This window comes from Pogona vitticeps, chromosome 5 (genome assembly GCF_051106095.1).
Source record: "Pogona vitticeps strain Pit_001003342236 chromosome 5, PviZW2.1, whole genome shotgun sequence".
In the NCBI taxonomy this organism is placed as follows: domain Eukaryota; kingdom Metazoa; phylum Chordata; class Lepidosauria; order Squamata; family Agamidae; genus Pogona; species Pogona vitticeps.
The window spans coordinates 196,311,876-196,380,646 of NC_135787.1; the positions used below are offsets into that span (position 1 = coordinate 196,311,876).

Here is a 68,771-nt window from a genome sequence, read left to right on the forward strand (position 1 = left end):
TGGAAGAGGAAGGGTTTCCTCCGCCTTTCTGATCTCTCCGCTCCCTCCTCAACACCCATTTCCTTCTTGGAAAGCAGAGGAAAGGAGCAGCTATGCCATTGTGGGCGGAGGGCAGGGGTGCCAACGCGCAGCCCCTCCTCCTGGGCAGAATCTCTTTGGAGGAGGCGGCTGGGGCTAGAGAGGAGAAGGCGGGGGGGGGGAAATGGAGAAATTGCGGGGGGGGGATTTTCCCATTTTTAAATATTGTTAATACTAGCCCTGGGGGTGAAGATGGCACTGGTGTTTTATGTATATGTAATTGTATCTTAGATTTATGTTGTGTAGATTGGATGTTTGTTTAATAAAACAATTTAAAAAAAAAAAAAGGAAAATTTTTCCCATTTTTTTCCAAAGCCGTTTTTTGGTGTTTTTTTTTTCCAGGGGAAAAAGATTTAAAACAAGAACCCATGGACTGTGGAATCTGTCTATGGCATGGCATTCAAACTACATAAAATGAAGACCTTCATGAAAGTCTTCTGAGACTTCATGTCTTTAAGTTCTCTGGGAACTCCTGGTCGGCTGAGTGGCTGCCCCAGCCTTTTCGGGCGGGGGGGGCGAGGGATGCACAAAGGGGATTGCACGCCAACCAGGTCAGGGGACCTTCCCAGAAATGAAACCCAGGCGCTTTCCATCCATAAAATCTTTTTATTGATAATTTAAGGGTTAAAACTCTTTCTGGCTTTCCCTCCCCAAGACCTCGCTCCAGGGAAGAAAGGGGTCTCTACAGGCACCAGGCCCTTCGCTTTGGGTTCCACAACACAGAACAAGGGTTGCCTTTCCTTCTGTTGCGACTAAACGGGGCAAACATCTGGCTGGGAGGCAGGACCCACCCCCACCCCCGAGGAGAGGTCAGAGAGTGGGGCAAAGCAGGGGCCAGGGAGAAGAGGGGTGGCCGGGTGGGGTTCTAGCACAGAGACCTCAGCAGACCCAGGGAGGAAAGGGGTTGTGGGGCAGCTTCCTAGGGAAGAGAAGGGGCCTCGCTCGCTTGCCTTGCCATGGCAAGAGTGGGGTGAGGAGAGGCTCTCCTTGGGGGGGGGGTGTCTGGGCCACAACAAGCCCCTCCATTCCCAGGCAGCTACCCACCGCCGAAGCAGAAGCTCTTCTCCCCTTCCCAAAGAGCGGGGGGGGGGGAGCCCTGAACGTCCAAGGCCCAAGACGGGGCAGGCTCCCTAGAGCTTCAGAGAGCACCCGCCCCACGGCAGCCTCCCCGGGGAGGGCCCCCCTGCCAAGGTCGGGGACGGGGGGCTACAAGTCTATGGTGTCGCTGCTGACGCTGAGCGTGTCGATCTGCCGACAAACGTCCAGGAACTGCTCCTGCAGGAGGGCCGCGTCTGTTCCCTGGGGCGCCGGCGGGGGCGGCGGCCGCCCCACCGAGGCCAAGGACTCCTGCGAGACGGGGTCAGCACCCAGTACTGGCGGCCGGGAGGGGGAGGGGAGCGTGGGGGGGCTCCCGCAGGCCGCGGGCACCGGAGGCGGGCTCCCCCCCGGGCTGGGGCTGCGGCTGGGGGAGCACAGCACCAGGGAGCAGGCGCCCGTGGACTGCTTGGAGGGAGAGGTGGCGCCGCTGCTGCCCGGCCAGGGCCCCGGGGAAGAGAGGGTGGTGTTGGGGGCGCTGGTCTCCGGAGAGGCCTCCCCGGCCGCCAGGGAGGACCGGGCGGGCACCAGCTCGGCGCAGGAGGCCGTGCGGGACAGGTGGCTCCCCAGCGAGGAGGAGGAGGAGGAGGAGGAGGAGGGCGGCTCCCGGGTCAGGCTGAAGGAGAAGGTGCTGGAGGCGTACAGGGCGCTGCCCTCCTGGAAGAGGCCCTCGCTGCACAGCGCCTCGTCGATGCTGCGCCGCAGGTCGATGGGCGACGGGGGCCGGAAGTCGGCCGTCGGGTCGCCGGCGTCCTCTGCGGCCGGGGCCCTGGGCGAGGCGGGGGCTCGGGCGCCCGAGGGGTCGCCGGCGGGCAGGGCGTAGAGCGGGAGGTAGTCGGACTCGCTGCGGGTGATGGTGTCGCAGACCACCAGCTTCTCGTGCTGGGACAAGCCCCCACTGCTGGAAATGGTTGTTGGGCAGGATCTGGGTCTTGACGGCGGCCCCGGCGGCGCGGTGGTCCGGGGAGAGGCAGAGGAGCCGCCCGCAGCACCGGCCCCAGCCCTCGTGGCCGCAGGGCGGGCAGAGGAGCGGGTAGAGGCCGAGGCAGGCCAAGGGCAGCCCCATCCCCGCCTCGCAGAGCCGGCACGCCAGCTGCAGGGCCCACCAGGGCCAGGGCCCGAAGAGGTCCTGGCTCAGGCCGAAGCCCAGGGCGTGCAGGATGGCGTAGGTCTGCAGGGCGGCGCTGAGCAGTCCGAAGCAGGCGGCCGGGAGAGCGGTGCGGGCGGCCGCTGCCACTCTCGGGCCTCGGCGAAGGGCCACCGGCCGGCCGGCGGGGGCGCGCTCTTCAGGTCGTACACCTGGGCCGCCTCCTCCGCGCGCGCCAGGCAGGAGAAGATGAGGAAGGAGGAGGACAGCCCGGCCGCCAGGAGGGCAAAGACCCCCTCGCGAGGCCAGGAGCACGAAGGGGAAGAGGCTCAGCAGGTCAGCGGCCAAGACGGCCCCCGCCGCCACCGAGAAGTGCAGGACGACCAGCAGGGCCAGCAGGCACGCCGGCCGGGAGCCGGGGCGCGCCGACCGCTGGAGCCGCGAGCGGAGGGAGAGGAGGAGGAAGGCCACGGCGAAGGCGGAGGTCAGGCACGGCAGGGCCAGGTCGTGCATCAGCCGGACGGCCACGTCGGGGAAACGCTCCAGCTGCCCCCAGGCCTCGCCGAAGAGCAGCCCGGCCCGCGCGCCCCCGGCCCCCAGCAGCAGCAGGTGGAGCAGGGCCAGGAGCCGGCCGCCGCCGCCGGGCGGGCACCGGCAGGGCAGGGCCAGCAGGCCCAGCAGGGAGAGCAGGGCCAGGAGAGCAAAGAGGGCGCCCGCGCCGAAGATGTGGGCCTCCCAGGCCCAGGCCCCAGTCGGCCTGGGCCGTGTTCCAGTCCGAATGCAGAGGCACGAACAGGGGGAGGGAGGGCAGGAGCAGGGAGGAGAGCGGGGGCGAGTCGAGCTCCGGCCGCGGGGAGCCGCAGTCCTCCGGGCGGTCACCAGGCAGGCAGCCGGGCAGGGCCACAAACGCCCCCTCGCTGCCCGGGGAGGCGGACAGGCTGCTGGACTCCAGGCCTGCAGGGAGAGAAGAAGGAAAGGAGGGCAGTTAATTAACTGGCTGGCCAGGAGGAGGGGGATGTATTGAAATGTACAAGCCAGACAACCCTGCACAAAGTCGTGGGGGAGGGAAGGAAACGCGGACCCTGCACGAAGCCACAGAAAACGGTGAAAAAGCCGGCGGAAGCTTGTAAAGTTCGGGGGGGGGGTTGCATTCCTGTGCTCCCTCCCACTGGTAGGGCTGGCAGGGATAGGCCTCCTCCCTTCACCTGGGAGGGCTGCTGCTGTGTGTGTGTGTGTGTGTGTTTCTGATCCCTTGGGACTCCAGGTGTTTTGGACTCCAGTTCCCATCATCCTTAGCCAGCCTGGCCAATGTCCAGGGATTCCGACCCACTGGGAGGACCCAAGGTAGAGGACATTTGGCAGGGCGTCCTGACACAGGAGCTGCATCATGGACCAAGGCTGAGGGCCGAGAGAGGTGGGGGGAGGAGTCCCCCCCCCTTCCCACACCTTCTGCAGAGAAGGGGACTTTCAAGCAGCACTGAGCTTTTTCCATGTGGGGGGTGATTGTCTCTTAGGGGCTGGCTGGGGGGTGGGGGTGACCAGCTTCAACCCCCCCCCCCGCCACCCAGTCTCCTCATCCTCTCATCCTCAGTAGAGGAGAGCAAGCACTTGGGGTGGACAGGTCTACCTGGAAAATAAGCCTCTACCTCAGGCTTCCTGGACCGCCTTGTCTCTAGACTCTCCTCCTCAATTCCCGATCGGCATTCCAGCCGTATTTCTGGGGAGACGGGCTGGGTTGCCTCTGCCCCACACCTCACCCCATGCCCTCAGCTTCACAGGCATGCTTTCCACCTCTCCATTTGCTGGTTACAGGTCTGGGCCATTACGGATCTAGGATCCGTGCTGCATCTCTGCTGCCCTTGGTTCTGCTCCCCGTTTGCAGTGGGTACCAACCGCCACATCCAGGAGTCCAAAAGCTTCTCGCAGACCCAGATTCGGGGACATTGAGCCCCCTCTTCCAGGGCAAAGCAGGGTGAGAACGCATTTTTTTAAAAACAACTGCCAACTTCTGGCAGATATGTCCTTTGCCACCCACCCACCCACCCCCATTTTCTTTTCAAAGATCCCGTTTTCTGCTGAAAGATTTACTCTCAAGAGTGAAAAACCTGTCAAAACAAAACTCTTTAGGCCGGGCTGGAGAAGACCCCTGGCCAAGCCGCCTCCCGCCCCTGCCTCAATTTCTGCAGCCAGACAGGAAGGCCAACCTGAGCGGGTGGTCCAGGTGACTGACTTGGCATCAAGCAGTTCTTCTGAAACCCCCCCACCGCCCCCCCACAACTCTCTCTCTCTCTCTCTCTCTCTCTCTGAGGCCCTAGAACGGAGCCGTCTCTTCCAGTCACGCATTAAACCAGCGTGGTTTTGATGCTTGGCTTCTCTGGAGCCCTGAAAGGACTTCTGTATCTTCCTGCAAAAAGGTCTTCTCGGGTGCTGCCAGGGACATATGGCCACTCCCAGGGCGTGTGGCATGAAGGCATGCCTGCGCCCCCCCACCCCCCACCCATTTAGCTTTGCAGCTATGATGGCAACCCCTCCTGAAGAGGCCTTAGCCGACGGCAGGCAAAGGTCCCATGCACCCAGGCTGCCTGGCTTGCAAGCAGCTGCTGCTGTACCTCAGGGGAAGCCAGTTTTCAAGAGTGTTTATTCAGCACAAACACACACACCCCTGTTTACAGAGGGTCTCATCTTCAGCACCCTCAAGAACATTGTGTGTCCAATAATAAACTCCCTCCACTGCCTCCTGGCTTGAGGACTGCCCAATAAACCCTCTCGAAAACTGCACAAGCTCAGCCTTGGGGGCCTCTCCCGTTCATCCAGCTGAGCTGCCTGTAACACATTTAGCAAGAGCTCTCTTTTTGTTGTTGTTGTTCCTCTCCTGTTGTCTCAAGGGGAGATTAAATGAAACCCACATAATAAAAGAGCATTAATTTAAAAACAATATAACGTAGACACCAACAGCTGGCTCTCCGTTCATCCCACAGAGGAATCAATCCACTTAACCTTCATGCAAGATTTAACATGGCACACAACAGAAGGAAATGCAACTCTCAGAAGAGCATTCATTGCACCATGATTAGTTATCAATGAGCACAAACAAGGGATATTTCTATGCCTTCAGAGGGTTTTTTAAAAAGTAATTAAGAGACATTGTAGTTACTTTTGAGAAACTGGAAAGTAAAATGTTACTTTTAAAGACTGTGCATATAATGGCACCACATCCCTGGGGACATTTCAAGAACACTGCTTATAACACCTCCTTGTCCACATTTGGCAAGAAGACCAAAAAGATGGCAGACTGGTTTGAAGCCCATTTGGAGGAGTTGATGCCAGCCATCGAGGATAAGAGGAGAGCTCTAACAGCATACAAAACCTGTCCTAGTGAGTACAACTTGCAGGCTCTTCAACTTGCTCATAGCAAAGTCCAACAGGCTGCCAGGAGATGTTCTAACGATTATTGTCTCCAGCTCTGCTCTCAGATACAGATAGCAGCGGACACTGGTAATATCAAGAGAATGTATGATGGTATCAAGCAGGCTTTAGGTCCAATCCAAAAGAAATCTGCTCCTATGAAGTCTGCTACAGGTGTGATCATCCAGGACCGAGCACAGCAGATGGACCGCTGGGTGCAGCACTACTCTGAACTATATTCCAGAGAGAATGTAATAACCGAAGAGGCATTAAATAACCATTGAGTGCCTGCCTGTCTTAGAAGAGTTGGACAGCGAACCAACTTTAGTAGAAATAAAAGTGGCCTTGGATTCCCTCACCTCTGGCAAGGCACCTGGGAAGGAAAACATCCCTGCTGAAGTGCTGTAAAAAGATCACCACCACCGAGCTGTATGAAATCTTTTGTCTTTGCTGGAGGGAAGGTGGAGTACAACAGGACATAAAGGATGCAAACATCGTCACATTGTATAAGAACAAAGGAAATGGGCAACTGCCATAACTATAATGGCATCTCTCTTCTCAGCCTTGTAGGGAAGCTGCTTGCCCATGTTGTGCTGAATAAGCTCCAGGTGCTTGCAGTCGGAGTCTATACACAATCACAGTGTGGATTTCAAGCTAATAGATCCACCACTGACATGGTATTTTCCCTCAGACAGTTGCAGGAGAAATGTAGGGATCTCACAAAGGCCTTTGATTTGGTTAGCAGGGATGGCCTTTTTAAAATACTTCCCAAGATTGGATGTCCACCTCGACTCCTTAACATCATCAGGTCCTTTCATGAGGAAACAAAGGGCACTGTAGTTTTTAGTGACTCAACATCAGATCCCTTTGACATCCTGTTTCACTCAACAGAGCATGAACAGAGTTCCTACTCCAGTCCTCTGAAGATGCCAGCCACAGAGACTGGTGAAAACGTCAGGAAGAACAACCTTCAGAACACGGCCAAAGAAAAACCCACAACAATTCATACATCGTTTTAGCAAGGCCCTGCCAAGACTTTGGACTAACAACCAGCCTGAAGAAAACACAAGTCATGGGCCAGGGTGTGGACTCACCTCCCTTTATTACCATCTCCACTCAAGAATTGGAGGTTGTTCAGGACTTTGTGTACCTTGGCTCAACGATCTCTGACACTCTCTCCCTAGACACTGAGCTGGATAAACGCATTGGGAAAAGCAGCTACCATGTTCTCTAGACCAAGATCCATGTCTATAGAGCCTGTGTCCTGAGCACACTCCTGTCCTGCAGTGAGTCCTGGACCCTTTGTGCACAGCAGGAGAGGAAGCTGAACAACCTTCCATATGCGTTGCCTCCAATGCATTTTTGGGATCACCTGGCAGGACAAAGTTCCCAATAGAGTAGTCCTAAGTAGTATAATACTACTGTCCTAGATCGAGCTGGAATTTTCAGCATGTATACATTACTGAAACAGCGACGGTCTATGTTGGCTTGGGCACGTTGTGAGAATGGCTGATGGTCAGATTCCGAAAGATCTCTTGTATGGAGAATTAGTGCAGGGAAATTGCCCCCGAGGGTGACCACAGCTGTGATACAAGGAGATCTGCAAGTGGGATCTGAAGGACTTAGGAATGGACCTCAACAGATGGGAAACTTTGCCCTCTAAGCATTCAGCCTGGAGGCAGGCGGTGCATCACGGCCTCTCCCAATTTGAAGAGACCCTTGTCCGGCAGGCCGAGGCCAAGAGGCCGTCCCAAAACCAGCCAAATCAGGGAGCTGGATAGGGTACAGATTGTATTTGTCTTCAGTGTGGAAGACTGTCACTCTCGAATCGGCCTCCTCAGCCACACTAGACACTGTTCCAAGTCCTCCATACAGAGCATGGTACCATAGTCCTCTCGAAATTCAAGGATGCCTAATCTAATCTAATCCTTTGGGGTGGGGGGGCTTGGTGCAATGAAACCGCAGCTGTTTTCCAGAAAGTCCCCTCCCAATAAGTCCCTCTTATTGGCCACCAGCAGCCTGCTGCTAATGGAAAGGGGAGACAGGCTGGGCTAGTTGCATCCTTGCCGTCAGTGGCGAGGGGAGGTGGGCGAGGGGGGAACCTCCCCAGGCAAAGCCTTCTCCCCTTCAGGGCTGACTCCCCACATGTCAGGCAGTCTCTCCTGAAGACTAAGGGCATCATCACTTGCAGCTCCAATTCTGTCAATGTGGGGGAGCGCTTGGACCTCCCCCCCCAGCCTTTGTCCAGAAGTACTTTCGTTAGCAGCCCGCCACCCTTCTTCCTCTTTAGCAGCACACAAGGAGGAGCTGCCCCCCCTCAGTCAAGTGGTGGCAGGGCCCAGGGTGGGGTAGGTGACCCGCCCCCCCCTTGTTCCCGGCAGGCAAGCTTTCTTCCCCTGTCAGAAGGGAGACGGAAGGTCAGCTGGGAGGTGGGGAGCGAAGCCCCACCTGGCCCTGGGGAGGGGGCCAGCCGGCCCTGCTGCTAATTTGCAGAAGCCCAAAGGCTTTCCAAAGCACACAGGAGATCCAGGAGGCTGGGGAGGAGAGCAAACATCCCTGCCCAGGCAACTCCCAACAATGGAGAAGCAGCCAGAAAAGCCCCCACTCCCCCCCCAGACCCCCCAGGCTTCAGCTTGTTGGAGTGTCCCCCCCCCCCCTTCCAGGCTGGCCTAGCAACAACCCAGAACAGCCAGGAGCACCTCAACGGCAAGCGGCTCTCATGGTTTTGCTGCCAGTCCAGGCAAACCAAGGCCACCGCTGTTGTGTGTGTGCATTTGTGTGTGTGCATTTGTGTGTGTGTACTTGTGTGTGTGTGTGTGTGTGTGTGCGCGCATGCGTGTATGGCAGGGAGGCACCCGCCCCCTTGCCTCTCCACCCGCTGAACTTGTGCGATGTGTTTTTGCTTGGCTTACCGCCAGAAAAGGAGAGGATCCCCCTCCTCCCCGCTAGCCACAGACCCGTGAGAGCAAAAGGCGCTTCTTGCTCTTGCCTTCGCTTTCTGCAGCCCGACCCCCAAATCCAGCACCTAGTTCTGGGGCAGCACAACACCGGCTCTTCGGGGGGGGGACACATCTCAAGTGGAAACAGCCACGGACAAGGACCCGTTTCCTGTAGGAAAGGCAAAACCTGGGATCGGGGTGTGTTCTGCGTCTCTCCTCCACAAGTCCCACTGGCAGGATGAAGCTGTCCAGAGAGCCGCCAGTGCATTTCTGCCCCCCCCCCCTCCCAAGTTCTCTAGAACCCTCAAAGTCTCACTCCTTCAGCTTCCCCTTCTCCAGATCCAGGAGAATCTCAGGGAGAAGTTTGGGCTCACCGGAAGTCTCCTTAAAAGCCCAACAAATACGGCCACTGCTCTCCTTTAAGACCGCTCTGCCTCCTTTTTTTTTTACCGGCCATGGAAAACGGGAATGGGGGCTGCAGGGTGGACAGAGGCAGGAACGTGTGGGAGACCCTCTCCCCCAACCCACGCTACCCCCTCTTGGCCTTTTTACAGAGAAGCCGTGGTGGCAATCTGAGCTCAGGAGAGCGCTGAGGACTTTCAGCTGCAGCCACCGGGCAGAGAACCAAGCAGCTAGCCAGGACTGGGACCGTGGAAGCCATGGGGCAGGGGCTTGGGGGCCGGGAGCAGCTGGCAGACCAGGCCAAGCCCTCTCCTGTTTAGGGTTTGGGCAGCAGCTGCCCCAGGGATGGTCCTTCCGCTCGCTTTACAATATGTTCCTTCTTCACTCTCTGCTTGCAGGTCATGTCAAGACTCAGCAGAAAAAGAAATCAGCAAACCTTAAAGGCAGAAGAGAAAGAGGAAGGCCAAAAGGTGCTCTGGAGGGACCCCCAGGAAGGAAGGAAGGAAGGAAGGAAGGAAGGAAGGAAGAGGAAGGAAGGAAGGAAGGAAGGAAGGAAGGAAGGAAGGAAGGAAGGAGGAGGGAGGGAGGGAGGGAGGGAGGGAGGGAAGGAGGGAGGGAGGGAGGGAGGGAGGGGAGGGAGGGAGGGAGGAAGGAAGGAAGGAAGGAAGGGAGGGAGGGAGGGAGGGAGGAAGGAAGGAAGGAAGGAAGGAAGGAAGGAAGGAAGGAAGGAAGGGAGGGGAGGGAGGGGAGGGAGGGGAGGGAGGGAGGAAGGAAGGAAGGAAGGAAGGAAGGAAGGAAGGAAGGAAGGAAGGAAGGAAGGAAGGGAGGGAGGGAGGGAGGGAGGGAGGGAGGGAGGGAGGGAGGAAGGAAGGAAGGAAGGAAGGGAGGGAGGGAGGGGGAGGGAGGGAGGGAGGGAGGGAGGGAAGGAAGGAAGGAAGGAAGGAAGGAAAGGAAGGAAGGAAGGAAGGAAGGAAGGAAGGAAGGAAGGAAGGAAGGAAGGAAGGAAGGGGTGGCTTCCAGTTTGTAGTCCCTGGGCTGGGGCTGCTAAGGAGAGGAGGAGGACCACCTGTGGAAGGCCATGAGGCCTAGAGGAAAGAGAGCAGGTCTTCTTAAGCCTGCCCAGCTCTTCTTGACCCCAGGCGCCTGTCGGGCCCCCTCCTCCGTTGTCGAGCAGAGCCCCTGTGCCTCCACCTAGATGGCCACCTCAAGGGACTCCCTGGGGCTCCTGAAGGACAGCCCAGTCTCAAGGAGAAGCAGAGGCAACATTTCAAGAAAGCAGGGAGACGAGAGCCAGGATTGAGTCAAACATGGTTTAAAATGCAAACAGAAGGTTGTCCCTCGGCCTCCCACTTACTCCCCTTTACTGCCGTCTGTCCCCACTATCCTTCCGAGGATCTCCCCGCGCACGCCCCCCACTGCATTTCTCCCCTTTTCCATTTCTTTCTCTTTTTCATCTTTTTCCAAGTGGAAACCCCCCCCCAAGACGGCCTCATGCCTCCCTCTGAAACCGAGGCTGTTGCCACCTTCTTTCCCATTCCTCCTTAAACTTTAACGCCAATCAAAATGTTGCCGTCCATCGGTGACCCCCTCCTCTCTCCTATCACACGTGGCCTCCACTGTGAGTGAGGGGCTGTGCCCCCAGTTTTGAGACCGGCAGGGGCTTCACCAGGCAGCTCTCGATGTACTCAAAGATGGTGTAGGGGTCTTGGTCAGCGTTGAGAAAGACGGCGTCCTCGTAATATTCCTCCAGGTCCACCACCTGCCGGTGGTAGTACTCGGCCTTCTTCTCTACCCGTGCAGGAGCATCCTTGGGGTTGCGGCGGAGGCGCTGGTGCACCTCCTCCTCGGTGGGCGGCTTGAAGAGGGTGTGGTACCTCTCCCCGGAGACCGGATCGGTGGCCCGCTGGCAGAGACGCTGCATCGCGACCTCTGTGGGCAAGTTGAGGAAGAAGACACGGTTGGGCTCGAAGCCGGTGTGCTTCATGAGGTCCGCCTGGTCCACGTCGCGGGGGAATCCGTGCAGCACCCAGCCGTAGGTCTGGCAGTCCTGCTGCAGCAAGCGGTCCTTCAGGACCCGCAGGGCGATGCTGTCCGCCACGGGGTAGCCGCTGCCAAAGAAGGGCTTGACGAGTTCACCGACGGGCGTGTGGGCGGCCGCTTGTTCTCGCAGCAGGTCCCCAAAGTGGATGTTGGCCAGCTGGTACTTCTGGGCCAGCAGAGCGGCCTGCAGGCGTTTGCCGCTGCCAGGGGGTCCCAGGAGCAAGATCCGGGGCGTGAAGGGGGCGTAGGAGCGCGGACGGCTCTGCACGAAATTCAGGGCTTGGGCAAAGACATCCACACAGGGCTGGTCAGCGCTGATGACCTTGTGGCTCCCCTGGAAGGTCAGGATGAGGCCTGGGAGGTTGCGATGGCTTTCCAGGAGGCGCTTGGCGGTCGCTTGCTCAGAGATGCCCTTCGGCCTCACCAAGCGCTTCTGCACCGTAAAGTCGATCGGCCAGTCAAAGGTGGTGTGGTAGACCTCTTGGGTGACGGGGTCCACCAGTTTGCCCAAGTTTCTTTCCACCAGGACCGTGTCCGGGGCACGGAGGACCACGACGTGCCGGGGGGCGATGCCCACGGACTGAAGCACCAAGGCCTGCTTCCTCGTCTCGGGGGAACCCATCCAGCACCCAGCCCAGCTTCTCGCAGTCCACGTCGTTCAAGCGCTCCTCCAGCAGGGCGGCCCAGAGGTCCTCCGGGATGGGCTCGCCTCGGGCTTGGCGGGCCATGGCTTCCCGGGCCCCCTTCAGCAACTTGTTGCGCACCAGCTCCTGGGGGCAAAGGTACACCGCGCTGAGGTGCTTGCAGAGCCAGCGGGCAATGGTGGTCTTCCCAGAGGCAGTTGGACCCACCAGGACGACTCGGGGCACCTCGTCGTTGTTCTTCTTCAGGTGCTCTATCATGAAGTCAATAGGATCCGCCGGCTGGTAGATCAGGAGCGCCTCCATCATGCTCTGCATGAGCTGGAAGATGTTGTGCTTCTCCGCGTAGAGGCCCATCGCTGGGGGGATGCCGGGGGGCTTCGTCGCCGCGTCCATCTCTCCCGGCTGCCACCTGCCCTGCGCGCCGGGTTCTCAAACAGACTTTGCATTCCGAGGTTGCCCGGCAGCGTCTGCTGACATCACCCTCCGTAGAAAGCAAGGACATGGAATGCCGGGCCCTCAAAGACAGCGCGGAGCCCTCGGAGCCTTGCGTTCCGCCCCGGCGTTGCCCTGGAATCCCAGGGGCCAGATTCCAAGGGCCAGCAGGGGGTCGGGCAGGCCAGGTTGGCCCGAGCCCTGAAAGACAGCGCGCCACCAGCGAGGTTTACCCTTGGACGGCAACCCGGGGGGGGGCTGTATTGCAGAGGCTGGTTGGCAGTGGGCACACAAGATGCTGCCAGTCTGGGAAGCCAGGAAGGCTAGTCCAGGCCTCTCCCCCCAATGCTATGCCCGCTTCCTCAGTGGGCACCTCGGAGCCAAGCCAGCTGAGTGGTGCTGGTGGTGGTGGTGGTGGTGGGTGCAGCCAGACAGAGCTGGTGGCCCTCCATGGCTGAGAAGCCGGGCAGAGGCTGTCTGCCTCCATCAGAGGCTCTGTGCCGTGATGAGTCTTACCTGCAGTGACAAGGTCACCCGGTGGAGCTGCACCGCCAGGCTCCAAGCACTTGGAAGGCACAACGTGGCAGCTGGATGCTAATGCCGCTTGGCACCCAAGTGGGCAGAATGGGCAGAACGTTGTCTTGGGCACAGCTGGCATGACCCTTTGTCCTCTGGAAGAACGCCAGAAGGACGTGTCTGTGCATGTGGCTGTATGTGTGTGAGCGTCTGCATGTGCACCTGTGTGTTTCTGGCCTCACCTAGCGCGCTGGTTAAGAGGTAGCCCAACCTCGTGACAGTCCACAGGAAGGTAGACTTGGTGGCCAAGGGGGTTAAAAGAGATGGCAGGTGAACCAGGGGACCTCTCTCTCTGCTGGTGGTGCCCAAGAAGCATCAGGCTGGCAAGGCTATCACACCTGGCAGGACTTCCTTGATGGGTGGTGGCACACCAGTTATAGAACCACTCCCCTCCCACCTGTCCTGTCCATTAGAGATCCAGTAGATCCCCACACTTCTGCCTTGCAGGATCCATTTAGAAATATAGTACCTCTTTTGCACTGGGTTTCAAGGAATTGCCAAGGGTTCAGCAGGTGCTTCTTTATATTGTTTGTGTGGTACGGAAGGAGGACACAACTTCAACATGGACAATGAAGACGTTGAAATAGTCAGAGGCTGTGTCTCCCTTGGTTCAGTCCTCCCTCCAAGGGGAAGCTGCAGCAGCCCGGAAATCAGAAGATGACGGAGACTTGGAAAGGCAGCAACGAAGGCACCCACAAAGATGTTGTTGTGTAGTCATTAAGTCGTGTCCGACTCTTCATGACCCCATGGACCAGAGAGCACGCAAGGACCTCCTATCTTCCACTGCCTTCCGGAGTTTGGTCAAATTCATGTTGGTAGCTTCGATGACCCTGTCCAGCCATCTCGTCCTCGGTCGTCCCCTTCTCCTTTTGCCATCACACCTTCCTAACATCAAGGTTTTTTCCAGGGGGTCTTCTCATGCGATGGCCAAAGGACTGGAGCCTCAGCTTCAGGATCTGTCCTCACGGCAAAGATGGTCAAGTGTAATAAGGATTTGTCATTTGGAGACCAAGATCCTGCTCGTTCTTGGATCACATCTCAGAATGCAAAAGCAGGAGATGTGAGAAACCAGTAGGGTGGAGGGCATGGAGTGCCCCAGCAAGGACTCAGAGGAGACCTGGGTTCAAATTCTGTGTTCTGCCATGCAAATTCACCGGGAGGTGGCCATGGGAAGCTGTACCTCAAAAACCCTACTAAAGTCATCAATGCGACTTGACAGCAGACAACTGCAGCAACCATCACCACCACCACCATAAAACAGGAATGCAAACCCCCCGTTTCCCCCTCAGCAAAGCTGTCAGGTGAAGCAACAACAGGCATTAAAGAAGACTGGAAATGTCCCCTCAGAGTGTGTGTGTGTGTGTGGTGTGTGTGTGTGTGTGTGTGTGTGTGTGTGTGTGTGTGTGTGTGTGTGTGTGTGGTGTGTGTGTGTGTGTGTGGTGTGTTTCTCATATTACAACATCCATAAGAGTGTGTGTGTGTGTGTGTGGTGTTGTGTGGTGTGTGTGTGTGTGTGTTCTCATATTACAACATCCATATTTATATTCTCCCACCAACCCTAACCCAAACCACTGAAGAGTCACTGTTTACAGGTATGAAATTTAGAAAGAACACAGGGTAAGCACGCAGAAAACATGAAAAGCAGGCCTTACACACCCCAGTTTAACAGACAGTGTGTGCTCAGCCGAGTTAGCAGCCGAGGGCGCATCTGAATCCCGCAGCCTCTCCCCAGCTCCTGACGGACACCCTTCCCCAAATTCAGCTGTCTTGACCCCGTCCCAAAGCAGGCCACCTTGGCTCACCTCCCCCCCCAAGAGTCCTGTTGGGAAGGGGCGTTTCAGCAAAGGGACTCCAGAGGGGCCGACGGACCCTTTGCTCCAGCCTAGCAACGCGGAGGACCTCTGAGCATTTTCAGCAGGAGGGAAGTCTGTTTGAAGAGCCTGAAACGCCCAGCGCTTCCCTCCTGCAGGCGTCTGGGGGGGTCTGGCAGCCCTTTTTTTTGTCCTGGGGGCCCCCACAACTGAAGGGCAAACTCTGGGAAGGCAGCCCTGGTGCTCATGCCCACTGGCCAACCCATGTCCTGCCCTCCTGGGCCCTTGTGCCTACTTGCCAGGACCAAAAACCAGCCTGCTGGTAGCTCCCTCCCTCCTGCTGAGAAGGTCAGCCATGGGTGGCAGGGAAGAGAGAGTCCCCCCCCCAAAATCCAGACATAGGGACCCAAAACCGCAGGGGCTCCCACATCCAGGCAGCCTGTCGTTAGAAGCGGGGAGCCCCCTGGTGCTTAAAGATGCCTGGTTGTCACACGCCCCATGTTTCCCACCTCCCGCGGTCTGTCCATCACCTGGCTTTGCTTTGCCAGGGGGCCCTCCAGAGGCGACCACAGGTCTAGCTCCCCAAGGGACAGGCCCCTCACCTGGCCCTGAGACCCACACTGGAGTCGGGTGCGAGTCCCCCCTCTTCCTGCCAGGAGCTGCCTGTGGCGTTCCACTCCGGGGGTTCCCATGTCTCAGGCGGCAGCGTGGATCCGAAGAGACCTGAGGAGAGAAAGGGAAGGGCTCCGTGGGTCTGTGCCGTCGCGGGGGTTGCCAGCAGGCATGGCACCCTCCAACCCAGCCCCCACTGGGGCTCCTTTTGGGGTGGCGGGTGGGTGGAGAAGGCAGAGGGTGGGAGCTGTCCTTCCTCAGAATCCCAGTCCTGGCTAGAGTAGACCCACTGAAACCCCATTGATTCTGTGGGTCCCCTCTGGCTGGGACGACCCAGATGATTCCGGCCCCCAAGCAGGGATGGGTGGCGGGCATCTGCGCCATCTCTTCCCCGTGACTGACCTGCCACAGCCCGTTCCCCCCCCACCCCACTCCCGGAGGTGCTCTTTCCCCGCTCAGATTCTCCTCCGCCAAGCCACACATGTCTGTGCGGGACGGGGAGGCCTGGCGGGATGAGTGTGCCTTGCCCAGCGGGCATTGTGCCCCCAAAAGGGCCATCAAGGGGAAAGCCCAAACAGAGAGGAAAGTTCACCGTGGGGTCCCTTCTAGAAAAGAGCCCCGGCCATGCCAAGGACGAATCCTGCTGCAGAGCCCCCGCCTCGAAGGCTGGGCCCTCCCAAGAGAAGGAGACCCTCCTTGTGCCTCGAGAGCCAGCACCCACACTCCTGTCCCGCCTGTTGCGCCCCCCCCTCCCCCGGTTTCATACCTCGCCTTCCCTTCCTACTCACCCAGTTTGCTGGTGATCTCCTTGATGCCCACCCTGAGGCCCGGGAGCAGCGGGTACTGCCTGCCGGGGCTGCTGCTGCTGCTGCTGCTGCCGTTGGGTGCCAGGGCCCCCTCCTTGCCCAGCCCCGCCGTCAGGTCGATGTCGATCTTGAACTCCAGCTCCTTGCTCTCCCCCTCCTCCTGGGAGGGCACCGCCGGCACCACTGGTCCTTTCTCCACCAGCCTTGGCCAAAGGGAGAAGGGGTGCTGGGGCGTGGGGGCAGGCGCCCAGGGGTCAAGGTGGGTGCTGCGGGCTGAGGAACCATCCCAGGCCCACCCCCCGGGCTCTGAGGGAAGCTCATCAGCCGCAGCGGGGCCAGGGCCTGGCCAGCCCGAGCCCCCCAGGGCCTCCGCCCAGAAGCGGGCACCGCCGCCGGGTGCCTGGGATTGGGTGGGAACGGCTGGCCGGGTGGAGGTGGCTCCTGCCGTCCCCTCGCCGGGCCGGCTCTTCCCCTGGCTACGCACCTTGATCTTGAAATTGAGCCCCAGGTTGAGGGACAAGGCGGGGGCTTCGCTGGAGGTGGCCAGCACGGTGGGTGTGACGGGAAGGGCCCCGGAAGGGCTGGGGGGCTGGGGCCCATGGGCAGACTCGTTCCTGGCCGGCGACAGAGACTGGAGCGTGTGGAGGGGCATTCCAAGGCCCAGACAGGGCAGGCACAGGAGAAGCACCGCGGTCCACATTGGCCTGGAGGTCCTGGGCCAGCGGCTGCTCATCAGAAGCACCTGGAAGGGGACAGAGGGAGAGGGTTGGGTGTGTGTGTGTGTGGGAGCAGCGCCAGCATCGGGGGGGGGGGGAGGAAACGCTGCCAGAACTGCTGAAAGGGGCTGGGGGATGCAGCCTCCTGGGGGCTTCAGCCAAACCAGAGGCAACCTCTCCAGAGGAGAGCCGGAGGATGAGCTGGTACGTTTGCCCTCGGCCGGCAGCCCAGCCTGAAAAAGATCCCTCAGCAGCCAGGACCGACCCGGGAGCAGAGATGCCGATAGGAGAACCAGACCGCATGGCGGAACCCAAGGCCAGCTCGGCCCTCCGCTTACACCCCAGAAACGCTGTTACAGAGCCCAGGAAGGAAGTCCACGGCATCTGATCATCCTCCAACAGGAGGCATGCCCTCTTGTCTGCAATGCCCCCCTAATGCCTTCTGTAGGGCCCACATGCAGGCCAAAGGGCAAACGGACACCCAGGTGAGATCAGAATGGCGGCTCACCCAAGCCGATGAGCGGGTCTCCCCAGACACTCTTCCCCACCCCCACCCCCACCCCCCCCGGCCTCAAAGGACATCCAGGAGGGACTCCCTTGAGCGGGTCTCCCCAGACACTCTTCCCCACCCCACCCCCACCCCCCCGGCCTCAAAGGACATCCAGGAGGGACTCCCTTGAGCGGGTCTCCCCAGACACTCTTCCCCACCCCACCCCACCCCCCTGGCCTCAAAGGACACCCAGGAGGGACTCCCTTGAGCGGGTCTCCCCAGACACTCTTCCCCACCCCACCCCACCCCACCCCCCGGCCTCAAAGGACATCCAGGAGGGACTCCCGCAGGACACAGCAAGCGAGAATTCGTCCGGAGGTTTCGTCTCGCTTGTTCCCTCGGCTTGAACAAGGACAAGGGCTTTTTAATCTCATGCTGGATGTGACTCAGTCCATCCATGTTTGGCTGTCCGGCTGAGCACCCAGCTTGGCTGAGCTCTGCACTACGGCCGGCCCCTGCGCAGGCAGTTTCTTGTATGTATCATTCCCCCCCCTCCATTCCCCTCTGCCCACTCCAATGTCCATGTCTCACCACTGCAAAGACTGTCGCCCTGCTGGGTGTGTCTGTGGGTTTGCCTTGAAACGGCTCCCTCCTGAGGCTTCTTTGCTCCAAGGCCCTGCAGAAGGAGGTGGGAGCCCCCAAGGGGGTCGTTCCCGATAACACTTGCCGGTTTTCCAGGCGACCACTGGGTTCTAGATTAGGTTCTAGTTGGTCATTCCTGGAGTATCAGGCCAAAGGCACAGGAAAAAGCAAAAGCAAAAAGGGGACAAAATCATTCTGGCCCCTTAAAGAGAAACTGCTCTATTTTGACGTGAGCTTGGGTGGGTCCAGTGTACCAATGTCTCTTACATCCGAGGAAGTGGACTCGATCCACAAAACCTCACAATAAAATAGAGTCGCTGGTCTTTGAGGGGCCACCGTGTTTTTGTCTTCTTTTTCTTTTTGGCCTGACATTCAAGGTCTGTGCCTGCTTTTGCCTCCCCACCCCAGTGGAGGATGCTCCCTGTTTGGGGCTCTCCTACGTTCTCCTTCTCAGCGAAGGGCCAGGTGCCCAGGGCTGCCTTTGGACCGGTCAGGCAAAGAGGCCTCGGTCAGTTGGTCAGGAATCACCTCCAGAGGCTCAGCCAGGAGCAAGCCCCCCCCCCCCCGGCAAACTCCTGGGAAGGCAGGCAGAGAGGGTTTCACACCTGGACCTTGGAAGATGATGCTGATGGGGATAGCATCTTCTCCCCCCCCCCCCGTCCCCACTATCCTTCCATGACCTCTTCCTTGGTTAGTTACCTCCCCGCCCCCGCCGGGTCCAGAGTCCTGACCACAGAGGTATCCCTCAGACGTAGACCCTGGAGGCTGGCTGGGCCCACGCCTCTCTTCCGTGGCAGAGGAGAACTCCCTTTTCCCAGAGGAGAGCAAACACGCACAGAGGCTGGGTGCATGACGGCGCAGAGATCGGCTCCTCTCCTGGTTTGTGCAATCCTGGCTCACCTGGGAGGCTGAAAGAAATGTGGGACTGCAGTGCCCCCCCGTTTCCCCCCCCACTCACTTCGCTCTCTCCGCTCCAGATGGGACCGGAGCACAACCCCTCTTGACCGTAGTGCGGGGTTTCTACACGCCTTGACAAAGTGGCTTTGCCTCCTCCTCAACCCCCCGAGAGCATCAGCCAGCGTGCAGGCCCTGCAAGGTCCCGATCCTGGAGAGAAATTGCCCCCCAGCACAAAAAGCAAGAAGCACAACACGAGGAAGCCTCCCTTCCCCCCCCCACCATGCACAAAACCTTCCTGGGCCTGCATTAAAGGCTGGGGGGGGGGCATTCGGATGAAACCACCCACCACCAGACGGTGGCTCCTCCAAAGCCACTGGGCCAACCAGGTGGGCACGGGGGACATCCAGCGGTGGGGAGGGGAAGGGGCTTCGCACAGGGCGGCCTCCCCAGCAGGGATGCGCTTCAGCTGGTGGGTCCACCATCACACGCAGTGGGAGGCACGGGAGGGGGGGCGTGTGCTCAGCTCCGTTTGCGTTGTGTCTGCTCACACGTGTGCTCCTCACACCTCATGATGTTCACCCGTGCGAAGGGACGTTGTTCACGCCAGAAATAAACCACGAGGCCAAAGCAGATTCCTCTTGGCCAGCCTGAGGACGCTGTTCCTCTGGAAGGTGGGGAGAGGCGTGTGGGGAGACCTGGGTTCAAACCGGCACCTGGACAGGGAATGCATGGGGTGACCCTCGGCCGCTCGCGCTCGCTCAGTCTGCCCTGCCCCTCGGATCAGGGTGAGGGTGAGGATGAAGTGAGATGTGGGGAAGACACTCAAGTACGCGGCCTCGAGGTTGCCGGGGAAAGGTGGGGGAGAAATGGACCGGAGGAAAGACACGGGAACTCTTTCACCAAAATGTGAAGGAAGGTCCCGGCTGCTCCCCCTCCAGAAGGCTAGCTGGAGATGCGAACAAGGCCAGGCTGGGCTGGGCCAGTCGGTGCCAGAACAGGACAGCTCCTCCTCCTCCTGAGGCTCCGGTGGTGGGCTGGGGGGGGGAGCCCTCCCTCCCCCTCATCAGCCTCCTGCATCATCACAGCTGCCCCTCACCCCACAACTTTGCTCCCTGCAAAGGACCCACGAAGAGGAACGTGGCCCGTGGGAGGCACACGGCTCCCCTCTCAGCTCTGTTGGGGAAGGAGAGGCTGCGTGATCCACACGACGCCGAGAGAAGGAGTCGTGCAGCAAGGTGACAAATTGGAGCACGTCTCTGACGGAGGATTCCTTCCAGCGCAGGAAGGGCAGGGATACAGGCTTTGAGCCCCGGCAAGGAGAAAGCTTCTCTCCTCACTCGCTCTCTGGAGCCGTTTGGCCGGTGGCCGACGCCAGCAGCTGGCGGTCCAAGCCAAGCCGAAGTGGCCACGGTGGTGGCCACGGTGGGTGGGGGCAAACCTGAGCCATCTCAGGGCCCCAGGGACTGGGTGGTTCTTTTCCCCCTGTCCAGTCATGGTCTTTTGGGGTGCTGCGCAGCCGGGGACAGAGATCCTGTATATTCAAAAGAAATCGGAGAGTTCCTGAGTACTCTTGGGTGTTTTTTTTTTCCTATGGACAGAACGGGAGGCCGCTTTGAGTAAGCCATGCCTGGGGGGTGGGGGTGGGGGAACACATGATAGGGCTGGGGGGGCACCTAGGCCGCTCCAAACACCACCGCCCAGGGCACTCAGCACAAACTTGGGTGAATTCACACACCCCCATCTGACCTCTGACCCCACCCCACCCCTCATCTAACTGGCCATATAAACATTGGGCGAAAGGGAAAGTGTTTGGGGGGACGGTGTTGAGAGTAAAAAAACTCCCAACAAGTGGGGGTGGAGGAAGGGGGCAATAAAGGCAGATGCGTACATTAAAATCTGGCATTAAAAACAAACTGGCAAACCACAGTGGTGCAGTGGTGCACCGTGCGTATATGAATTTCACAGCGCCATCCAGATCCAGGCAGAGGAGACAGAACAGAGGACTGCACATCGGCTTCTCCAGAGGATGGAGAAGTTACTTCTCAGGACTGCGGTCTCCACTCTCCCACGGCCGGCCGGCATGGCCACTTGCCAGTTAAAATGCCCCTGTGAGGAAGCTTCCCGGCAAGAGGAAGCGGTCACCTTGCACCCCTTTCCAGCAGGGGTTGCAGGGGAGGGGGAAGGCCCTCTGGGGGTGTGACCGCTTCATCTTCAGAAGGAGCCACCCTCCATTGCCCCCCCCGGCCTGCGGTCACCTGGTGGCCAAAGGAACCAGCAGCACCAGATGCTTGTCCTTCCCCAGAGTCCCCGAGGAAAGAGAAGCTGGCCTTCCTCTGCCTTCTCTGGGGTGGGGTGGGGGTGGGGGGGGCGATTCTTCTCGACAAGCCCCTGCAGGCACCCAACGTGCCTGCTCAAGGCCTCCAGAACAGGTTTCGAAAGGAGAGAAAACAAATCATCAGCCCACCCATGTCTCTGGGAGGCAGCCGCCTGCCTGGGGGTGGTTGGGAGGCGGACGGGGGGGGGGGAGGACACACGCACACACACACACACACACACACACAAACGAGCAGATGGAGAGAAAAACAGAGAGAGAGAAACACCGAGGCGCTCTTCCTTCAATGAGAGACCCAGGGAAACGTGCCACACATGAGCGCCACGAGGATGCAGAGGCTGGGACGTCAGCAGCCCCTCCGCCCTAAAACGAAGCCTAAGCGAGTTCCTGGGAAGAGGAGACTGTGCTTCTGAGCACGTGCAGAATGTGTGGCGGCCTTGCACCACCGAGGCCCCCCCTCACCCCTTTAGGATGACAGGCCAGCGGCCGGGCTCCTGCGGGCAGACGACGGGTGACCTGGCTTGGGTCCTGCTGAACCTCTCTGCAGAAGGGAAACCACCCAACGGCCGAGAGAGAAATATGAGAGAGAGAGAGAGAGAGAGAGGATGGTGTGGACGGTGTGGCTTCCTTTTCTTCAAGGACCCAGACGTGCCGGGCATCTCTGTTTCCCCAACACTGCTCTTCCTCTCTCCCCGCTACCCAGATCTCTGGCTGAGGAAAAGCAGGCAGGAGCGAAAAGAGGCACCAACCCTCCTGCTCTCCCCTCTTCTCTTACTAAGAACCTAGACAGGTCTGGTGGTAGGACTCCTGCCCCCAGAATCTGCCCTCCAGTGTGGCTGCCTGGGGGAAGGGGATGACAAAGGGGGGGGGGTCCCCAAAGGTGACGCTTCCAAGCTCTGTTCTTCGCTCGGCTCTGTGGCCGGCTGTTGGAAGAGTCTGCAAGAAGCAAACCCACTCACCCCTTGGCAGACTCACCTGTCAAAAAGGCCTGGCAGGGGTGCAGCAAAGCAAAGCAAAGCAAAGTGAGCCCCTTATCTACTGCCTCATGGTGCTGAAAGCACTCCGGGCAGGTTACAACGTTCTTATGCAGGCTGCACCACGTGCCCCCCTCCCTCCCTCCCTCCTTCCCTCCCTCCAGCCAACTGGGTAGTATTCAGGGGAGCTTTGGGGGAATCTGGGCCGTGGGCCATGGCCAGGTGCCACCCAAAAAGCAGAGGAAGGGGTCCTGCCTGGCCTTCGATGACCCCGCCAGCCCCTCCGGCTCTTGCTCCAGGACGTCAGGGAGAAGTGAGGCGTAACTGCCTTGCTCCCGGTGCAGAGCACGCCCGGGTAGGCTTCTCCCTGTGCATCTGGGACATGCACCGAGGAGACAGCTCCTCTGCAGACCAATTAAGTGTGTGTGGGGGGGAGGGAGCACAGAGGCACAGAGGCCCGGCCCGGCCCGGCTTGTCCCATCACATCCCCCTCCTTCACCAGCCAGCCTTCAGCCACCACCGAAGAAGCGGAGGAAGTGGGACAGGCCTCCACCCCGGGCAGTCCTGTTCTGGCAAGCGATCTCTCCCTCGTGTCACATCAGTGAAGCCCAGACGCCCATCTCAGAACCAGGGGGGCCAGGATGTGAAGCGACAGGCCCCGATGAAGCCTGGCACCTGCCTGCCCCGTCTCCCCCAGGGTGGCGGGTTGGATGGCAGGTGTGGAGATGGTGTGTCCGTGGGGCTGACAGCCCCGTGCCAAGCGCTGCAGCTCCGGCTGGAATGGCTGGGGTGGGGGTGGGAATCTCACGTGGACGGCATAGCCCAGGCGGGCACGGCGGCTCCCATCGCACCACCACAGCGCTGGCTGGCACATCGTGCAGGGGGCTCTTCTGACCCAGAGGCCCAGCCAAGGAGGCAGGGTGGCTAGGCAGGCAAGCGAAGGCTGGCCGAGGTGGGGCCGTACCCCCTCTCACCCAGATGGATCAGGCTCCCCTGTTTGTGTGGCTGCACCAAGGAAACAGTTTGGGGCGCTTAAGTCGACCCTGCACACTTTTGCAGGCGTGTCCCAAAGCACCACTGCGGGGGCACAAATCAAGGCAGAAGCGGGACCCAAAGGGACAGGGAGCTTGTGTATATAACACCATCCATCCATCACCAGCCCCTCCCGGCAGTTCTAAAGTTTGTATTGGGGGGGGGGGCTGGCCTTGCCAGCCTGCCTGCCTGCCTCCCTTCTCTTCTCCCTGACTTGCTGCATTTCTTTCTCCCACTCTCTGGGAAGGTCTGCCAAAGGGGTTAAGGGAAGCAGCCCTCAACCTTCAGATTCCCTGACCCCGTCCAGAGCTTTGGCCCAAGCCGAGGCAAGCAGAGCGGCAGGGGAGCCCCGGCAGAACCAGGGAGTGGTGCTTCCAGCTCTTTCCTCATCTCCGAGGGAGGGAGGGAGGGAGCAAACAAGCAAGCAAGCGCCTGGGTGGCCACATAGACAACAGGAGGGCTTTTATCTCTAGAATGCGGAGAAGCCTGGAGGTCAGAATTCTTTGCAAAACACCTAATCTGCGAATGACCCAAGAAAGAGGCCTCGGGAGATGTGCTCACTGGCGAAGCCCGTCTAAATCCAGCTCTTCTTCCTCCCACTCCCTTCATCAACCACCCTACAAGAGAGGCCTGGTGGAAAGATACAGACCCTCCGACTCCATGGCTGGGCATGGGTTCAACTCGGGGAATTCCTGATTCTCACCGGCCACACCAATCACTGAGCACACAACTCGCCCTCTAGGGTCCCCAGGATCCTGGGGGGGGGAGGGGTTAGAAGGTGGACAGGGGGCCTCTTTCCAGTCTGATTCGGCTGGACCCATAAACACCTTTGTTGCCTGACCTCAAGGGTGCCTGGCCTTCCTCCAGGCGCTCTTGGGGGGGGGAAACAGACCTTGGCAGGGGCCTCTACCATCCTTCAGGGCAAGAGAGCCACTGGCGCTGCTCTTTAGACAAGCTGGCTGGGCTCCACCTCAGTAGGAAAGTTGGCAAGGGCCTCCCCTCCACCCTGAAACCTGCCCTTGGAAAGTGCCAGGGGACTTGCTCACATCCCTTCCTCATTTTGTGAGCTACCCGGCTGAAGGTGGGGCCCCCATCCCATGGAGTTGCTGTATGGCCAACACTTTGCCCATGTGAAGCCCCCTTCTATGCAGACAAGGTCTCTTGCAGTATTACTCCAGCTGAGCAGGTAAAAAGCAGGCTAGATCGAGACTGTGGTTGGGTGGATTTCCAGCTGGTGGATGGGTCCTACCTGGAGAGCGTTCACCTGTGCTTCCTCATCATACTGCAGAGAAGCAGCAAGCGGGAGAAGCCACTGCATCTCTCCTGGCCTCATCTTGTTCCACACCTTTATCAAGGTTGCAAATCTCTATAAATGGCTTAAATGAAAGAGTAGCAGAGATGTTCTTGAAATGTGTGGGTGCCACCCAACTGGGAAGGGGTGGCTAATGCTCCAGAAGATGGAGATGGGACCCGAGATGAGCTGAACAGGTTAGAGAACTGCGCTGAACCAAAAAAAAAAATTATTTGAACAGGAAGCAATACGAAGCTCAACATTTAGTACAGAAGACTCAGAGGCGCAAACACAGGGTGGGTGACAGCTGGCTTGGCAGCCACGTACACGTGGGAAGAACGTAAGAGTCCTAGTAGATCACAAGCTAAACATGAGTCAACAAAGCAAATGAGCAGCAGCAGCAAAAAAGGAAAGAAAAAGAAGGAAAAAATTGAACATTGGAGGGGGGGGGGGAGGCATAAGCAAGGCCTGCTTGCCTCAGAAGAAGCCCAATGCCCAGATCAGATCAAGGGAAGCCATGGTTCCACCTTGCTCAGCTTTGGAGAGACCTCACCCTGAGTCCTGCATTCCCTTCTGGCCACCTCCGTTTGAAGAAGGCATCAAGAACCTGGAACACATCAAGAGGAGGGTGACCTGGAGGATAAAAGGTCTGGGAAGCCACCTTCTTAGGCACAGCTGAGAGAGCCAGGTTTGTTTGGCTGAAAAAGGGCAAACGGAGAGGAGATGCAAGAGACCTTCCCCAGCATCTGAACAATGGTCACGCCTGGAGCAAAGGGGCTTTCTGCGTCTCCGAAGGGTCGGAGCAACAAATTCGTAGACGCAACGAATTCAAGTTAGAAGAAAGGAGATTTCACCTAAGCGTTAGGCAGAACTTCTTGGCAGTTAAGAGCAATACTCTTCTCTCGTTTACATAGTCAGGCTTTACCTGGTTAGAGTGGGAGTTTGTGGACGACTGCCCTGGCATATCATACGGAATATGCTCCAGGACCAGGAGAGTCAGATTCACATTCTTTTCCATTGACTGCGGCCCAGCAACATCCGGAGCATCACGTCTTGCCAACGCCTGGCTTTGGGGTCTAGGACACCCCCACCCCCAGAGGACACTTCTTGTAGCCTTCCCAGAAGGAACAGGCTAGAAAAGCTTTCCCTGCCTGGACAGCTGCAGGGTGGAGAGGGCCGATGCCAGACAGCCCAGCTGAGACGAGGCATCTTGGGTCAAAGAGCCAGCTGCCTGCCTGACCCCATGGAGGGAAAGCAGCTCCCATTTGGAATGCTCTCCCCAAGTGCAGGCATGTGCGTGCGCACCCCACCTCATCTCTGTAACCTAGGATGGCTTTCCTGAATTCATGTTTTTTTCCTGCAGTTGTTAAGATGGGGGCAAGAGGCCCTTCGCCCCACAGGCGTGCCACGGCTTGAACAAGAGCTTCAAGTGGCCGGCCCTCTTCCCTCCTCTTCAGCCAGGCTCTCCCTCCTCTCTTCCCTTCTGGAGTTCCTCCTCCTCTGTGTCCAGCCTCATATTGGTCCCACACAGTCTGCCTATTTATCTAGCAGGAATTGGAATAGCTAAAGAAGAAGAGGGGCCGCTCGCAATCAACAACAGGCAATGGGCAACCCCATGGAGGAGAGGAGAGGAGAGAAGAGAGGAGAGCAGAGGCAGTGGGAGATGCCAGGTGCATATGTGGATAGTCTTCATCTACAGGGGCTGTCATGCAACAAAAGGCTTGAAAGAAAAGGTAGGTTGCGGGGTGGGGGGAGAGGGAGAGGTCGCAAGGGAGGGATCAGTCCCAGCCCTTCCCTGATCCAAGATGGGCTGCGGTTACCCCCCCCCCCAGCTTTCCTCTTTTTCAGCAAATTCTTTCTCTGCAACATTGTCTCCTCTCCTCTCCAGCCACTGCAGGTAAAGGTACCACATCCAGCAAGGTGCAGCTGCAGCAGCCTCCCGCCCCACACCAAGAGGAGAGGAGGACCCTGTTTGGTTGGCCCACCCTCCAACCGAGGCCAGCTGCCGACCTCCCTCTTCTGGAAGCGTCGCCACTCCTGAGGGCCCAAAGTGGCTGAGTTGGGATCAAGCGAGCTCAGCTCGGAGGCTTTGGGGCTTGGCTGAAGTGAGGCTAGCAAATCCCCTCACCTCAAAATAATGGGAGGCAAGGAACAGGCGTGCCAAGCCAACAACACCGTTTGCAACCGAGGCTGCCTGAGCCACGGAAAGAGGGACAGGAGAGCCTCCGGGCCATCGCAGGAAGCCGGTCCCCTTTCTGGGTCCATCAAAGTCCATCACAGGGATAAACAGCAGCAGCCACAATGGCAGGAGAAAGAAGTGTAAGGAGGCATGAAAAGGAGGGCGGAGGACAAGGTTGTGCATGCACATGCACGAGTGTGCGTCCATGCGTGCATGTGTATGACTGCAACTCCTTGCAACTCTTTGGGCTTCAGTATCTCAAGCAAACCAGAAGACGAGCAAAAAGATGACCATGTGGAAGTCAAACACCTCTCAGGACACTTCTGCACATGCACAGAGTGCCTTCCTGTCTCTAGAGCCAGTCTCCCCACCTATGGGATTGTCTGGGGCAGGGGAAATGCTTGACGGCCAATACAAGCCCCAGTTCCTCTCTTTGGAGAAATGGGGTGCTGCACGAGACCCCTTCTTTTCCCTACTGCCCACCTGGCCACAGAGAGAGCTGGAGGGGAAAGCTGGCCAAGGAGAGGCCTGGCCCACCCCTATTCCTAGAGGGGGGAGGGGAGGGGGAAGTAGAGCGAGGGACTGACACAAGGCCAGGCCACTCTTTCTTTCCTTAGGGTGTCTTTCACTTTCATAACCCTTCTTCTGTTTCAGCATTTTATTGTTTGCTTATTTAGTTGAACTCCATCACCAGTATAGCAAGTCCTCACAAAATATTAAAAGCAGGTTCAAATAACTCAAAGCTTTGCAAAGAAACTGAGCATAAGAAAAACGGCCACCAGAAATCCAACGAGCACAAGGCGGTGGACGAGAGGATAAAAACCCTGGGAAAACGCAAGGCCCTCCCTCTGCTGGGCTAGGAAAAGGCCACCCCATGGCTCTGTGCCAGGCAGGACTCCCCGGGCCTTGGCAGCTCAGCTGGGCTGCCTGCCGAGCAGGCTCCTTTCCCAGGGCCACTTGCTCTGCTTTAGCCAGCCCCCTTCTGCTGGGCAGAGGGCTCCTCCTCCAGACCCTTGAAGGGGGCAAGCAGCACAGGTGAAGGCAGGTGGCCCTTCAGCTCTGCCAGTCCCATGCCAGGAAAGATCCGAAGATGGGCCTGGAAACACGCTGGGAGCCCCTGTGGCTGCCCGAGCGGGGGAACAAGAGCACGGGGTCCTGCCTTGCTTGTGCGCCTCCCACTGCACCGGATGGCTCAGCCACTCCAGGCCACAAGAAACCGGTCTGAGGATGAGCCTGAAACCTGCCCGGCTTCAGGGCTCTGCTCCTGTTCTCCTTCCAGCCGCTCGCCTGGCCTCCCACAGGCAGCCTCCTGGCTGCGTTTTTCGACAAGCGGCAGGTCTCTGAGCCCTCTTCAAAGGCAGCCCCATGTACGATGCAGCACTGTGCAGCATCTTAAGTGGTGATCTGCCTCGAATGCCTTGGCTGATCAGAGCTGGTAGGCAAACACAGCAGTAGCAGCATCAAGAAAGCAGCAGAGCCCAGCTACCCGCGTGGTATCTTTGCCCCTCTCTGCGCGCCCACGGGAACGGAGACATGCCTCGCTCCCTGGGATGCTCGGAGACGACTCACCTGGCCCAGCATCCAAGTGTGCCTAAGGAATGTGCCATCCCACCCACTGGGCCGCCATGACAAGAGCTGGACGCTGTGATTCCACAGGGTCCCCTCCAGCTCTGGAGTTCTAAGAGGATGAGGAGGATCCGTGGCAACCAAAGTCTTCGGCTCGGCCTCCTCCTGATCAGGCTACCCTGTGGCAGCCTCAGCCTCCCTTGTGAGCAGAGTGGGAGGGGAGCTCAGTCACTCTGCTGGGACAGCTGCTGTCATCCCAACCCACCCACCCACCCACCTCCGTCTGTTGCATAACACATGGGGGGGGTGAAGAGAATGGATCACTGTCATCCACACAATTCAATTCCTTTCCATTCTGAAGCTTCTCCTACCCACTAGAAAATCCGGAGGAGACCTTCTCATTTACACAGCTAGGCACATAGGTGCCTGTGCACACATACATCTCAACCCTGCCTCACGGAGACCCTCAGTGGCCCTGGTTCCGCAGAAGAAATCACGGAGGCCACACATAATCCTATTAGGACCATGTGAAGCCCGGACAGATCATCTACTGCCAGACAGGATGACACGGTGCACTCAAGTCAGCTAGCCAAGCTGCTAGACCTAGAAAGGTCTCTACTCTCCCCGCACCGCTCACCCCCCAATCCCAAATCATACAAAGATTCATAAGAGATGGGGCGGAGGGGGGGGCACTCCACACACACTGCTCTGGCCTCAAATTTCCCCGGACTTTGGTCAAACCCAAAGGAACCCGCGCGCCCGGGGAAGGGCAAAGGAAAGGGGCGGGCGGCGCTCCGAGCCGGACATGGCGAAAGAAGCGGCGGGGAAGACGTCCCGCGCTCCGCGGAGGCGCCGCATTCCCCCCCCACACACACACACACCGCCCCGGGCCGGAGAAAGACAAGCCACTCGGCAAGGCATCGCGGCGCCTCTTCCCCGGCGCGCGCCCTTTCCACCGACCCTCCGTCTCCTGGACGGGCAGCCGGCGCGCACTGCCCACCTCGCGCGGAGAACACCCCACCCCACCCGCCCGGTTCAGCTCGCCGCCTCCTCGGCGGAGCCGCGGCCCGGCTCTGGCGGGCCCCTTCCTGCCCGGCGTATCTGGGTGGGGAACGGCTGGCCGGAGCTGCGGGCGGGGGAGCCCTTCCAAATGCCACCACCCCCGGGCCGCCGCGCCGGGTCCGAGGGCGCTTCGCCTTCCCCGTCGCCTGCGGGTGCGCCCTGCCGCGCCTCCCCCTCGCCTAGAGGGACGACAGCCCTCGGACACGCAACCTGCCCCCAAGGCGCGGACCCCCCTCCCCCAGGCCCTGTCCCTGCGGCGCGCCCTGCGCCAAACCACGCTCCCCCGAGCTCGCCTGCCCCCCCGCCGGCCGCGCGCCATCCCCAAGGCGCCTCCGCCTGCCTCCGGGTTCCGGGCTGGCCGCGGGCGCCGCCGTCGGGGCTGCGGGGAGGCGGCCCGGGCAGCGACTCACCCTCTCGGCGGCCCGCGCCGCTCGCCGCCTCGTCCTCCGCCTCCTCCTCCTCGTCCTCCTCAGTGCCTGCCGACGGCTGGCCGCAGGAGATTGCGCCAGCTCCCGGCGCCCACTCCAGCCGCTCCTCCCCGGGGCCGCGCGCGGCGCACCCGCGGACCAGCAGCCGCGCGCGCCGCCGGACGGACCAGGCTGGAGCCTAGCGCAGTTGCCGCCGCCGCCGCCGCCACCAGCGAGCGCCCGGCGGACGCGGAGCTTCTTTGGATGCCCGGCACAGTCTCCAGCCCCTGCCGCTGACGCGCACGCCCCCGCGCGCGCCCCCGCCGCGCCCTGCGCTCTCCTGAAACCGCTCCGCGCATCCCAGGATCGTTCGCGCCATTCGGCGTTGGGGCGAAACCTGGGCGGAGAGCCGGCCGGATCCAGGCGCCGCGGGGCGGCTGCTCAGCTCGCTTTCCAGCCCGAAGAAGAGGGCGCCTCGGGACCCGGGCAGAAGAAGGCCGGCCTCCCGCCGCTTTCCGCGCCCGGAGTTGGACAGCCGGGCAGGCACCGGCCGGCCACGCACGGCCCACGGAGCCGGTTCCGCCTAGTTTGGGGAGGCCGATGAACATCCCGCCGCCGCCCCCCCGCGCGCCTTGGAAGAGGGAAGGGAGGAAGGGAGGAAGGGACGCTCCCCGAGGTCAGCTTCAGGGAGGAGGCGCGAGAGGTACCTTGCTGGCTGCGGCCCCTCCGGTCGGTCGAGGGCTCGGTCCGGCCCTGCTTTCCTCTCCTCTACCCCTCTTCTGCGCCACCAGGGAGGACAGCTGGCACAGGGGAGAAAGGCCTTCTCGGGGGCTGACAGAAAGGAAGGGTGGAACTCTCTGCCACAAGATAAAAGGAGGGCCGCTGGCTGGGACGGGATTGGAAGAGGATACTGCTTGCGGACTTGGTCCTCCAGGACAGGCGGGCAGAACTGGAAGGCCCCCAGATATTATGAGGGGCCACTCCCAGGATCGCCACCAGTTGCCCCAGCTAGGGCTGGACGGCAGCAGAGCCCCTGCCCAAGGCTGCGGCTTTTCGGCTTGGCTCCGTTCCTTGGGAGGCAGCATCGGGCGGGCAGCGGATTTGGGTGGGGGCGCATTGTCAGCTGTCCATTTCCTTCTTCTTGGGCTTTTATGGCCGGGGGAGGGGAGAGGGGGGAGGGAGGCACACGTGCAGGACACTCGGCCTCCAGAACCAGAATAACTTGGCTATTTTCAGGGGCTTGGTTGGTGGGCGATGGGTGTGCGCATGGAGGGGCTGGCTGTCAAGGAGAGGATGTTTTGGAGGACGTGCGCTTGGAAGGTCACGCTGAAGTCAGACAGCAGGTGATGCCCCCTAAGAGCAGCAACAGGTCCAGAGGTACCTCTTGGCCAGCTGGGGGAGGAGGCACCACCTCCCCCAGGGTCCCTGGAACTAGGGAGCTCCCCCAGGACATGTTGTGTGGAGGGAGGGGTCTCTGTCGGGCAGCAGGTAGCCATGGATGGGCTCGTCTGCAGAGCCTCTCAAGATCAGCGGGTCTCACGGCTGGGAATCCTTCTTTGCTTCAGGGGCCCACCACGGTGCTGTGAAAGTGGCACCATTTCTATAGGGACTGGCGGTGCTGGCAAGGGGTTTTGTAAGGCCAAGCCGGGAGCGCACAGCCAAAGCCCAGCCCTTTCTCTCATTGGCCTGGGCATGCAGGGGCCAGCCTGCTCCCTTGAGCAAGCCCTGCCCTGGCAGACCCGTTTGCCTGGGGAGTGTGGTTTTGGGCACCCACGGCTGGCATGCAGCACCTGCTAGGGCGGGACATGGCAGCTGCCAGTGTAGATGCCCAAGAAGGAAGGGGCTCCTGGAAGCTGCCTGGTGGGGCTAAATTTGACCAGGGGCACAGCCCTTCAAGGGACACCCACCGGCCCGGCTGGTCTAGGGCAAAGCCAGACTCTCTTCCCCCTGCCTCATGCCCCCTTGGCCCCTGTTGCCTCCTGGAACTCTAGGCCTTCCCACATTTTGTAGAAGATGCATGCCCTTCCTCTGCGTGTCTCCCCAGTGATTCTGGGGAAACTGCCACGAAAAATCCCTTCTCCCCAGGATCTCCCTGCTTCCTGCAGGAATTGGGACCTCGACTCAGGAGGTCCTGGTGATGCCGGGCCACGGATCTCTCACAGCCAGTATTCCTAAAAAAAGGGACGACTCTGTTCCCCTGCAACGTGCCAGGAAGCTCCTGGAGGGCAGAGGTACAGGAAGAAAGGGTGGTCCAGGTAACCAAACCAGCATTTGATTTGGGGCAGATCTTCAAAGCTCCCGGGTCAGCTTTGCGGATGGACGAGCAGGCTTGCCCAGCCCCTTTGGCCATAGAGGTAGCTGCTGCTGCTCCTGCTGGGTGCTAATTACGCCACAGGGTTATATGAAACTGTCCTAGGCAAGGTCATCTTTCTCCCCCCCCCCGCCACACACACACAAAGGTCCATGGAAATTGCTAGGGTGCAATCATGCCCGGTAAATGCCAGGGTTCCGTTTTTGCCAGAGTCTCCCAGAGTTCAATGGAGCTTCTCTTTCTACAGGGTGGTGTTGACAATGCCACACTTAAACCATGGCTGGCCAGAAGAGGCAAGCTGCACCTCAGAGGACACCCACAAATGCTGCTGGAACCTCCTCTCCACTTGTTAGGAATGGATCCATCCCTGCTCCCCGGAACCCTCTGTGCCACGGGCAGCCCCACGTGGGTGGGGGTGGGGGTGGGGGTGGGGTGTGTGGCAGGGCTGACTTAAGAGCTGCCAGCCTGACAAGGTGTTCGGCAAGGGAAATGGAGACTTCCCCACTCAGCTCATGTCCTGGGCAGGTGTGCATTTCTGCATGTGCGCATGCGTGCGTGTGGGCATGTGCGCAAACAACCACCCACACAAATCCCAGTTTCTAGGCTCACTTCCTGCTCTGCAGACACTCTGGAAGCAAAGGACAATGGAAGCTAAGCATGAGCGGATCAGTTAGAGAACCCAGTGAGCTCAGAGAGAATGAGAGAGAGAGAGAGAGAACATAGCCAGCGTGGTCCCAACCGGGGAGGGGTGCCAGACGGAATCAGTAGGCCAGCCAAGCCAGGCCTGGCACTGCAGGCAGGAATGCCAGGGGCAGCCCTTGCTGAGCAAGGGGTGGTCCCGCCTGGAGGAGTGAAGTAAAAGGGCTCAGCAGGTGGTGGTGGTGGTGGGGTAGAAGGGCCTTTTCCTGGATGGACCACTGAGATTCTCCCCTGCTGCCACCACAGCTGCTCCTGCCAGCAGTGGGCCAGTCCCCTGGGCTCTGTGGCCACAGTGTGGCAGAATCGGCGGCAGGGGAGGGGGGGGGGGAGATCTGCATCTGCAGGACACAGCCCAGGGTTGCCACTTCAATTGCGCCCAGCCCTGGGGGCAGAGAAGAAAGCCCTGCCCCTCCCCCCCCCAAAAACCGGTCCCATCCTTTCTTGGGTCCTGCCAGGTTTCATCCAGCCCAGCTCCCCCACAGCTGCCAAAAGCTCCCCTCAGGGAATCCACCCAAGCAAGGGCTGCTCATTTAGGGCAAAGGTTAGAGCTGGTCCCTGCTGGTGAGGACTTTACAGACACTGTATGCCTTTTTCACTCAGCTATGCACTGGCTTCAAAAAGAAAGAAAGAAAGAAAGAAAGAAAGAAAGAAAGAAAGAAAGAAAGAAAGAAAGAAAGAAAGAAAGAAAGAAAGAAAGAAAGAAAGAAAGAAAGAAAGAAAAGAAAAGAAAAGAAAAGAAAAGAAAAGAAAAGAAAAGAAAAGAAAAGAAAAAGGAGCCAAATGAGAGAAAACCGGGACGTGAGTGTGATAATGAAGCAGGACACGGCGTGGTTCGAGAAGCCCCCAGAAACGCTTGCGCATCTGCCCTCTGAGCAGCTATTTGGCATCCAAACATGGCAAGGGGACTGGCTAGACTGGCCGTGTTTTTAGGACTCATTGGACTGGCTGTGTTTTAAAATGTTCTCCCTTGTCCTTCCAGGGAGCGAGTCTTCCATTCCCTTTAGGACTCTGTGCGTGAATGTGGGAGGGAGTGTGACAAACCCAGACCTACTGGGATCTGCCACACTTTACACTAAGCTGCCACCAACCATTCCCTGTAAGAAGTCACACAGACCAGGGATGGATTTTTAAACAAATAAAGAACAAGGTTTATTTAAATCACACAAAGGGAAAAATAAAATGATCAGGTGAATAAGATATAGTAACGTGGCTTAGTTTCACTCATACATACACACAGGTTGGTTCACACAGAACCCTTAACTTGAAGCACAGACCCTGAACCTATCAGTTCTGGCTAACCAACAGACACCTGAACCTATCAGGTTGGTACTCTGACACACAGTAGTACCCTGTCTGACACACAGACTCCCACACCAGCTTCTTCTTCCCAGCTGCTGCTTCGTCACATCCCAGCGTCTCCCCTTCACCACACAGGCTTCACATATATATACAGTACAGCCCCTCCTCCTGATGTCCCGCCTTCCACTCCCCATAGGATGGAACTTTCCCTCCAAACCCATGACAGACAGGTAACATCAGTGCTGTATGTAACACCTCCCCTCTTTATAAGTTGTTTTGTAGGGGGAAAGCTAAGGTGCTTTTTCCCAAAAAACAACCTGGATAAAACACACAACAACAGTTATACATACCATATCATACTTACTTATACTTACATTCTAAGTTAACCATAGCAATTAGGCATTTAAACATTTACCATATACATTACATCAATTTACCTTTATTCATACAAACCAAGTTCAAAAAACAGGTACATTTAACTTTTTGTCATCAATATATATACATAGTCCATGTTTCTTTCGCCGTCTTCATTCTTCAGGTCTTCTTGACAAGGCGTCAGCAACACAGTTCACTGACCCTCTGACCACCTTCACTTCAAAGTCATAGTCCTGTAGGTTTAAAGCCCACCTCATAAGTTTACTATTGTGGGTTTTCATTGTCTTTAACCATTGCAGTGGTGAATGGTCAGTGCACAGAGTAAAATGTCTTCCCCAGATGTAAGGCTTGGCCTTCTGGATCGCGTAGACTATGGCCAAACACTCCTTCTCCACGGTTGCCAAATGTCTCTCACCTTTTTGGAGTTTCCTACTCAGATAGGACACTGGATGCTGGTCACCATTCTCATCCTCCTGGCACAGAACTGCTCCTACCCCGCTGTTAGACGCATCTGTGTAGACGATGAACTCCCGGTCGAAGTCTGGAGCACACAGCACTGGATAGTTGATGAGCGCCTGCTTCAACCTCTGGAACGCCTCCTCACAGTCGCTGGCCCACGGGATGCGGTCATCAGTCTTCTTCCTCGTCAGATCGGTCAGCGGAGCCGCAATCTCGCTAAACCTCGGGATGAACTTTCTGTAGTAGCCCACCAACCCAAGAAATGATTTGACTTTTTTCTTGGTGTTGGGTCTGGGCCAATCGCGAACAGCTTCTATTTTGGCCTCCAGGGGTTTTATCACGCCTCCCCCTACCATGTGACCCAAATATTTTGTTTCTGGGATACCCAGCTGCAGTTTGTTCTCTTTGCAGGGCCTGGGCCAAAGCACTCCCTCCCCTGGGTCAAAGTGCCTCTCCCTGGCTTTCTGGTCATCCCAAGCTTTCTTTCTGACCTTTTGAGCTTGCAGGGTCTCTGCTGCTAGCTCTAGGTTTCTCTTTAGGTCCTTCCTTAAAGAGTCTATGTATGTCACAACGTCCGGTGGGTCATCCTGGGTGATCTGCTCCCAATTTTGTTTGATCAAATCAAGGGGCCCTTTCACCCTTCTCCCAAATAAAAGTTCAAATGGACTGAACCCGGTACTGGCTTGTGGCACTGATCGATAAGCAAACAAAAGGGATTGCAGCTTCTGGTCCCAATTGTTTGGATTCTCTGCCAAGTAAGCCCTAATCATGCGCATTAGAGTCCCATTGAACTTCTCAGTTAACCCATTACTTTCAGGATGATAGGCAGTGGTTTCCTTGTGCTTAATTCCACAGATTTGCCATAAGCGTTTCATGAGCTTCGATGTAAATGATGCTCCCAAATCTGTGATTATTTCTGAGGCAAATCCCATCCTGGACATATACCCCACCAAGGCATCTGCCACTGTGTTAGTTTCAATGTTAGTCAAGGGTATGGCTTCAGGGTACCTCGTGGCATGGTCCACAATGGTGAGAATGAACCTGTTCCCCCTCTTTGTGGCCTTGGGCAAAGGTCCCACAATATCCACCCCTATGCATTTGAACGGAGTGTCAATCACAGGCAAAGGGCACAACTTTGCTTTGGTCCTGTCGCGGCTATTCCCCTGCCTTTGACACACATCACATTGTTTACAGAACTCCCTGATCTGCTTCCCTATGTCAGGCCAGTAAAAATTCTGTGTGATTCTCTGCTGTGTTTTGTTCACCCCTAAGTGTGCAGCAAACATGTCAGAGTGCCCCCTTTGTAAGATCATGGGGCGATACTTTTCAGGTACCACCAGCTGACTTCTGATCCCATCTCCCCCTTTTGAGATATTCCTCAGGGTCTCTCTATATAAAATCCCCTTTTCCTCCAGAAATCTCACTGGGGTTTCAGGTGTTAGCTGGGCGTCAGTCACCTGTTCAAAACACTTCTGGAGAGTGGCGTCTGCCTTTTGCTCTTGTCCAAATCGGCTGTCTGTGGTCAAGGTTTCCACCACAGCTTCTGAACTCCCCTCTGCTTCCGTCTCTGGCTCTTCATTACCCCCTTGAACTGTCCCCGTGGTGGCTTGTGAACGTGTAATCACTAGCACCCTTTTCACATGTTCAGCCAGGTCATTTCCCACGAGCACGGCTGCTGGCAGAGTCGATGAAATCGCTAGCCGCCAAACTCCCCTCCAGCCTTGAAAGTTGACAGGTACCTCCGCGACTGGGAGTGAGATTATCTGCCCCTCAATCCCTGCTACCTTTATGCTCCCATTCGGGATTATATATTCCCTAGGAATAATATCTGGATGGCACAGGGTCACCTGAGAACAAGTGTCCCGCAGCCCCCGATACTGACGGCCAAGTATTCCTACGTCCACCCCTGCTGTCTCAAACAACTGAGAATCTGTTCTCACGAGCAAGCATCGCTTGACCTCCACAAGAGGACCACCTTCCTCAGCCTGATCAGCAGATACAGCCGTTCCAGACTGAGCAGCCATGGCAACAGGCTCCCTCAGTGACAATGAGCCTTGCTCTCTCTGGACACAGAACACAGCTTTTGGCTTGGTTCCACTAGAATCCTGAGGCACCATTCCTTTTAGCTGCTTTAATTTCTCACACTCTGAGATTAGATGGCCCTTTCCCTGACAGAAATAACATTTTCTGGTGTATTTTGATTCTCTCTCATCTTGTTTTGGTTTTCCCTCCAAAATCTGAGGTCTTGGTTTCATGTCTGAGGGCTTCCCTTCACCATGGGCCCCTCCCCCTTGCTGGCTTTTCCCTGGTCCCTGAGAGTACTTGCTGTAGGTTTCTTTGGGTTTACCTACAGATTTCCCCTCACCCAAGGGCTTTCTTATTTGCGAAATAAAATCTGCGATCTCGGCTGCTTCTACCACAGATTTTGGTTTCCTTTCCCTCACCTGGAATTTCAATTCCCCATGCAGGACTGAATAGAACTGTTCCAGTGCTATCAAATCTTTAAGCTGCTCGTAGGTCTCTGTCCCCTCCTGAGATAGCCATTTCTCAAGCAGCCTCACCAATTGGGCCCCCACTTGGGTAAAAGTCTGTTCTGGCTTCTTGGTGATTGACCTAAATCTTTGCCTCAGCTGTTCCGCATTTATCCCATGTCTTGCAAACACCAGTTTTTTAAACTCTGCAAAATCTTTCATCAGTTCCTCAGGCATCTCGGCATAGACCTCAGCCAGGCTACCACTGATTAAAGATCGCATGATGGTCATCTTCTCAGTTTCCCTCACTGAGAAGTCCACAAACGCTCTTTCCACTAGGGAAAAGAACACCTCAGGACAATCTCCCTTGTGGTACACAGGGAATTTCTTCAGGTCAGCTTTAGACAATTGGCCTCCCTCAGAATCCCTATTGTTATTATTGTTCTGGTTCATCATTTCCAGTTTTCTTAATTCAAACGCCATTTTCTCTCTCTCCAATCTTTCTGCTCTTTCCATTCTCTCTATTTCAAATTGCCTTTGTTTCTCTCTTTCCCTTTCCTCCATTTCCCCCACCCTCAGTTCATGCTGTTGGGCTAGGAGCAATTTTCTGAGTTCTGGGTTCTGTTCTCCCGTGCTGTCCCCTTGCACTGAGCCAAATTCATCCTCAGAACCTTGGTCAACCTGGGGGTCTTTCACTTCACCCATTTCTGCCATCTGGCTTCGAGTCAAGGGCATAATCCCCCCTCAGAACAGGCTGCTTTAAAAAGTCAAGCCTCAAAATAAAACGACCACTTTTTTTTTCCTTTTGCCTCAGAACCAGCTTTCCATAGATTACTGCTGTTCTTCAGCACTAATCTTGCAACAGTTGCGAGCCAGAGTCTACCCCCCTCTGCTAGGCCTCTCAGCAGGCAGGCTAAATCACTGCTACTTTACACAGTTTTGCCTCAGCTTTTTTCCCGCCAAAACAAGTTGCCTCAGAGCACCCTAATCTAGTCTTCCCACTTGGCACGTTCTTCCACTAGCGCACCTCCCCGTGAGGTACACCTAGAAGATTACCTACGCACCTCAGATTGTCCCTGACTAGACCCCCCTTGCTCTGGGCACACTTGCCAAGGCTTTGCTGGACCGCTGGACAACTGGACCAGTCGTATCCCACCGCTGCCACCAATCAATGTGACAAACCCAGACCTACTGGGATCTGCCACACTTTACACTAAGCTGCCACCAACCATTCCCTGTAAGAAGTCACACAGACCAGGGATGGATTTTTAAACAAATAAAGAACAAGGTTTATTTAAATCACACACAGGGAAAAATAAAATGATCAGGTGAATCAGATATAGTAACGTGGCTTAGTTTCACTCATACATACACACAGGTTGGTTCACACAGAACCCTTAACTTGAAGCACAGACCCTGAACCTATCAGTTCTGGCTAACCAACAGACACCTGAACCTATCAGGTTGGTACTCTGACACACAGTAGTACCCTGTCTGACACACAGACTCCCACACCAGCTTCTTCTTCCCAGCTGCTGCTTCGTCACATCCCAGCGTCTCCCCTTCACCACACAGGCTTCACATATATATACAGTACAGCCCCTCCTCCTGATGTCCCGCCTTCCACTCCCCATAGGATGGAACTTTCCCTCCAAACCCATGACAGACAGGTAACATCAGTGCTGTATGTAACAGGGAGGACCCACACTTCTGTGGGCTTTGCTTGAATAGGTCAAGGTGAAACAAGGGACTTTCTCCTCCACCCCTACCCCGGCCCCCATTTTGTATTTTGTTGCTGGCCTTTATTTGCAGAACCCCTCCCCTTCCCCCCCTTCCCTCATTGTGGCTCCTTGTGTATGTTCTGAAGCGGGTGGGTGCCATACTCTGGTTAGAGTCAGCCAGGCGACTGACTTGGGGACACTGTGGGGATGTCGAGGAAGGAAGGAAGGAAGGAAGGAAGGAAGGAAGGAAGGAAGGAAGGAAGGAAGGAAGGAAGGAAGGAAGGAAGGAAGGAAGGAAGGAAGGAAGGAAGGAAGGAAGGAAGGAAGGAAGGAAGGAAGGAAGGAAGGAAGGGCTTCGTCGACAAACTGAAGGTCCACTGCATTACTGAAGTTGATAGCCTTATTGTACATGGGAACCACACCCCACATCTCTACCCATAGCCCTTTGCCTTTCCCATTGGCAGTTTCAACTCCAGTCTGAACAGCTGCAGATGCCTACAGAAAGATGGGAACAAGTCCAATTGGGCCACCTCCAAACCAGCTCAGGGCAGGGGAGCCGTGCTCTGGAGGACTCATAATAAAAGGGATGGCATTCACACAGCAGTGGCCGCCGGCCTCCGTCATTGCTCTGTTGAATTGGGTCCTCGCGTCCTAGTCCATTCCCAGCATTCTTGCACATGTGTGTGTGTGTGTGTGTGTGTGTGTGTGTGTGTGTGTGTGTGTGTGTGTGTGCGTGCATGCATGCATTTTCTTTTATTTCTTCAAACAGCATGGGCACACCTCAAGGACTAATGGTTCGTTGATTGCCTTTAAACACCTAAAAGGGAGCTGCCTTGGTACCATTTAAGGGCCAGGTGTTTCCCTAACCCTAAGAATGTCTTAGGGGTGGGATGTGGGGGTGGGGGCTTGGAGGGGAGGGGTCCTGGCCCTTACCTAGACCACCACTTCCCCCCCTGCCAAAGCCTTCCCCTTCCGTGGCTGACAGCCACATTACGTCGTCGTGGGGTGGTGTCCTCTCTTGTACTAGGGATCAGCTCCCTCCGGCCGCAGGGCAAGGAGAGAGGCAAGGGAGGGTCTCCCTCCAACCATGGGGAAAGCAGGGCCTATGCAGTGAAGAAAACACCCTCCTTTGCCATTTTTGCCCCTGTGAGCGGGAGTGGGGTGGGCGTCCCAACACAATGTTCACAATTGCTCATTTTTCGCCCCCATCATTGGGATGGCTAGACTTCTTCCTCTCCATGGTCCATGCCTGTGTTACTGGTTCAGAAGGGACCCCCAGCGGGGCTGGTAGGCTGAGGCTTTGTGTGTGTGTGTGTGTGTGTGTGTGTGTGTGTGTGTGTGTGTGTGTGTGTGTGTGTGTGTGTGTGTGTGTGTGTGTGTTCAGAACCCAGCACCGGCTCTTGTGCACAGTGGCTCTCTGGCGCACGGGTTGCCTAGCAACGGGCCCACCATGCGCAGCTGCCCTCTGGTGGCCGCAGGAAAAGAGACCCTCCCTCCTTCCCTCCTTCCTTCTGGTCTGATCAGGGAGGCTTTTTTGGGGATGAGGGAGGTTTCCAGATCAAACTGGAAAGCCCTCTTTTTTCTGTTGCGTTCTGGTGTTTTGTTTTGTTTTCCATGTAGGAGCCGAGAGAAATAGATGCTCCTCCACATCTCAGCTCGGCAAATGTCTCAGCAGAGACAAAGCAGGACAAGGTGGACCAGAAAACAACCAGCGTCCACTTCTCTCGTTTTTCCCCCTGACCAGCCAGAAATGGTTTTTCAGTGGGAAGAATCCAGGCACAAGGTCCCTGCCTGAACCCAGATGAAAGGACAGCCCCACAGAGCCGAAGGGAAGCTGCCCACGGGTCTGGGGTTCAGCTCCGTAACAGGTCCCTGGGGGGGGGCATGAACCGGGGTGAGCCACAGAGCCGGTGAGCGCAGGCCGCTGCCTTGGGGGACAGGGACGGGAATGGCTCGAGGTGGGCGGATGAATGAGGACCAGCTCAGAGGTCAGGACGGATCCATTTAGCAAATGGGGGAAAGCCATCCAGCTGCCGTTTCTCTGAGCTGGGCCCACGGATCCTCTTCTGGGGCATCCAAGAGAAGTGGGTTGAAACCCTGCCACGACCAGCAGCACCAGGAGGAGAGGAAAGTGTCTGCCATTTAAAAGAAAAATAGGAGACTAGGAAGTTAAAGAACAGCACTGAGAGCTACATGGTGTGGTGGGCAGACCCAGGAAACAGGGGTCCATTTATCCACTCAGCCAGGGAAACCCACTGGAGGCGGTGGCACCAAAACCGCTCTTTAAAAAAATCTCACAGACCTCGGAAGGCTGGCTGGATAGCTCAGTGAATACAGTACAGTATGTGGTTGCAGCTCCTTCATGGATTGCTGCCTTGTCGTGGCGAAGGGGCTTGAGTAACTCAGAGAAGCTATGGGCTATGCCGTGCAGGGACACCCAAGACGGACAGGACATAGTGGAGAGTTCCGACTAAACGCAATCCACCTGGAGTAGGAAATGGCAAGCCACTCCAGTATCTTTGCCAAGAACGCCCCATGATCAGAAACAAAAGGCTAAAAGATATGACGCTGGAAGATGGGCCCCTCAGGTCGGAAGGCGTCCAACATGCTACTGAGGAAGAGTGGAGGACAAGTACAAGTAGCTCCAGAGCTAATGAAGTGGTTGGGCCAAAGCCGAAAGGACGCTCAGCTGTGGACGTGCCTGGAAGTGAAAGGAAAATCCAATGCTGCAAAGAAAAATACTGCATAGGAACCTGGAATGTAAGATCTATGAACGTTGGGAAGCTGGAGGTGGTCAAACAGGAGATGGCAAGAATAAACATCGACATCCTGGGCATCAGTGAACTAAAATGGACAGGAATGGGCGAATTCAGCTCAGATGATTATCATATCTACTATTGTGGGCAAGAATCCCGTAGAAGGAATGGAGTGGCCCTCATAGTCAACAAAACAGTGGGAAAAGCTGTAATGGGATACAATCTCAAAAATGATAGAATGATGTCAATACGAATCCAAGGCAGACCATTCAACATCACGATAATCCAAGTTTATGCACCAACCAGCATTGCTGAGGAGACTGAAATTGAACAATTCTATGAAGATTTACAACACCTTCTAGAACTGACACCAAAGAAAGATGTTCTTCTCATTCTAGGGGACTGGAATGCTAAAGTAGGGAGCCAAGAGATAAAAGGAACAACAGGGAAGTTTGGCCTTGGAGTTCAGAACGAAGCAGGACAAAGGCTAATAGAGTTTTGTCAAGAGAATAAGCTGGTCATCACAAACACTCTTTTCCAACAACACAAGAGGCGACTCTATACATGGAAATCACCAGATGGGCAATATCGAAATCAGATTGATTATATTCTCTGCAGCCAAAGATGGAGAAGCTCTATACAGTCAGCAAAAACAAGACCTGGAGCTGACTGCGGTTCTGATCATCAGCTTCTCATAGCAAAATTCAAGCTTAGACTGAAGAGATTAGGAAAAACCACAGGGCCACTCAGGTATAATCTAAACCAAATCCCTTATGAATACACAGTGGAAGTAAAGAACAGATTTAAGGAACTAGATTTGGTGGACAGAGTGCCTGAAGAACTTTGGATAGAGGCTCGTAACATTGTCCAGGAGGCAGCAACGAAAACCATCCCAAAGAAAAGGAAATGCAAGAAAGCAAAGTGGCTGTCCAACGAGGCCTTAGAAATAGCAGAGAGGAGAAGGGAAGCAAAATGCAAGGGAGATAGGGAAAGTTACAGAAACTTGAATGCAGACTTCCAAAGAATAGCAAGGAGAGACAAGAGGGCCTTCTTAAATGAACAATGCAAAGAAATAGAGGAAGATAACAGAAAAGGAAAGACCAGAGATCTGTTCAGGAAAATTGGACATTTTAGAGGAACATTTTGCGCAAAGATGAACATGATAAAAGACAAAAATGGAAAGGACCTAACAGAAGCAGAAGACGTCAAGAAGAGGTGGCAAGAATACACAGAGGAATTATATCAGAAAGATTTGGATATCCCGGACAACCCAGACAATGTAGTTGCTGACCTTGAGCCAGACATCCTGGAGAGCGAAGTCAAGTGGGCCTTAGAAAGCCTGGCTAACAACAAGGCCAGTGGAGGTGATGGCATTCCAGTTGAACTATTTAAAATCTTGAAAGAAGATGCTGTTAAGGTGCTACATTCAATATGCCAGCAAGTTTGGAAAACTCAACAGTGGCCAGAGGATTGGAAAAGATCAGTCTACATCCCAATCCCAAAGAAAGGCAGTGCCAAAGAATGCTCCAACTACCGTACAATTGCACTCATTTCGCACGCTAGCAAGGTTATGCTCAAAATCCTCCAAGGTAGGCTTCAGCAGTATGTGGACCGAGAACTCCCAGAAGTACAAGCTGGATTCCGAAGAGGCAGAGGAACTCGAGACCAAATTGCTAACTTGCGCTGGATTATGGAGAAAGCCAGAGAGTTCCAGAAAAATATCTACTTCTGCTTCATTGACTATGCGAAAGCCTTTGACTGTGTGGACCACAGCAAACTATGGCAAGTTCTTAAAGAAATGGGAGTGCCTGACCACTTTATCTGTCTCCTGAGAAACCTATATGTGGGACAGGAAGCAACAGTTAGAACTGGTCAGGGAACAACTGAGTGGTTCAAAATTGGGAAAGGAGTACGGCAAGGCTGTATATTGTCCCCCAGCTTGTTTAACTTATATGCAGAATACATCATGCGGAAGGCTGGACTGGAAGAAACCCAAGCCGGAATTAAGATTGCCGGAAGAAATATCAACAACCTCCGATATGCAGATGATACCACTCTGATGGCAGAAAGTGAGGAGGAATTAAAGAACCTTGTAATGAGAGTGAAAGAGGAGAGTGCAAAAAACGGTCTGAAACTCAACATCAAAAAAACTAAGATCATGGCCACTGGTCCCATCACCTCCTGGGAAATAGAAGGGGAAGACATGGAGGCAGTGTCAAATTTTATCTTCCTGGGCTCCATGATCACTGCAGATGGAGACAGCAGCCCTGAAATTAAAAGGCGTCTTCTTCTTGGGAGGAAAGCGATGACAAATCTTGACAGCATCTTGAAAAGCAGAGACATCACCTTGCCAACAAAAGTCCAAATAGTCAAAGCTATGGTTTTTCCTGTCGTGATGTATGGAAGTGAGAGCTGGACCATAAAGAAAGCAGACCGCCGAAGAATTGATGCCTTTGAATTGTGGTGCTGGAGGAGACTCTTGAGAATCCCCTGGACTGCAAGGAGAACAAACCTATCAGTTCTAAAGGAAATCAACCCTGAATGCTCACTTGAAGGACAGATCCTGAAGCTGAGGCTCCAGTACTTTGGCCATCTCATGAGAAGAAAAGAGTCCTTGGAAAAAACCTTGATGTTAGGAAGGTGTGATGGCAAGAGGAGAAGGGGACGACCGAGGATGAGATGGCTGGACAGTGTCTGCGAAGCAACCAACATGAACCTGACACAACTCCGGGAGGCAGTAGAAGACAGGAGGGCCTGGCGTGCTCTGGTCCATGGGGTCACGAAGAGTCGGACACGACTAAACGACTAAACACACATGTGGTTGCAGAGCCAGAGGTTGTGAGTTCCATTCCCCCCACTGTAACCCCACTGTACCTAGAGGGAAGAGCCGGCCTGGGTGGCCTTGGGCCAGCTGCAGGGTAGACCCAGGGCTCCCCCCCCCCCCCAAGAAGAAGAAAGGGATGGGAAACCACTTCTGGGTATTCTCTACCTGGGAAACCCCGGGAAGCGTCGTCCTGTGTGAGAACTGACTTGATGGTGCACAATTATTATTTGTACCCTGGACACCCTATTGGGAGTCGCCACAAAGTCAGAAACCACCCGGCAGAACAGCCCAGCGGAGAGCAGGTTCAAGCGTCAAACCCCCCCCCCCATTCCTTCGGGTTGCTCTCTGGAGCTCCGCGGGCGCAAGACAGGAGCCAGAGGTGGCTGCCGGAGGAGAAGGGAAGGTCGTCTTATGAGACGTTGCCAAGGACTTCTTGACGGGTCTCAATCAATACAGAAACGACACCCAGCAGGGGCTGCATTTCACTCACTAAGCAGATTCTCTCACTGCTGCCTCAGCACTGGAACAGGGCCCATGAGCTGCCAGCCGGGCGGAAGAGGGCAAGCAAGGCGAAAGCTGCCACCAGTGGCCAGGTGGACCGGGGGGGGGCAGCGGCTCCTCCCTTCCTTCCAAGCCCCATAGAAACAGGTGGCACCAGCCATGCTTGTGGCACAGATTCTCTCTGCCCACTCCTTCCCACGACATTCGTGCTTTGCATCTTGGGCCCTGAGCTCTAGCCTCAGCTGGCCTGTGACCCACGTCCTTGGCCTGAGGCTGGCCTCGTGGTGGGGTGTCCACCACTCCTTCTTCAGCTGAAGGATTCCCAAGGAACTGGGGCGGGGGGGGGCCTGCGTGGAAACTGCACGAGGAGGAAAGCGGATGACCCAGATCTGGGCGGAAAAGGGGATTTGTCCAAGCCCATCTTTCCAGTCCAGAGGTGGGCACCGTTGGCCCTCCAAAGGATGCTGCTGGCATTCCTTACTGTGAGGGGTTTCACAAGCTGGGGGCGATGGGATTTGCAGTCCAACAGCATCCCGCACACACACACACACACACCCCTCTGACTCTTTGAATTGAGGGCATCCGGAGGAATCAATCCTCTTCCTGACCCTCCACCCACCCACCCGCCCGCCTGGCCTGTGTGAGCCAACCTTGCAGGGGACCAGAGGGGCTCTGTATGCGAAAGATCTCCAAGCAACCTACGTGGGCGAGCCCAGCCCCACGGTTGCCATGAGCAGCCACAAAAACCCTCTGGTTTTCCACAGGAAGATCTGGTCTGACAGGTGGGTTTGGGATGGGAGACTCCGCCTGTTGAGCTGCTGCAGTTGTGTCTCAACAAGGTTCAAGGTGGCCCCGGTTCCCTTAAAACCCGAATGAACTGTTTCAGACATGACTTCCTGCAGGAGACGCTGTTGTAGGACAGCAACCCCTTCCCATTGGCCCTGGTTTCTAGAAAAATAAAATTGTAAGTATTTATTACTTTTAGCTTTCAACTTTGTTTCTTTTACTACTATAAGCTGCCTTGGATCCTTTAGGAGAAAGGCAGAATTTAATTAATTAATTAAATTATACATTTAATTAATTAATCACACCCTTCCTTCTCAGCGGACCGAAAGGCACTGGATCACACCGCGTGCGCAGGAATCCTCCTTTTCCAACGAGGTTTCCTCCAAGGCTAAACCGACAAAAAAGGGCCCGCCTGCGCAGGATGAGCTCTACCGGGCGAACCACGACCTGGCGCGGCGCCCTTTCCAAGTGCGCCGCTCTCCTTCTCCGGCAGGGGGCGGCAGGACGACACTCTGGGCTCCTTCCCGACTCTATCCCGGAAGGAACCCAGGGTGCTCGCCTGCGTTTCCGGCCGGGGCCTTTGGAACGACGGACCCAAGATGGCGGCGCCCAGGTCGGGCGAGCGTGTTCGGAGCCCCGCGGCGGAGCAGGCGGAGAGCGAGGCCACAGCCACGGTTGCCATGGCGGCGGGAGCAGCGGGGGGAGCCGCGAGGACGGTGCTGGTGCGAGGCCTGCCCCCCTCGGCCCGCGCCCCGGACCTCGAGCGCGAGTTCAGCCGGGCCGGGCCCGTGAGGCGGGCTGTGGCCGTCACCGAGCGAGGTGAGCCGGGCCGGAGGAAGAGAGACAGGCGGGCGGGCGGGGTGGGGGGACGAACGTTCCCTCTCTTCCCACGTTTTCCGGCCGGGGAGGGGGAGGAGGGCGGCGGCTGACTGGCTGGCTGGACTTCGGAGGGGGGCTCGTCTCAGAGAGGAGAGGAGGAGGAAGAGAAAGGCCCGGGGCAGGGGGGGAGTTGTCCCTAAAGTCTGGGCCTCGTTCCCCCCCCCCCGAGCCTCGGCCCTGGATCTCCGGGAAGGGGATGGTGCTTCCCCCATCAGCCCCGGGAGAGGTGGAGGGATCCCTGGGTTGACAGGGGACAGTTCCCCGGCCCCTTGGTTCCCAGGCCGATCGGGGGGGGGGGGTCTTTGGGGGACATGGCCTTTCACCCCCTCCGGCGCCTTTGCTGCTCTGGCCGGTCTTTCGGCTCCAGCTCTCTTCCCAGAGGGGGGAAACGTGGAGGCCTCCTCTTCCCTCAGGCAGAGCCCCATGCCCGCAGGTCTCTGGGCGTCTGTGATGGTGCTAAATGGAGCCCCCTTGCAGCCCCTGGGGTGGCTTTCACACAGCAGGTCGCCCCCGTGAATCTGGGTTAATGGCTGATAGCCTGCAGGGAGCAAATGCAGCAAGAGGAGTCCGGGCTTCTGCCCCTGTGGCGGTGGTTCTTCTACATGTTGATCTGTAAAGCCCAGCCTGATGTTTATGCTCACGTGTCTCCTTTAATCTTTGAGACTGGGGTGTGCGTGTGTTACATACAACGGAGGACTTCCCTTGCTGCTTGTTGACTTTCCCCATAGTTTCTGCCTCTTTATAGGCAAGATCATCATCTTTTGCTGTAATCTAGGGGAACTGCTTTTGCCCGGTTCTCAGTTTGCATTCAGTGCAGGAAAGACCAAGTCCTGCCCTTCCCCCTTTGCTGGTCCAATAACTGAGTAGGAGAATGGTCTGAGGGTTTCATCGCGATTTCTCTTAAGTGAGATCTTGAGCAAGATAAATGCATTTAGGGACCTGTATTTAAATTGATTGTTTATTCTCTGATGCAACTAATAAATTATAATCACTTGTTTTAAGCTTGTGGGAGAACATCCTTCTGTGACAAATTCATGCGTAGTTTTGCACAGTTCTTGGTTTTGTGCCTAAATGAGGGTTGTGGGTGTGTGAAAATGTTATTTATCCCTGAATTCTGTGCTTTACCCCGCTTTGTTTGTCATGTCTTTTCTCTGGCAAACCAGCTGATGCACACTCTAAAACTTAATATCTTTTGGATAGGTAGCGAGACCTGTCGTGGATTTGGGTTTGTCACATTCTCCTTGCCCGAGGATGCTCAGCGGGCCGTCCAGCAGGTCACCACCTTTGGGAACCACAAGATCAGCGTGACCCTTGCTAATCCAAAGCCAAGACAGAAAGGGAAGAAAGCAGCAGGTAAGGCAAGGCCTGGAACCTGGTTTGGTGGAATCTCTAAATGGTGCCATTGCTGAATTTGGAGCCTGGAAAATCCACTGGCTTGTCTTTGGCCCAAAGCCGTACTACATTTGGCCTACTATCAAAACCTTCTTGTTTCAGATGCTTCTGAGGACCTCCAGCAAGTACAGAAGCCTCCTCCAAAGAGAAAAGGCGCCTCAAAGAAAGCCCGGCTGATAATTCGTAATTTGAGTTTCAAGGTATGCCTCACAGACAGAGGAGCATCCCATCTTCTTATTGGTGAGGCAAAGGGAACGGATACAGGCTGAAGTTCAGTATTAAGGCAGAGTAGACCCATTGAAGCATTGAGAGTGCTGTCTTCTTGTTGTTGTGTACATGCAGTGGAATTGCAGGATGTAAACGTGAGGGTACTTCTTGAGATTCCATGTACTTCTTATCTTGTCACTGATGTACTGTTGTTTCTGTACCAGTTGTGAGACCTCAAAATGATCAAGTCTACAGAACATCATTTCAGGTTCCCTGTTGGAAAGCATAGGGAGGTCACACAGCAGGGCCACTTTCTTGGCTTTGTCTAAGGGCTCTTCAGAAGATGAGGTGGGCTTGGGGATATCATTTGCTCAATTTACTGCAATGGGTTCTGCTTTGGGTCTCCTTTCTCCTCTCCTCAGTGCACAGAAGATGATCTGAAGAGTGTGTTTTCCCCCTTTGGCACTGTGCTGGAAGTAACTCTCCCCAGGAAACCAGGTATGGCTGGGTAGGCAGTGAACGCAGGAATGGTCTGGTAGCTGTGCCCAATGGGGGAGCAGCACAGGGTTTACTCAATAACTTTCAGCTATGAACAAGTCATGGGTTTCCCTTTAGAGCAATAACTGTTGTAAGTTCTGGACGAGACCCCTGCTTTTGATTCCGTGATCAAGACCTGTTGCAAGACCAAGAGTGAGACGGGTCCTGATCTCGCAAAGGTCACATGGCTAGGTCACGTGGCTTCATCCCTTCCTTCTGATTTGCTCCACAGACCTTGAGAATAGGTCGGAGGTGGAAGTTGTGAAAAACTCACACTCTGGTTTCATGAAAAGAGCTCCTGTGTCACAGCATTGAGCTCCAAAGAGGAATTTTTGACTCCTGTACAACACGTCAGTCATAGACACAGCATCTGTGTGTGGTTCTCTCTTTCAGATGGAAAGATGCGAGGTTTTGCCTTTGTGCAGTTTAAGAATGTCCTGGAAGCAGGGAAGGCTCTGAAGGAGATGAACATGAAGGAGATCAAGGGTGAGGCCCGAGAGGTTTTTAAAGGGAGAGAACATATGATGCGATAGAGCACCCATTTTGGTGGTTTGGCATTAAAACCTTCCCTCTTGTGTTGGGGATGTTTAGAGAATGGCATGAGGGGGTGACTGATGACCGGCAAACCTCGACTAAGAAGTTCTGCTTCACACAAAGAGTTTGCTCTGTTTCCCAAACACGAATGCATTGCTTAGTTTCACCTGAACACTGGATTCAGTCACCAGAGGTTCTCAGCTTCGGGGTGTATTTGTTGTAAACTAAGCATCTGATTTCTGTACCTGCCCAGCTAAGCTTGAAAGCATGTAGCTTTTTTATAAAAATCCTCATACGACAGAGTGAGTGTTCAAGTAGAATGTCAGGTGTTCAGGCAGTGGGCTTACACGTCTGTAGGAACTTCTCTCCTATGTTTCTGCTTATGGATGCCCATGATTTACCTGCCACTAGGACTCATGCATACTAAGATCTGGTATTAAGCTGGTCTCAGAGTTGCCCTTCTCTTCTTTTGCAGAGCGTCCCGTGGCTGTGGACTGGGCTGTGGCCCGGGAGAAGTACCAGGCAATGCAGGCTGCAGCATCTCCTGCAGGTAAGTGCTGGGAGCTGGGAATCCTGCGGTCGGGGAATTTTTACTAAGACCTTGTAAGCCCAGAGTTGAATGCCTTCTGTCCTCTCCTTGCAGCGGAAGGAGGGCAAAGAAGCCTGATCCTGATTGCAGAGATAATTAAGAGGGCCCTCAGAGGCTTCTCTTTAACCCTCTCACTCTTGTATGGAAACCATACAAGAGTGAGAGGGCACGGTCATGCACTTGAGGTTCAGGGCCCCGGGCAGGCTCAGCCTCTGTGACCGAGTTGCAGGGCTTGGTCTTGGCTTCAGGAACTGGTTGACGGTGTCTCTGGGCCAACCAGAGACCCGTTTGCACAGCTGTTCCTGGAGTGGCTTTTCCACTGTCACTCCCAAAGGGCCAGATTCTCATGGAGGGGGCAGGAACAGGGTTATCTGAAGGAGGTGAGTTAGGCAGGGACATTCTCTCCTTACATTGTGATCTCCTCCAGGAATCCAGGAGAAGAAACTAAGTAAAGCGCAGCCGAAGGGCCAGATCAGTGATGGTGATGCTCATGATGAAGGTGACGATGATGATGAAGATGACAAAGAGGAAACACAGGGGCCTGCTCAGCAAAGAAAGCAGGGCAGGTAAGTGGCCCAGGGGACCTGGGTAAGGCACCCTTTGCTGTGATCAAGGAAGCCAGCTGGCTAGCCGAAGCTGGGCTACACTCTCTGCGGAGAAAGGCTTCTGGCTTCCTGTGGGACAAGAAGCAGCAGCAAGGCTGGGTTTCTCACTTGGACCACATCAGGAAGGCATCTGGCCCAGGGCCTCCAAGAGACAGTGGAAAAGCTTTAGAACTGGGTTATGGTTGCCTGCTGTTGATGAGAAGTGGAATAGGTGAGTGGAATAGCTCATGCCCTGGGAGACAGAAACGATATTTGAAAGGACTCTGATAGGCTGGAGCCCTGGGCAGAAAAACAACAGAATGAAATTGAACAGGGATCAGTGCAAAGTCCTGCTCCTCAGAAAAAGAAACCAATTGCACAGTTTCAAGATGGGGGATCCCTGGCTCAGCAAAACTACAAGCGAGAAGGATCTTGGAGTTGTTGTAGATCACACGCTAAATATGAGCCAACCGTGTGATGTGGCTACAAAAAAGGTTAATGTTATTTTAGGATGCATTAACAGAAGTACAGTCTCCAAATCCCCATAGGGTGCTTGTTCCCTCTCTATTCATCACTGGTTAGGCCTCACCTTGAGAATTGTGTCCAGTTCTGGACACCACACTTCAAAAAGGATGCTAACAAATTGGAACAAGTTCAGAGGGGGGCGACAAGGATGATCAGGGGGCTGGAAGCCAAGCCTTATGGGGAAAGGCTGAAAGAATTGGGCAGGTTTAGCCTAGAGAAAAAAAGACAGAGGGGTGATGATGATGATGACACTTTTCAAAGACTTGAAAGTCTGTTTTACAGAGGAGGGGCAAGATATATTGTCGATTATCCCAGAATGCAGGACATGCAACCATGGGCTCAAGTTACAGGAAGCCAGATTTGAGTTGGCTATAAGGAAAAACATCTTAACAGTTAGTGGAAGCGATGACCTGAAGAGGTGATGAGCGCTCCAACGCTGGGAGGCATTCAAGAAACATTTAGACCACCCTCTGCCCGATCTGCCTTGACTTGGATTCCTGCCTTGAGCAGGGGGTTGGACTCGATGGCCTTTAGAGGCCCCCTCCTAACTCTGTTATTCTATGATTCTCTTTCTCTGCTTCTCTGATCCCACCTGCAGGTCCTCTGAGGTGTTACCTGTGGATAGTGAGGAGGAGGAGGAGGAAGCAGGGAGCAAGACAGAGAGCTCTGGTGAGGGCGAGGAAGAGGAGGAGGAGCCTGGCAAGACCCGGAGTTCTGATGACAACGATGATGATGATGATGATGACGACGACGACGACGACGAAGGAGACAGCGAGGAGGGCTCTGAAGAGGAGCAAGAAGGTTGGTCTCACATTTCCTGGGTGGGGGGGGCAGCTGGGTGCTGCCAGTGGAGGAGGGAGGGGCCACATCTGTTTGAGAAGAGCAGAGGAGAAGCCCAGGCCAATGAGGCCAGAGCCCTCTTTATCTCGGCCTCCTGTTTCCGGCAGCGGCTGGCCGAGTTTCCCTTTTTGTCTGCCCTGCGGCTGCTTAGCTCTGGGAGTTAGAGACTCCGTCTCTGGACTTTGGAGGTCCTCCTCTTGAGGTTTCAGTGCCCACAGCCAGGGACGGACCCCTTGCTGGGCTGCTTTCTTAAAGCCATTCAGTGGGGGGCACCTCCCTCCCCAGGAGGTCTCCGTTACGTGACAGTCTGGAGGGCTTTGGGGGGTCATGGGGTGGGGGAGAGGGCTCTCCAAGTGGAACCTCTGTCTCAGGACAGACTCGGAGCCTCTCCCTGTAACTGGGCTTCAGGCGTGATCTTGCTCAGCCAGGAAGTGGCCTCCATTTCTCAGCGGGGGGGGGGGGGTGAGGGCTTTGGCAGTGGCCGCAGAGTGTGCCTCTGCTCAGCGGGTGGCGGTGGGGGCGGCCCTTCAGAGGAAGTCCTGATGGACGACCATGTCCCCACCCCCACGTCATTCCCATTTCAGAGGCTACAACCCCATTGAAGCCGAAGAAGGACCGAAAGAAGCTTCCTTCAGATGTCACGGAGGGCAGAACTGTCTTCATCAGGTAGGTCTCAGGCTCTGCATGCCGGCGGTTTAAGGGGAAGGGGGCCCAGCCAGTGGGGAGAGCAGGGCCCAGGGCGTGCCTTTTCCCTCTCTTGGGCTATGTTGCTCACAGGGGCAGTGGCGGCAGCAGGTGCTTCCAGTGGGCTGAGCTTTCCGCAGCGCCGTCAGTCGATGCCTCGGCCCCAGCCCCACGTCTGTATTCATTCCGACTGCTGGGGTGGAGCCCAGCGCTTGGCCGTCCTGTTGCTAAGGGGGCACCTTAGGCGCTCCTGGGCTGCAGCAGAAGAGCCCTCCCAGCTGCGGCTGGGCCTGCCTCAGGTCCCCCCTCCGGTCATCCGGGCACGTGGCCCTCGGGCTGGCCGGAGGCCTCCTTCCCACCTTCTCCTCCGCTTCTCCGCAGGAACTTGTCCTTCGATACCGAAGAGGAGGAGCTGGGAGCGCTGCTGGAGCCCTTTGGGGACCTCAAGTACATGCGGATTGTGCTGCACCCTGAGACGGAGCACTCCAAAGGTAGCAGGGCTAGTGGTGGTGGTGGGGTGCGAGTGTGTGTGTGTGTGCGTGCGTGTGCGTGTGCGTGTGCGCACGCCCTGAGCCACCAGAACCTGCGACATAACTTTGAGGAACCCAGGGGCTGAGCCAGAATCACGGGGATGCACATCTCAGGGTTGATCACGGAGGCAGTAACGCTTAGCTGCGGTCCTTCTGCCTCCCTGCCTTGGATTCAGTTTACCCGAGGTGGCAACTGCAGCCGGAAGCGCTGTGGCAGGCCAGTGATCGCTCTTGCAGCTTCGTCCCTTGGGCTGCCTTTTCCACACTCCTTGGCTTCGTGGCTTGCCAGAAGCAGACACGGTTCATGCAGCACGGGTTGTAACCGGGAGGCTTTGCCTTCCGAGACGCACGCACACACCCAGCCCCAGCCCCCCCCCCGATGCCTCCGTTCCACCGTTCTGCCTCTTCTTTCTCCCATCAGGCTGTGCCTTCGCCCAGTTCCTGACCCAGGAGGCAGCTCAGCGGTGTCTCCAGGCGGCTCAAGACGAGAGCCAGGTGAAGGAAGGCTGCTCTGGGGCCGGTGTGGGGAGGGCTGGCCCCTCCGGAAGCGAGGGTGCGGGACTTCCCAGGGCTCCCTCCCCTTCCTGGCCCTCACGGAGGCAGCCTTGCTCATGGTGCGCCTCTTCCTCGGCAGGGGGCAGGGCTGTTCCTGGGGGGCCGCCGCCTGCGGGTGGACCTGGCCGTCAGCCGAGAAGAAGCCCAGCGACTGCGGAGCCAGAAAGTGAAGAAACCCACCGGCACCCGGAACCTCTACCTGGCGCGGGAAGGCTGTGAGTGGCTTGGCCGAGGGCTGTAAGCGGCCCACAAACTGCCTCTGGGAAGGAAGGGGTGGAGACGAAGGGCGGGGTGTGGGTCAGCCACCCCCAGGGACTTGAGCCTTGCTGGATGGCCAGTGGAAACTGGAGGGACGGCATGGTGGGGGTCTGCGGGGGCCGAGGGACTGGTGAGAAGCCCTTGTTGCCAGGCTAGGTCTTCAGCTCAGCCCGCCTCTGCCTCTTCCTGTGACGGGCTGTCTAGGCAGACTCCCTCCACGAAGGGTCCTTGAGGGAGACTCGCTTTCCTGCTCTCCCTGCTTGCGGGTGGCGCCTCCAAGGGGCCGGTCCCTGTGGACTGCGGTGATGCCCACCATCTTATCCCTGTGGGGTCACCATGGTCACCCCCTCTGGGATCGCTGCCATGGCAACCACACACTCCGTTCCCCTCCCTGCAACAAAAAGCACTGACAAAAAAAGGAAGCAAGGCGATGCTGTAAGTCTCTGGCTTAGCAAAGGTAGACCTTGCTTTTGCCTTCTCCATCTTCCAGAGAATTTCAAGACAAGAATTGTACCGGGACAGGCGGGGGATTGGAGGTGGTGGGGCCTGCTCAGTTCTGGCCCAGGCCCCGTCTAGCCCACCCTGTGCAGGTCTTAGGTTTGCCAAGCAGATGGGAAGGGTAAAGATTTTCATTTACCCAAGCCAGGCCTTCAAAATGCGTGTTGGTCATCTGTCAGCGATACTTCTTTGTCCTGCCTGGTGGCTTGTATGGGTAATTCCTCTTTTTATTCCAGTTCCTAACACCAAGGCAGCTCTGAGGGCCCCACAGGCAGAGCGCTGGCTTCTCCTCGAGAACCAGATCTCCTTTCTGCTCCGAGTCCTTTAGGTTTTCCATGTACTTCAGCCGTTTTGTTTTTAATATGCAGTGATCCGAGCTGGCACCAAAGCTGCCGAGGGGGTGAGCGAGACCGACCTGGCCAAGAGGGCACGGGTGAGTTTGCAGCCGTTCCGGGAGCCTGCCTTGCCTGACTCTCCCTGGGGCCGCCTCACCCCTTACACACACACACACACACACACAAGGTCCTGGACCTGCCATGGAGGTGTTCTCTCTCCACCTCTGTCTCTTCATGATATTCTTGCCCTTCTGCTCAGGGCTGGTTCCAAATTCAGCTCTTCTTCAGGACGTCAGGAGAACGGTGTTGGAACAGACCGAGGGGGCTTCTCTGGCCCAGCCTTCTCTCCCCAGAGCGGCTTACCAAATGCCCCAGGAAGGCTGCCTGTGGGGTGGGGGTGCCGTGGTCTCCTCCTCCCCCTTATCCTTCCCAGCTGTTCAAATGGGGTGGGGTGCAGAGCCTATTCGGCCTCAGGCGTCGGAGGGAGCGTACCAGCATCAGGACAGGCAGCTGAGGGCCACGGCGTTGGGCTTCCTCTTGTGGAAGCTGTGGGATCGGGTGCAAAATCCAGAGCCATTTAAGGGAGAGCTAAAATGCCGTTTGCAAGCCAGGCACTGAGTCGCGTAAGGTCCTTTCTCAGACTGGGCACTGGAGGGCTTTTAGGTCAGGGTGGTGTGAACAAACCGAAAGCTCCAGAAAGACCTTTGGCTAGAAGCTTCATTTAGTCAGCCCGACCTTCTCTGGTGGAGGCTGCAAAGCTAAAGGACCTCTTTGAGGGCTGTTGGTACAGCATGAGGCTTCCCTTTCCCTGTGGACCAGAAGGCCCCGGTCACTCAGTCACAGCTCTGTTGCTGCCGTTAGTCAGGCTGTGTGCTCAGGGTTGGTGCAAAGGGGGCAAAGCCATGCGAATGCCATGGGTTCCTGGAACAAAATCTGGCCCCTAGGCATGGCGGGGTTTTGGCCAGTTCAGGGGCCAGCGTTTAGATCTTGCTGAGTCGTTTTCTTCTTAAGTGGCCCCTCTTTTGGAGAAGAAAGGAGGGCTGTGGTCTTACCTAGCTGGAGGGCGTGGGCATTGGCTGTCACAGTGGCGTCAGGTCAGGATGAGCCCCGCTTGGTGGCCTGGGGCGGTGGTGGCAGCAGGAGCCGTAGGGGTGTTGGTGGCTTGGCTTAAAAGCATCTCCCCATCTCTCTTCCCGGGGGTGGGGGTTGGGATGGGGATGAGAACAGGGTGGTGCCCAAGCGCATGTGTTTGAGCAGGTCCTCCGTTTGTCCATAGCTAAGGCAGAGGGAGGGAGGAAGAGGCTGGAGCGTCGCCTTGGGCAGAGGGGGGTGGTTTGCGGGGGAGGAAGTAGGCGAAGGGAGAGCCATGCCTGTAAGAAGGGCCTGGGAAGTGACTCAGAAGAAAGCGCTTGCCACACAAGTGGGCCTATGACGGAAACTGCACTCCACCAGCGGGGCATCGGGGGGGGGGGAGCATGCTGAAGAGTCCCCCCCAAATGTGTTTATTTCCTCCCGTCCTTCCCTGTCTGCTCTGGCGCATGACGCCCCTTCCTGTCTTCCTCCAGTTTGAGGAGCTCAAGAGGCAGAAGCTAAAGGACCAGAACATTTTCGTGTCGCGCACGAGGCTCTGCGTCCACAACCTGCCCAAGAGCGTGGACGATGCGAGGCTCCGCAAGGTGATGCTGCAGGCCGCGGAAGGCACGCCTGGCGCGCGGCTCAAGGAGGTGAGTCTCGGAGTAGCCAAGAAGGTTCCCTCGGTCGCTTTCCACAAGACAGGGCGAGAGGGTGCCCGGGTTAAGGCGGTGCCAGGCGTCCCTTGGCCCTTCTCCTTGGCTAGGGCAGGCAGGCAAGCAGGCGGGCGGGCTGGTGAAGATCCGCCAGTGCCACCTGGTGGCTGCAGCCGGGGCAGCAGGTGAGGAAGCAGAGCCCATTTTTCATTCCAGGGGGTTAAACCCCTGCCCCCTACCTGCCCTCTTTCAGAGAGGATCCAAGCATGGCTGCTGTGTCCACTCGGAGGGGCCCCATGCCCCCAGGGAGGAGCCCAGGTGGTGGCGGGGACCCTTCCGGAAGGACGTTCTAGAGTAAAAGAAACGAGTGGTGCGCCAGAGTGTTCCATCGCTGTCCCTGGGGCTTTCCTTCTCTCCTCCTCCCACCACCCAAGACTGTCCAGATGTTGCTGGGTTTTTTCCTCTGTCGTCCTAAAAACCTAGAAGCGTGGCTGCATTCAAAGGGACAGCCAGAATTTGGTGATTCTGTGGTTGTCACAGTGCCAGAAAGTTGTCCAGAAAGGGGCGGATCCTTTGCTGAGGTTCCCCCTCCACGGTTTCCTCTGCTCGGGGCGTCCTGCTTGTGCCAACCCTGAGGAGCAGACGAGTGAAAGAAGGGTAGCAAAGGAGTGTGGCATTAGGGCCCTCCCTGCCACTCCCATGCCCGGCACGTCCCTGCGGGGGGGGGGGGGGCAGCCCCAGTTCCTTCCATCCCTGGACAGCTTCCAAGGTCTCTTGGGCTGTGCAGAGAGAGGATCTCTGTTGACATCTGGGTTGCCCAGGGAGGGGTGCGTGAACCTCTAGAGCCGCCTTTTCTCACTTCCCCTCCTTGGAACTCGGCTGGGGCACAGAATTTGCATTGGCAAAAAAACCCCCACAAAAACCACCCCTGCCTCCTTTCCCTCTTATTTTGAAGAGAAAGCAAAGGGAGAGGCTGGCGTTTTCTGCTCTCGTGGCAAAATGGACGTGGGGAGGCCTCGCGTATCATGTCAGTTACGTGTTAGCCACCTTCCACCCCCATCCCGGGAGATAGGAGTAGTGCTTGGGGTCCAGACGTCATGAAACGGGCATCCCCCGCCTCGGGAGGAGCCCGTGAGAGCGCCTGGGGGTGTGACGGCTTCCTTCTCTTCTCTCCGCAGTGCCGGGTGATGCGCGACCTGAAGGGGCGGGGCCAGTCTCTGGGCTACGCCTTTGTGGAGTTTCAGGAGCACGAGCAGGCGCTGGCTGCCCTGCGCCACCTGAACAACAACCCCCAGATCTTTGGTGATCAAAAGGTGGGGGCCCCTTCCAGGCAGGGCAGGGGTGGGTCCCTGAGGGAGGCGGCCCAGGCAGGAGCCGTGCAGCAGCTGGCGGTCTCTCTGGCAGGGAGAACCTCCGTCCAGCGGCCTTCCCGTTCCAAGAGTTTCCAGGTTCAGCCGTTGTGGCCTTTCTGGACAAAACCAAGGTGTGGGGAGCAGGTGCTGACAGGGGCCCCGTTTTTGTTCACCTGGGTGGGAGATGGGGGTCAGGAGGCCACCGGGCAGAGGTGTCGAAATCCTTCCGGGGCCCTTTCCTGCATCCGTTCCCAGCCCAGTGACTTCTCCAGTCCTCGTCCTGCCAGAGGTGTTGCAGGGGTTCGAAAGCGGGGTCCCCAGTCATGTTTGCAGGCCAAGGCTCTGGCTGTGCTCCCTTTGGACTGGAAAGGAGCCCGGGGCCAGTGGCTTCAAGGCCGAGTGCTCTCCCGCTCACGGCTGTGCTTTCTCTCTGCAGAGGCCGATTGTGGAGTTCTCCCTGGAGGATCAGCGGAAGCTGAAGTTGAAGGAGCAGCGGGCTCAGCGCAGCCGGGTAGGGGGGGCGGGGCGGGGTGGGGGTGGGAGGGACCCTCTTCCCCTCCTTGCCGAGCTGGGGACTGGGGATTAGCCTGTGCTGGGAGGGGGGGATGGGGGGGAGAGGTGGTTCCCCTCCATCCCAGCTCCAGGGAGGGATTTTTCAGGTCTCTCAGCAAGTGCTCCAGGCACCCTCCTTCCTGGGACTCCCCAAGACCTTGCAGCCTTCCCTGGTGGGCAGGGCCCCCTTTTCGAGGATAAGTGTTTGGTGCTTTTTGACTCCCGGGTCCTCAGCTGGAAAGGCAGCTAAAGTGCTTGACTGCTTCTTGCTTGCATTCTCTGGGTTCTCCATCTTCGTAATAATTTAGTCACGCAGGAGGAAAACAGGTTACCGAAAAGCCTCACCTTGCATTTAAATTTGGAAGAGCAAAGGTTCTCTCCTTTATGGCTTGAAAACAGAGCCGTCTTCCCAGCCACCAGCCAGCCTGAGCCCCTGCTGTTCGGAAGCTCCCTGCCAGCCGGGGAGCGGAGTTGAGATCGTATGTGCCTCTGTTTCTGCTGGGTGGTCCTTTGAGCACCTGGCCTGTGAGCCAGAAGGCCTGCTGCAGAGAGAGCGGGAGAGCCTGCCCACCTTTCCTGCAGGCTGCAAAACCTCCATCAGGGTTTGCAGCCTCGGTCCAAAAGCACGGAACTGTCCCAGAGCTCCCTTGTGATTATTCAGCCCGGCCTCCGTGTGACGCTGGCAGGAGGACCGGGTGTGTTTGCAGAGGGCCAACCTTCGGTCTCTTTCATGCAGCAAAAGCTGAGTCAGAAGCAAGGAGTTGAAAAGCCAGCGCCGTCCGCCAGCACACGGAGTGGCCTTGGGAGCTTGGCAGAGGGGGCCAAGGGGTGGAAGAAACCCCCCGAGAAGAAAGAGGCCAAGGGTCCTCCCCAGGGACCCAAGGAGCCCCCAAACCCTGCAGAGCAGAAGAACACTGCAAAGAAGAGGACCAGGGACGCCTCTGCAGCCGAGCCTCCGCTTCGAGGCCCCCAGGCCACCGGAGGGGCTGCTCCCTGGTCCGGGTTCCAGACGCGCGCAGAGGTGGAGCAGGTGGAGCTGCCTGATGGCAAGAAGCGCCGCAAGGTCCTGGCTCTGCCTTCCCACTGGGGACCCAAAATCAGGTAGTGGCTCTTCCGGCTTTTGCTGGGCTCTGGCTGGCGGGTGTCTGAGCTTAGGGGTTTTGGGGGTGGTGGTGGAGGTAGGAAGAACGCAAAGAGGCCACGGCTCCTCTTGCTGTGCGCGACAGCTCCCTTCTCCACACCTCTGTTCCTGTCCCCCTCAGTTTGAACTTCCCTGACGTGTTGGCTACACCGGCCTCTCATATACAACGGGCTGCTTCCCTCCTGGCTCCTGGTGCTGGGGGTGGGCGTGGAGGGGAAGCACCGGCCTCGTTGATGGGCCCCACCTCCCTCCTCCGGCGGCTGCTTTGATGGGTCCCGTCTTCCCCATTTCTTCATACAGGAACAGCTACAAGTGTCCTGCGGTGGGAACCCCTCCTGGCTCCCACAGGGGATGCAATACCTGTGGGAGGGGGAAATGGCAGGCGAGGAGGGGGTGGGCTCCAGAGCCCGACTTGTGACTGTGCGCGCTGTTTGTCCTGGCAGGAAGCGAGATCAGGGCAAAGTGAAGGCGCCCCCTGCCAAGAAGCTGGCGCCCTCAAGCAAGCGGCAGATGAAGAAGGAAGCCCGCACAGACCCTAAGCAGGTGAGTTGGTCAGAGGAGCTCCTGGGGCCTCGGGGGGTGGGGGGTGGGTGGGAGGTAGCCACGCCGTCCCACGGGTGGCTCACGTGCTTTGTCAGTTCAGAAGTTCAGTAACTTCTGAACGTGGAGTGACATTATTCTTGATTGCAAACTTATCTTTACTCAGCACCAATACAATGAGAAGGGAGAGCATTCTAGCCATGCAATCCACATCATAATTTCTGGTCATGCATGGAGGGTGACTTTCAGAATAGGAAAGTCTATTTCCCTTTCGCAGCCAGCCCCCCCCCCCAAGCCTGGAACACGGGCCTGCTCCATCTTGAGCGTTTCAGTCATCCTGGCTGCCCAGTGGGGCTTTTTTGACGTGCTGATGCCCTTCTGCAGGGACCCACAAAGAAGAAGCGGCGGGCAGGACACAACCAGACCGAAGTCCGTTTCGAGCAGCTGGTGGAGCAGTACAAGCGCAGGATCCTGGGTGGCAGCCAAAGCGCTCGGCCTGCCAGGCGGAGCAAGTGGTTCGAGAGCTGAGCTGTGCTTTGGGGGGGGGGGCGGTTTAGTAGTGAGCCCAGGAATGGCCAGGCCGCCCTCCTCCTCCCCCTCCTCAGCCCCTGACTTTGAAAGACCGAGAGGAGCCTGTGATGTGGCAGCTGGACTCTTCTGGAGGAGCAGCCTCCTTCCCGCGGGGAAGGTCTGTGGAGGTGAGGGCCCCCCAAAGACCTCAGGGCTGTGCTCTCGAAGGTGTTTTTTTTTTTGTGGAGGGCCGAGGGCGAGCGAAGGGCCTGTGCCAGCTGGCAAGAGCAGACGGGTCTCCTCTCGAGTCTAGGATGTCTGCTGAGCAGGCAATATTTGCCCCGATGCTGGATTGGGACCTTGAGGCTGTGCTGCTGGGGGTGGGGGCAAGGGAGCGGCAGGGTCCTTGCTGGACTGTGGGGCCCCCACCCTTCTGCTTCAGCGGCTGGATGGCCTCTTGGCAGGGGGCAAGCCGGAGGAGCCCCTCATACACACACCCCACATTTTTTTTGCACTTCCTTCCCTTCCTCAGCAGCTCTGAAAGGTTCCCCTGTGTCTTGTTGGGGGGGAGGGAAGATACAGGGAGGGACTGTTGGTATGGAAGGCACGAAGACATGGGTCCTGTGACCTTTGGCTTTCTCACAGCGCACCCCCCCAAACCCCCCACACACACACGGGAGCCGTACCTTTGGCAGAAGACGAGGTTGGAAATGGCCAGAGGAGGCTTCTAAATACTTGCTTCCTTGTCTTACCGAAAACGTTTGTAATAAAAGACTTTGTCAGAGTTCTATTTTAGAGCCAGGGTCTTGGAGAGAGTGTTTTCTTTCTTTTCTGCACTCAAAGCAGACACCAGCAGAAGCTCCGCCCTGTGAGATGGGGAGAGGCCGCCGTTGACTTCCCCATCCCTTCCTCCCAGGGGCTCCTCTCTCATTTGAACTCTAGTTTGTTCAAACAAGCCCGGAGCAAGTGGACCTGATCCAAGTGTTAGCTCTTAAAGCTGGCAGGAGAGACTTCACATCTTCTTCTCTGGCACACATAGCAAAGCATGTAAAATGCGTCCAGGCCAGCTCTTTTCCTATAAGAAGAGTGGAAGGCCTTGCCTTTTCCACTTCATTTAGGTGGCTGCTCCTAACCGACCCCTAGGATTCTCAGTTCCCTCTCGCCAGAGAAGAAAAATGAAAAACAGTCCCTGTTGCAGGAGAACCATTCTGTTGCTGATCTTTTCTTCCTGGAGAAGCAGAGGCGTGTCCAAGGATGAGTGGCTAAGCTGCCCAGATGTTGCTCATGCGGAGCAGGGCTTATCCGGCAGAGGACTTCTTCTGCTTTCCTTCTCTCCTGAGAAACCGTTAGGAGAGGAGCTACCCCACCGTCATTGCACAGAGAGCCGTTAGCATCGGTCCTGAAAGAACCAACGTATTCAGGCTCCTGGATTCTCTTTTTATCTCCCCCGAGTCCCATGGGCAGAAGAGGGGCTGAAGCAGCCCCTCTTAACCTTTTCTTCTCCACAGACCCTGTGGAGTTTCCCCTGAAGGGTCTCACCAACGGGATATTTCTTGCTATAATGGCAACACTTTTTAAATATGACTGGAAGAAGCTTCATTTTGCTCTGAACAGGATGCGCCCTCATCAACAGCATCAGTTCTTTTATGCTTCAGATTCAGCCAGCGATCTCTTCTGAGGCTCAGCCAAAATGTATTGTTATGAAATTCACTACGATAATATTGTAAAGTCACTTTACCTGACAATAACCAAATGGTTTGATTAGCAGAAATCGAAGAAGAAACATAATCATGAAGTTTGTCTGAACACTCACACCAACACTGACTGACTCCGACTCTCTCTTCCCACATCTTCTGACTGTGTGCAGTAGCAAGAAATGTCACGTCTCAGCCACTCGGCGTCATTCCCTGGCAGGTTCTCACGATGTGCAGAAAAGTTGCTGTAAGTTAGCAGAGTTTTGTTTCCGTCCAGGCAGTCCACTTGAATGACACAGACAAAGACAAGCTTCTTCCAACACCAAGTGTATTTACAATATATACAGAAGTTTAGCAGTACAAACCGGCAGCATGACGCTCATTAGAAGAGATCCGTACACCTTCTCCACAGCTCCCCACAGTTATACACATGCACATTTACATACAGCCAATTAGTCTGGCTATTGCGTCATCCCAGACTGCATGGTTCAGCATTTTGCACACCTGTCAAGTATGGCTGCTGATTACCATAAGCCTTGTTCTGCTTCAGTGTGGAAATTATCCGTGACAAGAAATATCAAACAGTTATTTTCATAGCCAATTTTTACTTTTGTCTGTTTTTAATGGAGACGGTAGGTTAGAAAATCCAAAATTTCCAAACATCATAACATTTCTTCAAGCCTTCATGCACATCCCTGTGAGGACATTGTGGATCCCAGAAGTCTGTGGGCCACCGGTTTAAAACCTGGGATCTAACGCAGACACTTCACCAAGTTGCCCGTACTTTCCTGGCACAGCTTCACCTGGAGGTATGACTGTCCCTGTGGCTGTGATTCTTTTGGCAGCCTGGCCGAGATATATTTGGCAGGGCCCAGACAGGTGCCTCTGTCGGATACCTGCAGAGTGGCTCAAGAGAAGGCTCTCTTTGTCCTCTGCTTTGGTCACCTGGCATCAGCGGAAGCTTACTTTGGACTCTGGGTATGAATAGCAAATAGTTAATAAAGTACGGGCACCTGCCTTTAGTTCTCACATCACCTTCCACTCCAGCCAGCTGTGTGGCTTAAAACTTTGCCGAATCCTCCTCCTCTGTGGGGAGAAAAGAACCCTGGAATTGACCCTAAGGTCTTCCTTTGGTGAAGGGGTTAAAGGGCACCCTCTCCCCCTCCCTGTTAAAGTCCGGTGAGGTGAGGCCTCTTAAGGGCCAGGAACCCTCCGTCGCACCTTGTCCGCCCCTGCTCCGCCACGGGCGTATCTGGCCACAAGTGCCCAAGACTTTTTTTTAAACTCGTGTTTGCCTTCTTTAAAAGTGACGCTGGCTTGGCAAGGAGGCTGGCACTCCCCTGTTCCCTCTCGGGCAAGAGAGGCCTCGGCGCCCACAGGACCAGTCGGTCGTGGGAACTGACCCGTGGGAGGAAGGGCGTTTTTCCACCCTGTCCACAAAGAATTCTGGTAGATTCCAGCACTCATTTCGATCAGGTGAGAAATGGTCTCCCCAAGTGAAACTCTTTGAGAAGGGTTTTGACCCTTTTCAAGAAATAGGAAGGCTGCTGCTATCAAGAAGTGTCTTTTACTGCACCTCTTTCTACCGACCTGGGTCCCCAAGTGCAGGGTGTGGTTGGCGGGGCCCGTCCTGCTCCTGCCAGCTGGGGGTATTTGGAGGGTTAGACGTTCGCGGGAGAAATCCTTTGCTTTTGACTCCCCTGAGCCGTGGTCCACCAAACCTTGGAGCCAGGCTCATGACGGCAGCGGGAGAAGGTGGAGCCCCATGGAAAGCGGGGGTTGTGGGGCAGGGCCAGGTGCCAGCTGGGCTCCGTGAGCCCTCCTGAAGCCCAGTCAAGTTGGCAGCTGCCTCCACGGGGGATTCCAACATAAAAGCAGCCTTTGTTAAGTGGGGAAGCCCCATGCATTTCAGAGATGAGATGATGTGGGGGCCGGGGCAGGGAAAAACGGAGTGAATGCTCTCCTCCATGTAGAGGTTGTGTTAACACTGGTAAGGCCGCACCTAGAGTATGGCATCCCATTCTGGCTGCCGCACCTCAAAAAAAGAAATGGTGGAACTGGAAAAGGTGCAGAAGAGAGCGACTCAAAGGATGACGGGGCTGGGGCGCATTCCCTGATGAGGAAAGGCTACAGCGTTTGAGGCTCTTGAGTCTAGAGACAAGGCGCCTGAGGGGGGACATGATGGAGACATCTAAAATTATGCAGGGGATAGATATAAAGTGGAGAGAGGGAAGCTCTTTTCCCTCTCAGGTAGTAAGAGAACCAGGGGACCTCCACTCCAATGGAGGGTTAGGAGAGTGAGGACAGATGAAAGAACATTTTTCTTGACCCAGTATGTTGTTAGTCTGTGGAATGCCTTGCCACAGGATTTGGCCTAGCTGCCTTTAAAAGGGAATTTGACAGATTCCTCGAGGAAAAGTCCATCGCAGGTTACAAGCCATGATGGGGAGGTACAATCTCCAGGTTTAGAAGGAACGTGGTCTCGTGGGCTCCCAGAGGCATCTGGGGGGGCCACAATGAGATACAGGGAGCTGGACTAGAGGGGCCCTTGGCCTGATCCAGCACAGGGATCTTCTTAGGTTCCAACTTACCAAACAGGCTGCATGGAAGTTCAATTAACAGGAAACGTGGCAGGAATTAAATGACCAGCATTTTATTGTTTTGTTTTAATTCAGAAGAGGGTTGGGAATAAGGGGAAAAGAGCAAGACAAAATAGTATGTGCTCTTGGACACAAAGAATACTGTGCAGCTTATTTGATCAAAAAAATCAGGTGCAATAGTGTATTGTGCAAACATCTGTAGAAAGGAACGGGCCCAGAGTCACACGGGACGTTACTGGCCTTTGTTACCTGGCAGGTGCTTCTGAAGCGGCCCATGATGGACAAGACTCTGGGAGAGAAGAGGCCAGGACGGGTTAGCCTGTGACTGAAGAAGCCTCTCCCTCCTCCCCCGCCCGCCGTCCAAAACAGTCTGGACCAAGAGGGAGGGAGGCAGGCCTGCTTTCTCCACCTTGAGGGTCTCTGCCTCCCTGCTGCCTGTCTCTGCAGGCCAGGGCTTCGCTGGAGGAGCCGCTCGCTGCTGGTAGGCTGGGCGCCCCTCGCCTATGAGCCTTGGAGGCCCAAAGAACTGTCCTCCTTTGGGGGCCAGAGAGCAGCAGCAGCAGCAGCAGCAGCAGCAGCAAAAAAAAAAAAGCCCTCCCGCCAGCCGTTGCCTTCCCGGTTTCCCTTGGACCGACAGCCACGCGGCTGCCCTGAAGAGGTCCAGCGGCCCTGGCCCAGCCGGCCGGCTCTCTCGCCGCCAGGATCGCGTGGCGCCCTCGGGACCCCGCCTGCCAAAAGGCGGCCACGGCTGGCTGGCAGCTCTCGCCGGAGCCCCAGACAGGGAACATTCCAGCCGTGGGGAAATGGGGCCAGCACCGGCGCTCCTGGCAGGGACTCCGCCAGAGGAGGGACCAGGGGGGCTGCTTACGCACATGGGTTTCCCAGGCTGTCAACACCTCGGGCCGGTTTCTGGGAAGGGACCTCCGCGGAGAAGCTGTACGCGCGCGCCCGCCTGCCTGCCCTCCTCTCCCCTCGGCCTGCCTGCTGAATTGCGCCACTCTCCCAGCCTGGGTAAGCTGGAGCGGAGCGCCTGTCCTCGTTGAAGGGCTGACGCAAGACCCGTCCCCCCCTCCCGGTCCCGGCCAGGAGAAGAGGGGAAAGCGCTGCTGACTCAGGGCGGCTCTCGCTGCCGCCGTCGCCGCCGCCGCCGCCGTCGATGCCGCCGCCCGCTGCTTTGATGGGGAGTGAGTCATGCCCTGGTTATGTTGAGGAATGCTGCCTGGTCTTGAGAGCTGCCAGTTCGTACATCTGGGGGAGTTCTCCCCCTCCCCCAGGGTTCAATGAATGGGGGCGGTTGGGTGAACAGCTGCTCCCCCCCCCCCCCCGTTAAGCAGGGCTCTGAACTTGGGGAATCGCAGCTACGCTCAGAGGGGGTAGGGAAGCTCTGGGCTGGTTTTGGCGAGGGGAGAAACAGACAGAAGGTCTTGGGTCTTGGACCCTGCTGGTCCTGGTTCCACTACCCCACTCTTCCCACAGGACTCCAGTGATAAACAGCGGGACATGCACCATGGCGCCGGCTCCCCCCCAGGCACCACTCTAACTCCCCTTTACCCTGTGGAAAGGGGACCTACGCCAGGAAAACGGTTTCCCAGCCCTCTTGCAGAGCAGGAAGCCTGCTTCTGGCCTGTATGTTTCCAACCCGCACACACACAATGTATCTCCACACAGCCGGCCCAGCAGGCAGTCATCAGGAGGGGGTGGGGGGGCAGCATTTTGTGCAGGGCTTCTTGGTTTGAACGCCTTTAGCCCCCTGCCAAGCCAAATGCAGATTTCACTGGCCAGGCAAGTTGGGGGTGGGGGAGAAAGGAGCTGTCCCACAGCCCCATCATTCAGCTGTGGCTAAGTGGGGGCCAGATCCCCACCCCAGATTCCTGCCCCATCACATCTACGTCAAACCCGCTTGCCCTTTTAATCTCCCTGGCTTGGCTTCCTTGAAATCTTCCTGCTCCTTTGCCAGAGAAGCTGCCTTGGGCGCTTCACGGTGCTCAGCCAGCTGGTGTCTCCTGAGCCACCTCCAACGCTGCCTCTCTGGCAGCTGCCCAGGTTCCCACCTATCTCTCCCCCCTCCTCCACCTGTGGGGCCAAGGCCATTTCTCCTGGGCCAAGGAATCTGGCATCAGTAAGTAGTTGCTGGGGTGTGTGTGTGGTGCAACAAGCCACATGGGCACAACTGAGGGTGTGGGCAGCAGATGGAGAGAAATCAGACGTGGCTGCAGCCCAGCAAATGGGAAAGGGGTGGGCTAGCTGGAGTCCATACGAAGATCTGCTCAGCTGCAGGAGGGGAAATAGGCATCCTTCAGTCTCGAGGGACTATGGTGACGTGCTCTGTATGGAGGACTTGGAACAGCGTCTACTGTGGCTGAGAAGGCCAATTCGAGAGTGATCATCCCTTCTGCACTGGAGACAAATACAATCTGTCCCCTGCCCAGCTCCCTGGTTTTGCTGCTTTTGTAACTTCCTCTTTGCCTCGGCCTGCTGGACAAGGGTCTCCTCCAATTGGGAGAGGCCGTGATGCACCGTCTGCCTCCAGGCTGAATGCTCAGAGGTCAAGGTTTCCCATCTGTTAAGGGCCATTCCCAAGTCCTTCAGATCCCACTTGCAAATCTCCTTGTATCACAGCTGTGGTCACCCTCTGGGGCGATTTCGCTGCACTCATTCTCCGTACAGGAGATCTTTTGGAATCCGACCGTCAGCCATTCTCACGATGTGCCCAAGCCAACGTAGACATTGCTGTTTCAGTAATGTACACATGCTAAAAATTCCAGCTCATTCTAGGACTACTCTATTTGGAACTTTGTCCTGCCAGGTGATACCAAAAAGGCATTGGAGACAACGCATATGGAACGTGTTCAATTTCCTCTCCTGCCGTGCACAAAGGGTCCAGGACTTGCGGCAGTATAGGAGTGTGCTCAGGACACAGGCTCTATAGACCTGGATCTTGGTGTATGCCGTCAACTTCTTATTAAGCCATACTCTTTTGGTGAGTCTAGAGAACATGTTAGTTGCTTTGCCAATGTGTTTATCCAGCTTGACATCTAGGGAGAGAGTGTCAAGGATTGTTGAGCCAAGGTACACACCAAGTACAATTCTTGTATGGATATGGTAATAGAGGGAGGTGAGTCCTTGCCTTGGCCCATGACTTGTGTTTTCTTCGGGCTGATTGTTAATCCAAAGTCTTGGCAGGCCTTGCTAAAACGGTTCATGAGTTGTTGGAGGTCTTCAGCAGAGTGGGAAGCAACAACTGCATCATCAGCGAAGGGGAAGTCCCGCATGCATTTCAGCTGGACTTTGGTCTTTGCTCTCAATCTAGAGAGATTAAAGAACATTTCATCTGATCTAGACGCCTTCTGTTGCAGTTCCAAAGGCATGCTTCAGCATGACAGCAAAAAAGATTCCAAACAGAGTTGGTGCGAGGACACAACCCTGTTTCACTCCACTTCAGATTTCAAAGGGAGGGGAAAGAGAAGCAGGAAATGAGGAAGTGTAGGTTCTGGTTGTGACCATCTTTATAGCCAGCCTCCCCACCCCCAATACATAGAGTCCAAAACTGCAGGCAGCTGAATGGGTTCATATGAACAAATAAGGAGCGGATATTTTGCAAAGCTTATGGCCCTTCATTGTCTATTTGAGGCCAGCCCTCTCTAAAACTTTGCAACAGGAAAAGCCAGTTCCTCTTGTGCTTAATGTCATGAGGCTTGATCCCTGGCTCCCCTGCATCCCTGACTTCATGCACTGGTGCATTGGCATGACCACACACCTGCCACAGAGGACTGATGGAAAACAAAAGGGTGGCTTGGGAGCAGTAAAGAAGAAGACCCTCCCCTTCCCCACATGTGGCTCATGTGACCACATTAATAGACGGCCATTCTCTCTGTTGGTTAGAAGAGTCTTCTGGGATGTCCAGTGAGGATCCTTGGGAGGCTTGTGTACAGCCTGTTCATGGGTTTCTTCAGCAAAAGAAAGTAAGAAAGAAATGGAGGGAGAGAGGGA

The 68,771-nt window shown here is 56.4% G+C and overlaps 3 protein-coding genes across 3 annotated transcripts; 1 reads left to right on the forward strand and 2 right to left on the reverse strand.

The window, feature by feature from the left end:
* Positions 1-664: 664 nt before the first annotated feature.
* Positions 665-29,816, reverse strand: PRRT4 (proline rich transmembrane protein 4). The gene is given in 10 exon segments (XM_078376818.1): positions 665-1,433; positions 1,436-1,503; positions 1,505-2,067; positions 2,069-2,400; positions 2,403-2,556; positions 2,558-3,001; positions 3,003-3,237; positions 15,112-15,232; positions 15,910-16,669; positions 29,520-29,816. Coding segments are annotated over 9 exon segments (2,817 nt in total). The 5' UTR covers positions 16,661-16,669; positions 29,520-29,816; the 3' UTR covers positions 665-1,284.
* Positions 9,932-14,037, reverse strand: LOC110084419 (adenylate kinase 8-like). Its single transcript, XM_078376786.1, is given in 2 exon segments — positions 9,932-11,659; positions 11,661-14,037. Coding segments are annotated over 2 exon segments (1,476 nt in total). The 5' UTR covers positions 12,084-14,037; the 3' UTR covers positions 9,932-10,606.
* A 16,376-nt stretch (positions 29,817-46,192) lies between the features above and the next one.
* Positions 46,193-60,653, forward strand: RBM28 (RNA binding motif protein 28). Its single transcript, XM_073002345.2, has 19 exons — positions 46,193-46,537; positions 47,798-47,950; positions 48,092-48,189; positions 48,619-48,694; positions 49,127-49,219; positions 49,743-49,817; positions 50,284-50,422; positions 51,564-51,766; positions 52,390-52,471; positions 52,871-52,980; positions 53,441-53,514; positions 53,654-53,789; positions 54,699-54,763; positions 56,231-56,389; positions 57,571-57,705; positions 58,181-58,255; positions 59,033-59,397; positions 59,881-59,980; positions 60,362-60,653. Exons 1-19 carry the CDS (start codon positions 46,318-46,320, stop codon positions 60,503-60,505), a joined length of 2,502 nt encoding a protein of 833 aa, XP_072858446.2. The 5' UTR covers positions 46,193-46,317; the 3' UTR covers positions 60,506-60,653.
* Positions 60,654-68,771: the final 8,118 nt, after the last annotated feature.

Coding starts and splice junctions, on each gene's coding strand:
- RBM28 (XM_073002345.2), top strand. CDS start 46,318: ATGGCGGCGCCCAGGTCGGGCGAGCGTGTTCGGAGCCCCGCGGCGGAG. Junction 46,538..47,797: donor TGTGGCCGTCACCGAGCGAG/GTGAGCCGGGCC, acceptor TCTTTTGGATAG/GTAGCGAGACCTGTCGTGGA. Junction 49,220..49,742: donor GAACATGAAGGAGATCAAGG/GTGAGGCCCGAG, acceptor CTTCTTTTGCAG/AGCGTCCCGTGGCTGTGGAC.